This window comes from Argiope bruennichi, chromosome 7 (assembly GCF_947563725.1).
Source record: "Argiope bruennichi chromosome 7, qqArgBrue1.1, whole genome shotgun sequence".
NCBI classification, from domain to species: domain Eukaryota; kingdom Metazoa; phylum Arthropoda; class Arachnida; order Araneae; family Araneidae; genus Argiope; species Argiope bruennichi.
The window spans coordinates 109,345,409-109,417,497 of NC_079157.1; the positions used below are offsets into that span (position 1 = coordinate 109,345,409).

General features: G+C 31.0%; 2 protein-coding genes across 3 annotated transcripts; one reads left to right on the forward strand and one right to left on the reverse strand.

Moving 5' to 3' along the window:
* Positions 1-10,038: 10,038 nt before the first annotated feature.
* On the reverse strand, positions 10,039-29,157 carry LOC129975842 (acyl-CoA Delta-9 desaturase-like). 2 transcript variants are annotated; one of them, XM_056089083.1, is made up of 5 exons: positions 29,034-29,157; positions 16,400-16,581; positions 12,184-12,314; positions 11,894-12,099; positions 10,039-10,530 (listed from the first exon to the last, which is right to left on the reverse strand). In XM_056089083.1, the coding sequence occupies exons 2-5, from the start codon at positions 16,578-16,580 to the stop codon at positions 10,089-10,091; spliced, it is 960 nt and encodes a 319-aa protein (XP_055945058.1). In that variant the 5' UTR covers position 16,581; positions 29,034-29,157; the 3' UTR covers positions 10,039-10,088. The 2 variants fall into 2 exon arrangements, with proteins under 2 accessions (XP_055945058.1, XP_055945057.1); XM_056089082.1 differs by having other exon boundaries at positions 28,979-29,084.
* A 31,214-nt stretch (positions 29,158-60,371) lies between these two features.
* Positions 60,372-60,931, forward strand: LOC129975529 (uncharacterized). The gene is made up of 2 exons (XM_056088590.1): positions 60,372-60,451; positions 60,745-60,931. Exons 1-2 carry the CDS (start codon positions 60,372-60,374, stop codon positions 60,929-60,931), a joined length of 267 nt encoding a protein of 88 aa, XP_055944565.1.
* The last annotated feature ends 11,158 nt before the right edge of the window (positions 60,932-72,089 follow it).

Sequence of the window (72,089 nt, forward strand, 5' to 3'; positions counted from 1 at the left end):
TATAAATGTTTTAACATTTCTGTTTACAAACATTGGAATTTTGAGATTCGGATACACTTTAATGTTGTTTATGTTCATGAATAGGCAACTGTAATTAAATTGTTAATGTTAAGTTTAAATTTTATTAACAGTTAATTGTATTTGAAAATAAATTTGGAAAATCTATGAAATGTTCTTGAGATAAATTATGATTACTGTATGCCTACGATAAATGATAATTTGATGTGACTGATGGTATTGAGTTATATCTAATTGATAATCTGAATGAAATTGATTATTATGCAATTAAATTTATTTACTCTAAATAAGATGTATTTTATAAATTTCGAATAGCTAGTGAAATCTACTTCAATTGATTTTGGATTACTGTTTGAGTTTAGTTGTAGAAAATAATTAATGGTTAATATAAAGTGAGTTGTTTAACTTTATCTACTCTGAAAACTTAAATAATTGAAATTGATGATATGTGTTTGGATAAAATTATAATCGCTACTAAATATTGTTGTTGGCAATAATTATGAGTAATTAAGTAAGTAGGATCATAAAGATGTAATTAATTAGAATTTAGTTTTATTGATTTGTGTATGCCAGTTTAATTATTAATTCTGTCATTGTAAAACTAGTAGTAAACATTTATTCAAGTCAAAAGGTTCATTTTCAGGTGCTAGCAATTTGAAATATTTAATTGATAAATTTATTTGTAAAATTTAAAATATATGTAAGGAACTCTTAAAAAACATTTGTGAAAGGCTCACGTTTTAAACTGAAATAAAACATGCCTTTCTAGCCAGAGCAACTCATGAAGACCTGATCACATTTGTTACAGAATTGGGTGAGACCTTGGGCAGAAAAGAGACGAATGTTACGTCGCAGAATATCATTTTGAAATCTGTTGACTATGAGTAGAAATGTGTTGAAGAACTTCTTCTTGCCATCGCAGAGAAGCAAAAGGTAAGGGTCGAAGAAGAAAAAGTAATATCAAGGGCCGAAACAGAAGAAAGTGAGAGATCTAAAAGACTCGAGTTGGAATTCGAGGAAAGGAAACGCATGGATAAGATGGAGTTCGAGTTGCAGAAGTAAAGATTGCAGCATAATAAAAGTTTATCACAGGCGAGTACAAGGTCAAGCTCAGAACTTTTGGTTTCAAGACCCAAGTGGGATCTACAAACCCTGATCCATCGATTCGATCCTAGCAACAACGATAACAGTCTTTATCTCATTATCTTTGAGCGACAAGCTCAACGTGCAAAAGTACCGAAGGTATTTTAGGCATCCCAGTTCATCAGTTTGTTACCAAGTGATTACGCACAACTGATAGCTATGGAAACCGGAGAAGTTGCTCAGGACTTCGACCACATAAAAAGGCTTTTGCTTAAGCGGAACAAGAAGACACCAGAGAAGCTTCGACAACTTTACAGCAAGCGTACAAAAGGACCGGAAAGCTGCTGGACGGACTTCACTTATGCAATATGGAATTATTTTCATGGATGGATAACCAGCCTAGAAATAAAGACGTTCGACGATTTGATATACTTGATGGTCACCGATCAACTGAAACGTAGAGTACCTCCAGAGGTGCAGGAACACTTCCTGAATGAATGGACGCACGTTGCATCGTCCAAAGAACTGCAGCAGAAACTGGACAACTACGAAATGGTCCGTCAAAACCTAAGAAAGGAACCATCGTCTACTGCCAACAAGTGGCCATGTAGCAAAAACCAGATAATTTCCCAAAATCAGTAAAAAAGATATCAGGAGAAAGTTGAAAACCAAGAAACGAGACTTGCAATTTATTCTTACGGATGTTCCCGACCTGGATACATCAAAGCTAAATGTCCCACTTGCTCTCCATCAGAACGAAGAGACAGATTGGCTCTCAACTTTCTGACTCTCCAAGCAACCAGTTCTCCGTTGGCTCTGCTAAATGTAAACATGGCAAGATTGAATGTTCGAACCTGTGCTGACAACGACACTTCAAAAACAGTTGCTGGAGAACATCTGTATTCCTGTTCGTTAAGCAAGATATGACTTTCGGCCAACTAGCATAACAATGACTTTGTCAAATGGTTGTCGAACCAAAGAAGCAGCTTGCACCACCCCGGAGGCATTTAAAAGAAAGTTCTTACATTGGACCTTCTAGCTCTGCCAAAAGCAAAAGGAAACAGAAACTTGCTCGGGACCGACTTTCTTGGAAAGCTTTGAATAGAACCTAACCTGAAACACAAAAACTGGCACTTTTATGGAGATCAAACGAGGAAGATGGCTTTTCGAGAAGATATACCAGAAAGCCTCCTACGCCCTGTAGAAAATGTGCCAGACTCTGAGTTTCCCTTACCAGTCGATCCTGTAAGAGATAAGACCGAACCAGATGTCTGTCAAGATCACGATGCCTCGCCTAACGACTTGTCTACAACTCAGATTAGTGAAATTGTTCAACTAAAGAATTGTCGTCTTAGAGAAGAGGAAGGAGAAGGCTTAACCAAGCAACAATTGTCCCGTTTGAACCAATTGTAGATGGAATACCAGGATACCTTTAATCCAGGGTGAGAACCAACTTCGTACATTGAACACCGAATCGATACCGAACATGCACCTCCAGTTGCAACAATACCTTATCGCATGTCACCTGCTTGACAAGAGACAAATAAAAAAGAACTCGTTATAGAAGAATATAACTCCCTATATGCTTCACCAGTCTTGTCTTATGCAACTTGGAGACCGAGTATGGGTAACTACTCATCAGAAGAGTAACAAAGCAAATCAAAAACTAGCAAAGTTTACACCACGACATGATGGACCTTAGGTCGTAACGACCCAACACTCCTTGTCTAGTTACTAAGTTGCAGACCCCAACAACACAAATTTAAGACTTGGAAATACCATTCTTCCGTTTTGCGTCCATGCCTTGAGTCTGACGCCAACAGTCAACCTGTACAACCACTGCGTAGAAGAGGCCGTCTCAAAAAGAACTGAATTTTATAAACTACTCTTGCTGGCTCTTTTATCGGGACGACAGCGAAGCCAGAGACGGAGTCTGTAGAACTAGAACTGTAATGCGTCGCCGGATAGGATGACAGATCTCTGCCTTAAGCGAACATTTTGCAACCCCTGACACCGGAAAAAGTGTATTTTTGGAGTTTTTCTTCAGTCTGTGTGTGGTTCCTTTCCTTGCTTGTGAGGAACCTCTGTTTTCTTACAGAATGTAATTTTTATAGAATTAGTTAATTAAAAATTCTTTGAATTAGTACTTGACTAATACCTAAAAATTTCATTTATTAGTTTCAAAATAACTTGTGAAAAGCGCCCTCTACTTAAATGAAATAAATTTTTTTGTTTTAAATTTATAATTTGTCCTGTAGATGCGACATCTAACCATAAATGCATAATCGATTTCATTCATAAAGTTATTTCGTTTATGAATTAAAAAAAAACATGGAAAAAGCGCCTTCTTCTGAAATGAAATAAATTAATGTGTATTAAATTTATAATTTTTTCCTGTACATAGCAACACTTAAGCAAAAATGCGCTTTTGTTATCATTGTTTGTGCTTTAGTTGATTAGATAAAATCGCTTAAGTTGATTAGATAAAAAAATAGTTCCATAAAGGCGCTATCTTCTGAAATGAAATTAAATAAATAGTTTTGAATTTATAGTTTTGTTCTGTACATGGCCTTACCTAATCATAAATGCGTTATTAATTTCATTCTTTATGGAATTTTGTTTATAAGTTTAAAAGCTGCTTCTAAAATGCGCTCTCTGCCCATGAAACAAAAAAAAAATTTAATTTATAATTTATACCTCTGTAGGGCGACAGCTAACCATAAATGCGATATTGATTTCATTCCTTATGGTATTTATTTATTAGTTAAAAAAATGTGAAAAGTGCCCTCAAACGAAATAAAATGAACTAATTTAGTTTAAATTTATAATTTTTTTCCTGTAGATGGCGACACCTAACCATAAATGCGTTATTGATTTCATTCGTTGTGTTATTTCGTTGATTATTTTAAAAACAGCTTATGAAATGGGAAGCATGTGAACTACTGAAAAAAAATGAAATAATATGATTTGAATTTATAATTTTGTCTTGTAGATAGGAACACATAGCCATAAATGCATTCTTCATTGTTTGTGGTACTGCGTTTAGTAGTTAAAAAACAGTATGCGAAATGCGCAATTTACTGAAAAAAAAATGAAATAAATAGTCTTGATTTAATAATTTTTTTCAGCAAATGGCAACACATAACCATAAATGAGCTATTGATCTTAGTCTTTGTACAATTCCATTTCTTAATTTAAAAACGGCTTGGGAAAAGCAACTTTCTACCGAAACGAAATGAATTAACGGATTTTAAATTTATAATTTTGGCCTGTAGATGGCGACACCCAACCATAAATGCGTTATTGGTTTCATTGTTTGTGGTATTTCGTTTATTAGATAATAAGAAGCTTGCAAAAAGCGCCAATTACTGAAATGAAATGATATAATTAGTTTCGAATTTATAATTTTGATTTGTAGAATGCGACAGCTAACTATAAATAAGATATTGAATTTATTCTTTTTTTATATTTCGTTTATTATTTTTAAAACAGCTTGTAAAAAGTTCCCTCTACTGAAATGAAATGAATTACTTGTTTAAAATTTATAATTTTTTCCGGTAGAAGCGACACACAAACATAAATGCGTTATTTCTATTATTCTTTGTGGCATTTCGTTGATTAACAAAAAAACAGCTTGACAAAAGCGCCCTCTACTGCAATGAATTGAAATAATTAGTTTAGAATTTATAAATTTTTCCTAAAGTTGGCGACACCTAACCAAAAATGAGTTATTGATTTCATTCTTTATGTTATTTCGATCTTTAATTTAAAAAGAACTTGCAAAAAGCGCTCTCTACTGAAATTAAATGAAATAATTAGTTTTGAATTTCTAATTTTGACCTATAGATGGCAACATATAACCGTAAATGTGTTATAGGTCTCCTTCTTTGTGGAATTTCATTTCTTAATTTAAAAACTACTTTTGAAAAGCGTCTTTTACCGAAATAAAATTAATTAATTTGTTTTAAATTTATAATTATTTCCTGTAAATGGTGACAGATAACCAGAAATGCGTTTTTGGTATCGTTCTTTGTGGTATTTCGTTATTATATAAAACAGAATCTTGCTAAAATCGCCATCTACTGAAATGAAATGAAATAATTTGTTCTAAATTTATAGTTTTGGTCTGTAGATTGCGTCACCTAACCATAAATGCATTATTGATTTAATTCTTTCTGGTATTTCGTTAATTAGTTTTAAGAAAATCTTATGAAAACGCTCTCTACCGATATGAAATTAAATAATTAATATTTAATTTATAAGTTAGTCCTGTAGATGGCGATTGCTGACCAAAAATGCTATATTGATCCATTATGCTTTCCATGGATGCTTTATTTACGCAAAAATTAGGCAAAAGTCCTTTTCCTTTAGTTATAAAATCAAATTAGTTTATCTAAACGACAACTAATTATCCCCTTTCGTCTGATAATTTTTGATACCATGTCAAAGATTTTGCCCTAAAGTTGCATGATATAATTAGTTAATTATAATTATATTTTATCTTTCATTTTATTCTACTAAACAGGTCAGTCAACGTAAATTTCGAATTTTCTTTTTCATTTAAAAAGTTAAATTTTTCACGCAAATACAATTTTAAAAACTGGATTAAATGTAAATGGGTGATTTCATGGGTTTCCTAAGTAACTATCGAAATTAGGAAGAATCACTACGTTTTACAGATTGCATTATCAACAATCTAGTAACAATTAGAAAAAATAACAATCATCTCGCTTTGGTTCCTTTTTTATTATAAAAGAATTCTAACTTATAGATTCCAGTCATATATATAAAAAAGAATATTATAAATCTATACTTATATAAAGCTCAATGTGTGTGTGTGTGTGTGTTGGCGCTCTACAGAAAAGACCATTTTATTACAGCTACCAAATTTGGCACGTGTATACCTTGAAGGTCTAGAATGTGCACCTGAGGTCCCTTTTTTTAAAAATTTTTAATTATTAATTAAAAAATAACTTTCCTGCCAAAAAAATCTTCATTTCCCCACCGCCAAATGAGTAAGGCTTCAGCATTTTTCCCCCACGCTAATGAGGCTTAGGCTTAACATTTTTCGGCCGATTATTTCAAACGATTCTGTTTATTTTTTTAGTGTTTGATGCATTTAAAATTAAACGTTGTCAATTAATTGATCTTTCAGATCAATTCTGAAGTACTTTTGAATTAAAATAAAACAGAATAAAGGAAATTAAAAATTTCTAATCTGCATAGTGTTACGCCAACTGGCGTAGAAAAATTCACGCATTTGCGTTACCATAACTGGTGTTGAAAATTCACGCATGCGCATTGTGTTCTTATTGTTGACAAGTATTATCAACGGATGTGACTTGATTTAAATTATTTTTAGATTAGTTGTATGCTTTTATAATTAAATTGTATTTATGTTAGTTTTAAGTTCATTGTTTTTAAGTAATTTTTTTAACCTGTTTTCGACCGATGATTTTAAACGATTCTGTTTATTTTCTTAGTGTTTGATGCATTTAAAATTAAACATTGTTAATTAATGGACCTGCTCATGATGAATCTGAAAATTTTTTGTTGACAAATTCTTGAGATATTACATAAATTAAGTAAGATATTCTTTAGTGCCCATAAGGTTTAAATGCTCAGTGACTCTTGTTTTCAGTAATCATATTACAAAAAAAAATGCTTTGTTTCAGTAAAAAATATTATATTAATTGCAGATTAATCATTTCCACTTTAATTTAAAGCATAAATTCTACCGGAGCTAACAGAAAATTAGAGAGATAAAGATTACGTTATGACTGAAGCCCTTTATAATATTATGAATGAATTGAAATTTGAAGTTTTAAAATATTTTAATGAAGGAGCTATTAAAGTAGGAATTACATAAAATATTTAATTATTAAAATTTTAACGAGAATTAAGATTGGCGAACCGGCTGATTGTCAAAGACGGCTAGTAATGAATAATATAAAAGAATATTAAAATGAATTTTGAAGATGCACAGTGAATTAATATTAAAACATGAGCATGCGACTCGCATTCCTTAATATTCTAGTTGTAATATGATGATACTTCGATCATAGGATAAAATTCTATCAATGTTTCGTCATAAAAGTATAAAGTAAAATGTTGGCCTTTCGTCATTTGGTTTAGTTTTCACAAATTGATGTCCCGTTTCCAGCAATATTATAATTAGTTTAGAACACACATCGTAATTTTGAGCTGTGATCAAATGAGAAGAACGGCACTTGAACTGACACCTCTTTTCCAAACTTTTGTAACAAATTAGCGTAAGGACATGAGCATGCAACACCCAGATCTTTCCACCAGTTCATTGCAATTCCTGAAATTGTTCAAGATATCCAAGCAGTCAAAAAAATGAAGAAATGTTGTACTTCCAGTATTTTAAAACCCTTTCGAAAATAAATTAAAAACAATGATTGTAAATACTAAACCAATTATTAGTTAGATCAATAGATGCAATAATTGAATTTTAATTAATTCTTTGTCACGCGAAGCTTTAAAACACTGACGAGTTCAAAACTAAAAGTTTTAACACGGAAATACTGTGACATTAGAATTAACCCTCTAAACAGCTGGATCTCTTTTATCCATTTTCTTGTTTAACTTAAAAGTAGATATATGCACACTTATATTAATTGTATTTAATTTATATAGAATAAAATATTTTAAAGATTTCAGTAATTTGATGCAGCATAGAAAAATAATGTTTATCGAATTTAAAAATTATTTTTTTTTTTTGACATGTGAAAAGATTTCTCGCAATCTAAATTTTTAAAAAAAATTCGTATTCAATGCTTAATAAGGAATTAATAATTAGAAATACAAATTTAAGATGTGTATTTTTCATTAATATTGAAAACTGGATGATGTAAAAGACTTCAAAAAATTAATAATAGGGGAAGATGTGTAGACAATCCTAAAAGAAAGGCGATTCTATTGTCCTCGTAGTCACGAAATGAGTGACTTGCAGAGAAGCACAATAAATGTTAAAAATATACCATAAATATCTTTAAAAAATTCTAAATTCTTGAGTATATGATATATTAAGTCAAAGAATGTTAATTAAGAAAATATTGCAATTTTTTAGTCTTGTTTTCGTTAGAATATTTATATTTTCATTTACACAAAGAAAATATATTTAAATTGCTAGAAAACTTTATCTAAAGGAATAAAACTTGATTTAAATCTTTACATTCCAGACTTCTCATAATTGAAATAACTCAAGGATAACGAATTTTTCCTTCTTAATTTCGTAATAATCGCTCTCAAAATTTTCCAAAGAATTACAATTTATTAATTAGATAGTTTAAATCGTATGCACTTTTTTTCTATACCTAAATTTTTTTTTAAAAAACGTACACTTTAGACAATTTTTTTAATTTTTAGAACAATTTATTTTTTTCATTCTATGATTGGCTAAACCTAACAACCTTTAATGTTTTATCATTAATCGATTAAAAAAATTAATTTTATCGCTTTTTAATAAGTCTATCTTTTTATGTATTTCTTCACTATATAGGCAGTTCCATAATTTCTAGATTCAAAGGTTGATAAACGGCATCATGTCCTCTTAGAAATTCTATAGTACCTTGGTCTTCTATAGAAAAGTGCGACACTTTCTAGATTTATTAAAAAATGCAACCAATTCCTCAATAGAAAGCAGATCTGCATTTTCCAAGTAATTATATATGTATGGGAGTGGTAAAAAGAACCTATCTAAGGTACCGAGGAACAAGTGTGGCCGAAACCACGAATTTAGTTAATCTGAGCAGATATCTATTTGGAAAAAGATGATTTACACCTGTAAAAGGTTGCTATGCAGTAGATTAGGTTTTTATAATCGATGTTATTAATTTTAAATCATATTTACTCCAGTTATGAGAAAATTGGGGGTTCATCATTTCTGATTTCAATCTTTTGATTTGTTTAGATATCCAGAATTTCTGAAGCTCATTTACTTTCAAATAACGTGTTACATAATAACAAAAAACATTTTTAATGAAGGTTTTGGCATACACAAATGTTTAATTTCTTCCAAATAGGATTATAACTGAATATATATCTCAACTTTTATCTAAAAAGCATCACCGAACATTGAAAGCACAAAAATAATAATTTGAAATGGAATTTCATGCTAAATTTAATTTGATACACTTGAAGTAAGTTTTACCTGAATATTAAATTCAAAGTACAATTTAAATGAACTTTATTCTAGTTTAAGTAAAGAAAAAACTATTTCGGTAAAGGGAGCAACTTTGAATAGCTAAGCTATAGCTAAAAATTACATGGAGGTCTGACTGCTTGAAATTTTAGTTCCACAAAAGTTGCATTAAAAATCAATCTAAATATTCTGATGTAACACATGCTTGAAAGCATCCTGCTGATGTAAAAAAAGATTGCAAACATAGTATTGGAAACCATACATTTAAAATTGATTTCTTAATGTACCAATTGCGATTACTTCAGATACTAAACTCTAACTTGGAAATAAATTACTTACCATTGTGGCCAAGTATAAAGCAGGCCAACTAATGCGAGCAGTAGAAGGTCACTCCTACTTCAAGAATATCACGTGGCCTGAACGGGACAATGGTAAATAGTTGTCCCGATGGTACAATTATTTACCAATGCCCCTTTCGGGTGTCGTGGTGTTCCTGAAGTAGGTTTGGCCTTGTACTGCGTGCAATAGTTGACCTCATGTGAACGCTGCTTAAGACCAAACTTGCAGAATAGAAGGATTCACATTTTTTAAAAAATTTTATTGAAAGTATAGAAAATACATTTTCAACCAAAATCTCTGAGAAGACTTTACATTTTATAATTTGGATAAAAAAGCCAATTACTTTTACCAATACATTATCACAAACTAAACATAATGATTTGGAGTTAAGAAGGTATAGTCGGAGTTAGTACTCTGTGAGTAAGTTTTGGAGAGAAAATAAAAAAAAAAGAATTTCTTCGGAGCAGAATAATTACTTTTCTCACTCGTCTCCTTTTTCCATTCTTGTGCCATCTCCAGACTTCAATTTTCTATTCTTAATCATCTGAGGATGAGCAGATCTCAGATCATAAGCTTGCCCAATCCATGCCATGAAATCTATGAATGCTTTTGCAAAGTTTAATTTATAGCCCCATTCACTTGAAGAATAGTCCCATGGGAAGACATGGTGGTAGTTGTGCCAGCCTTCTCCCCAACCCATGAAAGCAATAAGAATATTATCTCTGGCTTCAATGTACTTATCATAAGATTGGTCACCATATGTGTGGGCAACGCTATTCACTAGAAAAATCCCATTCTGAAGGTAGCAGTGTTGCGCCACAAAAGCGATAAAGAATGAATTCCGCATAGATTCATTCCAACACCACATAGGTATTATAGTTGGTAAGATGGTAGCAAAAAACAGAGCCATAAGTAAATAAAACCTGCAAAATAACATTATGTTTAAAATAATAGCAGGAAAGTGGCATTTAAAAATGTTACATAACCTTACTTCCTTTAAACAATTTATGGATGAGTCATGAATCTCTCAACAATATTATGAAAATGAAGTCATCTTATTATGAATAAAGTAAATTTTGTGGTATTTCTTTTAAACAAGAGGCGAAGAGACTTTGTAATAATGTTTCGAAGATTTTATTAAACTAGCTTCTTGTTCACTGAAAAATTAGATGCATCATTCCCAAAATAGGTTTCTTTTTATTGTTTCGAGAAAAAAAATATGGCTGAATGAGTTAACGCTTTTAGAAATACTAATCTGCATTTCTTTGCAAACTGAGTGAGTATTTTATTAACTGCCAGAAAATCGAGAAACTTTGAAATGATTTAACATTTTGGACAATGCCTGAGAATAGATATGAAAATAAAAGGACTATTCACTTAAATGTTAACCTTTCGCCAAAATAATTAATCGAAATTTCGAAAAATACATATGTCAGTTCTAAAATAAATAAAGGTACATAAATTTGTTATTATGATAATAATCTTTCCTGATAATTAATCTCAATCGTGGTGAATAATAAAAATAGATTTTTTTCGATTTGTGGAGTGGTTCCATCTTGATGAAATTGTGACTTCGTGTTATAATTTATATATTCTTTTTAAATTTGCTGTGTAAAAGAACTGAATGTGAAATTATATTACATTCTATTTCTTGAATATTTCTGTGAGTTTAGTCTATATTTATCTATTACTGCATTTCGTTTGTCTACACGCCTATAAACTACCAAAATCCGAGAAAGTCTATTTCGAGGAATATGAAGTTTGTCCTATCACTATTTTTATTTAGCGAATTTTTAATTTTTCTAAATATCTGTGGAGCGGCAAACTTCCGTATGTGACTAGAATAATTTTCATCGTGCACCAAACCATAATTTGATTGCAATTTGATATTATGATACTGTGTGTCTAACAGCATTTTAGTTAATAATTTGGAATTTGAAGATTGGATGCTGTCTTTTCTTAATTCATTTTTAATATCCAATTTATAAAATTAGAAAGACAGCCACCTTAAGAGAGTTTATTTTTAATAATCGTTAACTTATGAAAATCTCTTGACATGAATACTGCTAATTAAAAAAATAATTAGGCTTTAATTTTTAAATAATTTTAGTAATTCTCAACTAAAAATCCCTGCTCTGATGTTCACAAGTTGTAAGATCGCCAAATCAATGCTCACTGAGTTCTTCTCTGGTGTACAACAAAAATAATTCTGAGCTGCTGTCAAATATAAATTATAGTTTTAATAGAAAGATTTATGTCAATGATACAAATAAAAAAAAATCTTGCCTTCTGTGAAATCTAACAACTGGATCAGCCAATAAATCATCAAGGTAAATAGTTTTTCCTTTCTCTACTACATCCGGGTGCTTTTTACACATCAACCATCCTATATGAGCAAAGAAGAAACCACGCTTGATATTATGTGGATCTGCATTGGTCTCAGTGAAATTGTGATGAACCCGATGATCTCTACACCATTTGTAGATGTCTTTCTACGAAGTAATTGGTTTTATAATAAATATTATGCTAATATATCAGAAACTCATTTAAAATGGTTATAAGTTACAAAAACTTACTTGGGCCGCAATACTAAGAAAACAGCAGAGTAGAATTCTTAGTGGCAACTTTGCTTTATATGATCTATGAGACCAAAGCCTGTGTGTTCCTGCTGCAATACCCAATCCACCAAGATGTGCATAAATGAAAGCTGCAACAGATATGAAACTATTGAAAAAGGAAACAAATTCATGTACGCTCATTTCAGTAGAAAAGATGTGTCTTAAAAGTTTAAGGCTTCTATTCTTAGTAAATCTTGGTATTTAGGCTTAAACCAAAATATGAATCTGCTAAGAGTTTGTATCGTTACAGGATCTTTGACACTTAATACTTTTCAAAGTGTTCTTGATATTCTATCGAGAGCAATTTTGAAGTTCAGTTCGATCGAGTTAGCTTAGAATATAATGAAAGTGTGCGAGAAATTTCTTGGAAAGGAATTCGTGCTTTTGATCTAATTTAAGATAAGGAAAATATCCGAGATTGCTCCTCCCATCTAATTCATATTTTATATCAATTAACCTAGAGAGAACCATGTATTGTTCCCACATCTCAGCATCACTCTAGAACATATTTAGAGTTTCCATTCTAGAACACACATCATGAAATGAATAGAGTTTCTATATCTGCCATGAGAAAATAGCAGAAGTGATGCGTTCAATTTTAAGAGGTTTGTCATTATTATGAATCGTGCCTGCGAAAGCAAAAAGAAGTGAAAACTGACAACATCGAGAATCTAGCAGTTAATTATTTAAAATAAGAGAATTGTAGGAAATGCAAGATGATTTTTTTACTATTGCCTGCAAGGGTGGTTATTTGAATCACGTTGGACGTAGGTTTTTGAGATAAATAATTTCTAAAATACCTTACAAGATATTTCGTCTTAATTCTTTCAAAGGGGATATTGACACACAAAAGTCATATAGAATCAAAATTAAATTTGATGATATGACAATAACAGTTACCAAGTAAATAATATGTGATTTATAGAGTGGTAAAAAGAATTACAGTCAGATAATTTTTATCTAAAACGAGTCTTGCATTGACAGGTTTTAAATGTGCATCTTCAAAGCCGACATGGTTAAATATATAATAGTTGCATATAAGTGATAAACATGTAAAGAAAATTTTTACTCAATAAATTTTGTTGCTGCCTTAGCTCATTTTTTTAAGGAGCAGCAAAAATTGTTTGATATAGTAAAAAAATTAAGCATACATTTTAATTTTCTTAGTTTTATACGAGATTTAATACATTTTAAAATTTTGAATCAAGACAAAAACCAAGTACTAACCATATAATTTTTTACAAACATGTTACCAAAAAAATTAATCACATGAATAACAGAATTAATAAAACTTTAAATGGCTTTGATTATAATTAACGACAAAGAAATTACGATCTAGAAATTAAATTTTCTCTACAAATTAAAGATAAAAAGATAGCCTTTTAAAACACGCGATTAGACAATTGAGCGTTTTATAAATGTGAGAGTGACAAAACATAAACAAAATTAGGTAAATATTTAAAGAAATTATAACAATTTTATAAGCCGATTTTTAATTGTAAACAAATGTGTAATTAAAGTTCCTTTTTCTGCGTTAAAAAGCAAAAGTGAAAATGTCCAATCAGCAATACATGATACAAAAATGAAGGTAAATGCATGAAACAGTTGATTTTTTATCTTAATGACGGCATTCAGATAAATTTTGAGTGATAATATGTTATAAAATTATGGGGGATGAACATTATACCGTTTTACCGCAATTTCACTTCTTTACGGAAACGTAGAAAATTTAAATGTCAAACCATCTGTGTGCAATTAAATATATATGCCAGATTTTGTCTGAGTTCTTAAAAGGACGAGGAAATTATATAAAGAGATGATGTGCAAAGGGTCTCGTTTATATTTTCCGACTTGCTTAAATGCACAAATTTTGCAATTGTACATACAAAAACAGAAGGAAAATCATTCTCAATTATGATATTATTTCCGATCATGGGAAGGCATCTAAATTTTTGGACGAAATATAGGAATTCTCTGTTTCTTAGATTCTGTCTTCATAGTTTCTTCATTTTTAATTTTAATCTCATATTTTTTGAATTTATAGTATAAACCTGTTGCAACAGGTGTCCATAATAAGGAAAAGCATTACTTTTATGTTTAAAAATATTCCCCAATCGAGCATATTTTAAAAAGGATTTTCAAAATAAATAAAAAGCAATTAATAAAAAAGCAATATTTTAGGAATTTTCATAAATTTAAAAAATATAGTTGTAACAAGTTTTAAGGATCCACAATGATCACAGGCATAATATAGAAATTTGAAATTTCATTGAGAAAGAAATAACGTCAATGCTTCAAGAAGGCATTTAGACCGGAGAAGAAGTGGCCCCAAGAACAGTTTAAATGAAATTTGGGAAGCATCGTAGAGATGTGAAAAACTGTCGATGTAGATTTTTGCCAGTAAAATTTTTTCTAAACAGGTTTTAAATCAGACTTTTATACAGGCTGTTAAATAATATGCTTTTAAATAGTCAAAACTTTTAGGTCATTCGAATGAAAGAAAGGTATTACCTATCAAATTCAAAATATTCCTTTATTTTCTATATTTTTAAAATAACTTTTTTTATGTAACAATACTCGTTGCAATTTTTTATACCATAACAGAAAAAGAAACATGGGAATAAAACATAAAAAAAAATATTTATCAGTGAAATTCTCCATTTATTCGAATATTTAATTGCTTTTAGTGATATCAGATCTAAGTAACTCATCATTTGTTATCCATGTATGTATTAATCACAAGTTTTTCACTCAATGACAACATGAAAATACACATTTGATTTTTCTCGCATCCCCGTGTTGTATAAGGTTCCATAACAAACAACTGTTGATTTGTATTGATATAAAAATTTATAAGAACATCGAAAATGTACTCCTATTGAATTGGGAGTGTACACAAATGGAGAATAAGCTGAAGAAATTGAATAATTTATTTTAACTAAAAGATTATCAAATACGATACTAAGTCATTATATTTTCTGGTTTCATTGTACTTTTTCATTATTTCAGATCAAATATGAGGAAAAATTAATTCAAATTTATTGTTAGAATCGTAGAAAACGTGACCTATTCGTATATTGCAAAGTTTCAAATTCCTGCATGCAAATATATATTTTGATATTTATAATTAATTATCTGTTTGAAAGGTTAGAAAAATTTAAAGGACATAAAATATTTGGACTTACACAAATATATCTCATATCCTTAACGTTACTTTATAATTTGAAATAATAAAAATTTAGATAAAAAAGATTTTGTTTGATTGAAATGTATTGACACAAATTCATTTGGATATTATTTCAAATCTCAATTATCAGGAATAAATTATTTTTTTAAAGTTTAATGCAAATAATAAATTAAATGTCATTAGATTTTTTAATTTCTTTGAGTAAAATCCAATGCATTTGAAAAATTACAAATCTAAACCTTCTATGAAGCATCAATCATGCTGAGCAATTAGATACCCGAAATTTATTCAATACAAACGCTTAGTTTTAATATAAAGATTTATCTAAATTTCTTATCAAATGATGGTCTTTAAATCATTGCAGTGAGACTACAGTTTGCATGCACAATACATCATACTTACCATCATTTTCATTCGAAATGCCTGCATGTTTTCCTTTAGCCATTTTGAAATTCACTGTGCATTAAATGAATTAATAGAAGAAAGTAGCAGGATCACGTTTAAAAGGTGTTACATATTTGTCAATAGTCGAAAAGTGCAACTTACCTATGATTAGGAATAGAAACTATTTCTAATAAGTAGAATATTTAAATGAAATTTATCGAAACGATGTAACAAGAGAAAATGTGTTGATGTTCTGTTCTGTTGCCAACACTAAATAATAAATTTCTGAATTATCTATGTTTTAATAAAGCTATTTTAATGTCTTTTACTATTATTCCGACGTCTTAAAAGAATCTGACAGCAAACCCGATTAATGCTACCATCAACAATACCTATATTAAGAAAGTTGGAACTAGTTGTCAATGAGCTGAAATTGGAATTTTGTTTCAAAGTTTTTAATTTTGGGATTTTTACATACCAAGTCAAAAGAGGTGAATTAAAAATCATGGGATTAATGTGCAAACCAAGCAATGTGTCCAGATAAACTGATAATTTCATGATTGAATTTATGCTAAGCGCATTATATTACAATCAAATACTTACCGAACAGAGAAGTTTTCCAACAGGCTGACGTGAAACTCAAGTAAAGCGCATAAAGGAAGCCTGTATGAAGAAAAATGAAAAATATTACATTGAACCAGATTATCTTGACTTTGTATTCTGGTGTTTCGGATTTTTGCTGTAAAACTGCTTCTTTCACGACAGTCGAACTCTGGGCAGCCATTCTGGAAGAAAAACATTTCACCTTAAAAGGAATGAATTTTATAATATGCATACGTTTGATTTTGTCATAATATTTATCAAGTGAAAGCAGATAGATTAATATAAAAAAAATTAAACTTGGAAGATTCCAAAATTAAATTCCAGGTAGATTCCTAATCATTTCATGCATATTTGTAGTGAGTTTTGTAATCGGTAAGTTCCCAAAAGAATTTAGTTACTATTTCAAAAGCAACCAAGTTCATTATAACAGAAAAATTAATTTTCGCGATGATTCTCGTGGTACAACTTCAAGGAAACTTCAGAAATTTAAACGATCATGATTCCTAAAAGGTTAAAACACCTAACGAAAATTATTTGACCTTGTTATGTTTCAAAGAAAGCTAATAATGACTTAAAACTTCTATTAATGGCTTTGTTTCGGATGTTAAATTTTCACATGTGCTTTTATTGATGTAGCATGGATATTAAGAGCAATAGAATTTTTAAAAAAATCCCGATATTTTTGTAAGCATCTTTTATAGAAAATACAGAATTTTTAGCGAAAATATACGAAACTTACAATATACGAGATAGTATGAGACCACAATATTATGTTAAAATTTGCAACAAACATTTTGAATATTTGGGAAAATATGAGCTATTGAAATTAGTGACATTTAATAGAATATAGACAAAACATAGCATGTTGTTTTGATAATTTCGAAAAAATATAGGAAATATAAAAACTCCAAAATAAAATTCAGAGAAATATCGGAATTCCAGCGTATTGAGTTTCAGTTGCCTTCTAAGATAAATTAAATAAATAAAGATATCGCTAAATAAATAAATAAATAAATAAAGATATAAAGATATCGCTCCAATTAATATTTATTAAACTTTATTTATATTGTATTTTTTCTGAAAAAGTTTTATAAGTATAAAATCTTTTCTTATATGCAATAAATTTACGATATAAAAATATACATTAACATTCTGAAAGTTCAGATTCGGAATACCTTCCTCTTCTCCAATGTGAAGTTTTTCATCGAATGAAAATGATTTAAAACTTAGTGGGGATTTCAAACCCAAAGTATTAAAAATCTTTTTAATTACGATATGATAATTTCCAAGATTTAATAACAACCCAAATTCAACAACTATCAACCTAATAAGGAATGACATGTGATTCGGTACACTAGAATAAGGTGTATTTTAAATAATTAAATTGTTAATAATCATATAAGATTTTAACATAAGTTTTATCAATTCAAAAACTTCTGTTAAACAGATTATTAAGTTAAGAAAAATCATAATTTTAGTCAATATTTTTAAGATTATTAAACATCAGGTCTGTTTTTATCAAATGAATGCAATGTGGAAATTCGAGTTTTTGTTTGATACCCATAATGAACATTCGAGAAATCTTATGCAAAAATAAAATTGTATATTATTCAATATTTTCATTAATTTATAACGTGAAAGTAACCACTTTTCTGACTCCGAAGTGTCTGCACCTAGTTTCATTACATAGTTTAATGAAATTTCTTTAATGTCTTCATCATAATTATATAAACAAACATAGCTTGATTACAAATTTTTGATAATATTTTTTAATTCCATTCTCATAAAAATAAACGTTCAATTCTCAATATGCCAACAACCAATAAATAACTACTTTTCTGAGTCCGAAGTGTCTGCACTTAGTTTCATTACATAGTTTAATGAAATTTCTTTAATGTTTTCATCATAATTATATAAACAAACATAGCTTGATTACAAATATTTGACTATATTTTTTAATTCCATTCTCATAAAAACAATCGTTCAATTCTCAATATGCCAACAACAAATGAATAATGATCACCTGAATGATGTTATTGCAAATATGGTTCAGTGATGCTTAAATTACAGACTGAATTTTCAAATATTTATTACAACTAAAATATAATGATATAAAATTAGATACATTATTTACAGTAATAAAATTATAGTGATTGCAAATTATCAAGCTATCCCAATATATTACATTCACTCGTTTCCGTAATCTATTACACAAATAACATCAAGTTTACATTCCTTCAAAAAGACCTCATATTACCTCATTCCTCAATATTACCATCCGGATGCTCAGAAATATGGAAAAAACACACACACTAATTTTCTTATCTGTCATCAAAATTATAAAATTAACATTTCCATCCTATTTTGCATGATTTAATAAAAAAAATCTTTTTTGATAATTCTTGGCTATTTCGTAACAAGCTATAACTCTTTAAGAAAATAATTTTATCTAATTTAAAATAAACTTTTGATATATTTCCTTTCCTGAGACTTAAAAACCAAGAGGACACGACTGGGGCAAAAAACAATTTTTAAATAAAATATTATATATAAAAGGGTTTTTTTTCTAAATAAATAAAAATTTTACTTTTAGATTTTTTTTAATTTTAAACTTCCATAAGTTAAAATAAGCAGATGATTGAAACAAACTCATTCAATTACATTTTATCTCCAAGTTTTTTTTTATACTCTAAAATTTATTCTAGCTCCATAGTTAGCTCTTTGAAATTGTGGAGCAATTTTTTTTTTTAAATTTGATATCAGAGGCCTCAATGTGAAAGTTTTTGAAACAGTTTCTTTTTTATAACGTGATGGAGGAACGTTGCACTATTTCTAAAAAAGAAATTAACAGTAAAATTTTAAAAAATTATCATACTTATTAATTATTCAAATAATATTGGAATTATCTCTTATTTATTCAACAGAATTTGGTGATCTTTACTATAGCATTGTAAATTTAGATTTATAGAATAATGTTGCGCGTAAATATAAAATTTCGGCGTATTTTTCAATGCTGCAGATCAAGCTGTTTTAAAGTATTTAAATGTTCAGACCAGTGTTTCATGCATTTAGAGATTTCCATCTTCCCTTTGCTGATTCCATAATTCTGAGTACTGAATTATGGAACGACTTAAAGTATCTTTACTCGAACATTATTTTGAAACTTAAAAGTGATATTATTTTCAGGAAAGTGGTTTAGTTTGGAGAGTTATCTGTCCTCAAAAGTTTGACGCGGAAGATACTTTTCAATATTTTCTTCATGACTTAGATTTATTAAGTTTTACAAGCATTGTTTACACAGAAAAACAATCTTTCATAATTAAATTTTTAACTCGTTAAAAGTTTCCGGAACCACAATTTTAAGACAATCAGCTGTAAGGTAGAATGAAACAACAACTGTTGTCATGTTTTGGTGACTCTGAGGTATGGTCCAATATCGAAAATTTAGTGAGAATCAGTTGCAGGAAACGTCAAATAAATTTGCATACTGTGAATAGAAACATTTTTTCATGACTCTTCGCTATGAATTTTAAATATTTCAATTAAAAAAATTTCCGGTTTTTATAATAAAGAAGACATTTATTATAAATTCATACTAAGCACGTATCAATAAAGAAGATATAAAGCAAGGAGAAGAAATCATGCTAATTTATTTTTAGCTTCCGTGTGGAATCGTTTTAACCCTAGTGTGCATGTTTATACATAACAGCATAGTTTGAATATTAAATTTGGATAACATTAAACATTTTAAATACTAAAAATATTTAAATAGAAAATAATATTTTTATAAACACCTATTAAATTTGGAGATTATTATTATTTTTTTTTAGATTGGAGATTTATTTCGGATTTATTTTATAGAGATTTATTTTATAAATAGGAAGCTATTTTAGTGATATTGGCATCGAGTTTACGAAACGGTTTCTCTTATGTCCAAACTTTATACCCTAAAAGCAAAATAATTTATTTATATATGAAATGAACAGGACATCCATCATTTCCAAACTTTAGTCAAATAATTTTTCTTCTTATTCGGAAATAATATTAGTAATCTGGCAATGATTGAAGAATTTATTTCCACATTTATTATAAAGACAATTATCAGCAATTCCATTTAGATATAACTGATTTCCAAACAAATTCAGCAAGATTGAAATTCGATAGAATAATTTCCAAAATAAAATGGGTTTATTATAATTAACAATGAAATTGGTTACCTTTTAGTTTGGAAGTTTAGAATAATTACCTTTTATTTGGAGAATCAGGTATACATCAAACAAAACTTTGCAATAGCAAAATTCAAAGTTTAAAGGTTCAAGTATATATTAGTACCATTAGATCAGTAAAAGTACAAATTAAAAGATTATTGTAAGATTTTTGAAGTTCTGTGCATAAATTCCGAAATCCTTTGAATTACACTATTCCGTGAAAATATGTTAATATCTGCTAACTTTTGACCGCCTGCTGCCTTCAATGTGAAGCCTTAATTTATAGTAAAGATTTGTTTTGAAATTTAACGTCTCTGGGAAATTGAAACCGAGAGCATCTTCATCAAGGCAAATTTAACATTCATTCATTTATTAATTTCGTCGATGGGTTAAAAAGTGTTTAGATATTTTCAATTTATTTTTATATCTGTTCTGAGATAAATTAAAAGGCGTAGTTTGCAACAATCAGATGATTGTATTTTAGTTATCTGATTGTAAATAGTATAAATTTTTACTAGATATGATGCCGACGATTTTAACTCATTAACTTACCTAGAATCTTTTACAATATTCAATCTATGTTAACTTGTGCATAAAACTTCCATTGAAATTTAACCACCTGGTTTCTTTCCATTGTAAGTAGTATTTTATTTCCTCTTCAAAACATTTCTCAATAATGATGGCAGACACAGGTGTGCCGATTCGGCAGTTGCGAATCATATACTGTACAATATTTTATTTGCTGATTAATTTCCGCTTAGAGACCCTTGCATCATTTAGAAAGTCGTGTCAATTCACATCCTTGTTCTTAGAATATATATCGTTTCTGAGTAGTTTAAGAATGAGCGCCAAAAGAAGATCTGACGTGATTATTATTGCTATCATAATTATACATTATGAGCAGGAAATGTGAGAAAGTTTAAAATTATATGAAATAAAATTTAAAAGATTATAATTACTTTTGCAGCATACGAATTTTGAAAATTTTAAAAGCAATATTGCTGGTAATCCGTAATTGGAGAGATGAATTTCCTCACACGCCCAGAGACATGGAGTCAAAATGACTCCAAAGTAATTTGACTTTTTTTGTCTTTTGTAAACAGAATTGTAATTTATTTTGGAAACAGAATATATTCCGGAAATCATGTAGTTACCAAAATTATTAAAAATATTAATATTAAAAATGTTAGATGTTATAAGAAAAAAACTAAACAATCTTTAATGAATATTTACTTTATTTAGATATTTCGAAATTACACTAATGTTAATAACTGTTAGAATTTAACAAACAAAAAGAAGAACATCATATTTTAAAATATTATTTCAAAAATAATTCTTTCTTTTTTTTTTTTTTTTTTTTTTTTGCATTATTCAAATTAAAAGCAGTTTCATAGACATGGAGTGAATGACACCATAAATAAAAATAAAAATGAAAAGAATTATTCGGTTATACACACGTGTTCATACTTAGACTTTTGCCAGCATATTGCATAAAGAGCAACTTGAAGGTACTGAGGAGCTGATTACCTTCAAGGACAAAATACCACGTAATAATCAAAGCTAATGAACAACGCTGAGCCATTCTGATTCCCGTCTGCAGTTACGGGGGGGGCTAATATTCAACAACTAGTATTTAATATCATCAGATATATGTCAATTATAGAAAAATAATCAATACATGACGATTTCAGTAACAGTATTTTAACTTTGAGTTAAACAAACCACGAGAACCTGAGGTTAAAAATTGTTTCCTTTAACATTAATAAACAAAATTTTGACAAGTCTTTATTTCTGCATTAGAAAGAAAGCTATCACAATCTCCAATTTATTGTTAAAAAATACCAACGAGAGTGATCGCTTCGAAATTTTTTTCATACTTTCTACGATAGATGTTACTCGGCTTTCTCCAAGAAAAAGGTACTGTAATCGCAAATATTGGTTATGGCTGTGAATATAAAATAATGTTTATTCGAAATACTGATAAAAAATATTTCTTTTGAACGAATACATTTACTATTCAGAATATTTTAAAGATTTATTTATAAACAATCATAAGAGAGTTAGAATGAGTATAGGTTAACACACATGTATGTTCTGAATAAAGAAAATTCATTATAAATTATTTTCATTCATACTCTAGTGCAAATGTAAACTTTGGAGACAGGAAGTGACAAATAACGGGCGGAAGAAACGTGACATATTACTAACTTTACCGTGTCTAATTTCATATATTTTATTAAATTTAAGATCTTTATTTGCTTACATATCTCTTATACATTTTTATCTTCCCAAAGGGATTAAAAGTTTAAATTAAGCAGTGTTTACGGCAGATAGAAAGAAACGGAAATCCCTCAGCTTTGTACAGAACTGGCAGAAATAACACACGAGGAAAGCCAAAATTAATAATTTTCGGAAGTAACCAACTCCCAATATATTGGAATAATTTAGATTAAAAGAAAGCAAAGGTTTGGGTTTTGAAAATGTACTGAAATTAGTTTAGAATTAACTTCTGTTTCGGATGAAAAATAATTTAATTCGTCATTTACATATAAATTACTACAAAGGTATAACAAAAGCAGTGTGGCAATTAAGGAGCTTTTTCTTTGTTGCAATAAAAAGGCATATATTCAAATGTCATATTTTAATGCACTGCAAGATATTCTATACATAGAATTAACTTACAAAGAATACTGCAAGCAACTTAAAAATAACCCCACCAGAAAAGTATTTTTATTGATGTAATTCAAAACGGAACCTTGATTATACATAAGAAATAATATCTTAACTTGTTACAGTAATAGATTTTGTTTACAGTAATAGATTATAAATAATTTCACAATTAAATCTAATGCATCATATTAAATTATTATTATTCTGAAAAGGAAATATATATATATATATATATATATATATATATATATATATATATATATATATATATATATATATTTCCTTCTTAGAATAATAATAATTTAATTGAGCGCCATCTATCAGTTATTTTCTAAATGCACTTCTTTTAATGGAAATAACAAAATCCAAAGGCTCTCTGAGCATATTCCCACAAACCGCAATTTTTTTCGAGCATTACTTTTTTTATTATGATTTTTTGAAGTTTGCACGAATTTATGTTTATTTTGTTTTATGTTTGAAATTTTCTTTAGAACAAACACAACATAATAATAGGTAATGCAAGAAAGTTGAAAATTCTAGGTCATTCCTGAGACTTTAGAAGATTACCCTGAAGTTTTATTAACTGTTGTTTTGAAAGAAGGGACAACTATAAATTGAAACAACTGCAAAGTCTAATAACGTATCTTTTAGGATAAGAAGAATGGGAAGAATTAACGCTCTTTGTACTTGACTCTTATATGCAAATAACCTGGAAGAATACTTGTTTGAATTTCTTGGAGATACATTTGCTGGAACCAAATATTATCTTTTCGGTATAACTTTGGTTGTTTCAAATTTCTGTGGAATATAATAAATGGGCCAATTCTTATATTCAATGAGTATGGATTTATTTTTTATTTATTGTTCTATTAAAAAATTCTATAAGATAGACAAAAGGACTGAAATTACGAAAAATTTCAAAAATTAAATTCTGGAAAAGATTACTGGAATACAAAATTCAGATGCAATAAAAACTAAACTTTCATGCTGCTGTCAATTTAGTGTGCTCTTCTGCCACCCTCATTACACAGTCATTTTGCGAAACTTTTAGAAATATTTTCATCGAATGCATGGATTTGCTTGTTAGCAATTAATGTTTTTCTTTGGGGATATTGAAGAAATTCTGATTCTTTAATGCGTGCATTTTATCGCCTGCATCTCTTCACGGAAGTCAAATTTCTGCCTTAATTATGCTGCTAATTTGGACATCACGCATAGCTCGATCAAGAGCTACGAAAGCCTTTTAGTTTGATATCGAACATTCATCCCAAATGATAAATTTGTAAGATATTCATTGTTTATATTACATTCTCTATTTCAACTAAATTCAGAAATCATTATAAGGTCGTATGCGTTATATGACAGCCTTCCAAAAGTGTGGAAGCAACTTATGATGAAGCTACTAAAATAAAGACTTATATAATATTTTAATTGGATTTCAGCAAGTATCAATTTCATTAAAAATATTTGGAAATTCCATCAAAGAAACATCCATACTTATTAGCAATCAAATTCATCAAATTCATGTTGCATAAGTTATTAATTTTTTTAATCCGTTGTTGATAGTAGAGATTTATCTGTTGCCACCATGTTCATATCTTTCTGTCAAATAACAAATCTCTATCATGTGATTGGTATAACCAGATTGGGCTTCTGCATGATATGAAACAGCAGATGGAGATCACTGTTTTGAACATTGCCAATAATGAAATAAATTTTTTGACCTCTTTCGAGACATACATTATGTAGAACAGTACGTTTTGAACAAGAAACACCCCTTTTTGATTAAGAAATCTTAAATCGCTTCTACCTCCTTTATCCTTCCTCCTCCTGCAGCAGTTCTTCCTTAATTAACCATTGAGTTTTTATTGATAATACATAAAGTTTGGTAAGCTCTCACATTAGATTTATATTATCCTGTAATTCCTTCTGTGACAAGGCTCCTTCTTACATTGGAATAAATTGTCTTTGTTATTGCTAGTATCAGTTCTTTATTTAATTTCACTCCATTTTTTTTCTTTATTCTCCATTCTAAATTAATCTATTAATTACATTATTTTATTTAGTGGCACATCAACTTTATTTTCTCGATATTATTAATAACATTCGATACCTCAACAAGTTAAAATATTAGTTGAGCTATACAACACTCATTTCGATACTTATGCCAATACTTTGAGAAGCATTAGGATAAAATATAAGGCGTAAAACTTTTTATTTATACTTGGCACTTGATAGCACTTGGTGTTTTTAAAAGCAATTGATTGTCTGATTGAATTTTCTTGCTTTTATTATTTTCTCACGATCATAGGTCGACGCATGCCCCCCCAATCACTTTAGGGACTTCAATATTTCCAAAGACTGTTCCGTGAGTAGTTTAGTAGTTTACAATGAAGGCATAAATTTGGATAGAGCATCATCTTCGTATTACAGAAATATGTATATCCATGTTCGTATTATAAAGATTATCTCCTAGACAAGAAATCAAGCACATTCTGACACATCCTTCAACAGAAATTTTATGGATCTCATCTCCTCTGAAAGCTTCAAATTAAAGCTTGCCTGTCATTTCATGCAGGCAGAAACTCTTACGCACTTGGGGATTTTTAGAAGGGAGGAACTAAGAATTTGTTTTCACTAGTTGTGTTTCTAATTGTTCAAACACAACTTTCTGATCAAGAATCTAAACATAAAAGTCTATAATTGGCCACTAAGTTAAGAGAAAAAATTCGTTGATTTCTTACATATTCTAAATTATCCTGAAAATAAACACTATGATAATATCCTTTGAACATATTCAATAACTCAAGTATACTATAAACGACAGAATATACCTTAGGAAATACAGATAATATCTCTAAAGTAAAAAGAACAGTAAACAAGGGACGGGACTCGGATATTTTTCGAAGTCGTTGTACTTTTAGTTTAAATGAATAGAAACTTGGAAATGGTAGCTTGGTTTTACATACGCTGTAAAGCTGCAAAAATCCCAGGTAAAGAATATATTTATTTTATGAAAAATTGATTTTTTAACTGTCATTTTTTTCGATAATAAAATAGAAACTCTAGAAATGAATATGGAATATAGTTATTATCATTTTTTTTACTTTTTAATATCCCCAAATTTTTAAAATATGCAATTTAAGTACCGCAAAACACATTACACAAATTTGGGTATGACTTTCTTTCTATTCTTGGTAACGCTGCAAATATAAAACTATAGGGAACCATGTAAATATATTTTTTTTAATTTTATGTTCGGAATTATAAATAAATTTTATATAACTTAACAATTTATAATTATCTTCCCAAAGAATGTTTATTTGCTGTAATATATATATATATATATTACTTTTTGAAAAATTCAAATTTTTTAACTATACAAATTTTCACAATTTATTTTCTGGTACCTCATAACACAATTCACAAAACTGGGAATACCTTTTTTTTCTGCTGCTAATATTAATTTTCCTTATTGTTAGACACACACAAAATGTTTTCAATGTGTTGTTTCTTCATTTATTATTTTAAAATTGATATATATCATGCACCCAATTTAAAACACAGCCATACAAAATATATATTTAAAATAATCATTGGGAATCCCCTGCACCTGCTTCAATTTTGATGAATGCCTTACTATTTTAACAAATAGTATGTAAACAAAAACGCAATAGACAAGAATATAAATTTAAAGTTTCCGTTGTTTCCACCAGTTGATTTATATTAAATTCATATAATTTTAAACTGCTTAACACAGCGTTTCTCAACCTTTCAGTATTTGCGGCCCATTTTTCAATCATAATTTTCCTCGCACCTCCCGCTTACAATAAAATGTATACAACGAAAATGCATATTGAGTATATTTTATTTTGTTTTTAAATTATTTTTAACTGAATGCCAAAACAAGAATAAAAGCAAGCCAACAATGGCGAGAAACCACATTTGGCATTTTACCAAGCGGATGGTAAACAGATGAAGCCAATGAAAGTGGGGAAAATTTAAATATTACATTTGAAATGAAAGCCAAACAGGGAGATAACGTTAAAACAATATGAAAGTAGAAAAATCCGTTAATGAAAGTTAACTTTGACGGGGTGAGCTAAATTTAGAAAATGGGAATACATTTTTTTGAATAATAAAAGAAATAAAACAGAAGTATGACTAAACAAAAGTGGAAAAATTAGCAATTTTTGTGGAAGGGAATCCACACGACCGATGCCGTCTCGAGCAGGCGCAGAGCAAATGTTTTCACATAGAAAGAAGGAAAATGTTCGATAACGCAAGTTTCAATTTTTGCCAGTCTCATTCGAGTCGATCTTTCTATCGCTATCGAATCTATCATGAATGTGTATGTTATATGCTTTCGTGTTAATTGCATTATTAAATATTCACCGCAGTAGATTTATGCAGACTCGTGGATAAATTTTTATGCGGAAGTAAGCGAGAAAGAGACGACAGTCAAGCACCAACAAATACACAGACGAGCGTGGTTCCGAAAATAAAACCAAAAAAACTTTCTCAAGAATATTTAAATTTTGGGTTTATCAGTACTGAAGTAAATGAAGAAAGGCCCATGTATAATTTGCTCAAAAATGTTGGCCGCAGACAGCATAAAACCTAATAAACTTAAACGACGACATTTGGAAACGCTTCATAGTGAGTAAGTACAACAAACGCAGATAATTCTTAGAATTAAAATTAAAATCATATAAAAAGCAAAAATTACTTTTTAAAGAAACTTTGTGAATAAAAGAGCTTTAATTGCATCTTACAAAATTTCATATAAAATAGTCAGTAAAAACTCTCACACCATTGGTGAAGAGCTTATTTTGCCAGCAGCAATTGAGCTGTAAATTTTACTTAATATCTCTTGTTTTAAGATGTTATATACATGACTTCTTAATTAAGATATGTAGTAAATTTAGATGAAATCCATGCTCCTTTTAAATAAAGATCTTAAGAATTTAGTATTGATCTCTTTAGACATTGGCGACCTCACATTCAGATCTGATTTACTCGAAATTTATCAAAATATAGTATATCGAGATGAAAGTCTCTAAAATGTGCGCAACAGCTTTTCAATATGGCAAGAAAATTCCGAACTTAAAAAAAAGTTTATCAAAATTTTCAACGGTAATTAAGATTAAAATTAAACAAAGAAAATGTGTTTATTCATAATTAGCAGCTCAAAATGAACTGTCTGTCAGTCTGTAATCATTATAACGATATTTTGTTCTATCTGGATTTGTTAAATTCCCCAGAAATAATATATTAAGCAGTAAAAATATAATTTTCGGAAGGAATTAGTTGAAATAATTGGAATTAATTATAAATTATACGAAATTTTAACAGTTTTCAGCAAATAATTTCGGAAATATGACATAAAAAGTGTTTTTACACTGTCCTAAAATTTAAAAAAAAATGTAATAGCTGTGGTAATTTTTTTGAAAAAAGTAATTTAATAGTCACATTTATATTATTTTTCTATATAAAATAATAAGATGATTTTAAATTATGTAAGTTAAATTCTATTTTACTTCATGATTGCTCGTATTCTTTCGCTTTAATACTTTTACTTTAATTTTAATTCTCGTGTTCTGTTGCTCGTTTGCTTTTTACTTTAATTTTAATTTGTAGAATACTTTTATACAAAAAGATCTTAAAGTAAACATTTTATAATTAAAAAGACATTACTTACTTTTTATTAGTAAGAAAATTCAATGTTTTTTCGAATAAATTGTGAAATAACATACTCTTATTTTCGGTGTCCTTGTACCATCCGAGCTTGCTGTATGTTTCGAAGTATTCTCTTTAGCTACTTCAAGTGAAAACAAAGATCGTTTGCAACATTTACCACTCACTAACGTCACTACTTTTGGGCCAATCAAACGTTTCCAAAAATTTGTATGATGACTTCTCACAATAAGGAAGTAATAAGATTTATCATATAAGCAGGTGGTAGTACTTTTCTTTATGACTTTCGTAAGAATTTCAATCTGTATTAATAACATAGGCTAAGACATATTTTTGTGCCAATTATTTTTTTTCTATATGTTTCATGCGCTTGAAATAAACGAGGCATTAGTTTTTGAACATAATTTCTTTTTGTAAGGTATGGCAAAAGCATCATTTGCGTTTACTCATAAAAGTAAGCCAATGGTAAGGTGTTCAAATAGGGCTTTTATAAAGCGAATTTTATAAGCCTTTTAATTAATTATAATAAAAAAATTCCACAATATTTCGGTAAATATTCAATTGCTTAAAATTAGGAATTCGGAAATTCAAGTAAAAACTCATTGTTTATTGTTAACTCTCAGTTATTTTTTGTTTCTTCCAGGGATTATTTTGTTTCTCTTTCTTGAGTTTCCTTAGCTACAAATTCTTTGCAGATTCGTAACATTACATGATATGTCCAGGAATTCATCTCCCATTGTTTTTACATTCTGATGAAATCTTTCAACTTATTTTTCACCTAGAGTTGCGACATTTTTAAAGAAAACTATATTTCCAAGCTATATTTTCTTTGTCCTATTCTTTATCATTTAAGAAAATTTATAAAATACGAAGAAAATATTTTAAATATGTAGCTGCTGGTTGTGTGTATTTAAGCCAAGGAAAGATGCCTTCTTGTCTCTTTTCTTATTTATTTTGCACTAACACACATATAACAACACATATGGACGATGACTACACATATACAAGGTAACACATAATACTATATACAATTAAAGTAGAAATTGCCGCTAACAAAGAGCGAACGAATACTTCTTTTTGCCGCTAACAAAAGAGCGAGCGGTGCCTACTTGCACCAGTTTCACACCAACTCTCAGGGAGAAGTATTTACAAAAAAAGCTTATGTGCGCCTCCCCCACATTCCAAACATACATATGGGTTAGAGCATACTACGCCATCTATGTTCAGTATTAATCTTTACTGTATGAATAAATATACAAAGAATAGAAAATACAAATAAAGTAATTAAATAAAAACAAAATATTATAAATAATAAAATCACATAAACATACTCCCACCCATCAAGAAGTCATTCTTGATGCACAGGTAAGATACACAGTTTAACTATAGGCCTTTTAAAAAGCCCTTTCAAAGTTTTTAATGTAGCTACTCTTATGGCCCCATCCTTACCAGGATGTATAGCTACAACCTTACCAAGAGGCCATGTTGCTGGGGGAATATTGTCTTCTTTAATAATTGCAATATCACCGATTTTAATGTTTGGATAACAATTTTTCCATTTTCTCCTATTTTGTAACGAGCTCAAATAATCGATATGCCATCTTTTCCAAAAATTTCATTTCATTTTTTGGACAATATCCCAGCGCTTCCTTAATGAAAGTGTAGACACTTCCAGTGTCTCAAGTGGACTATTAATTACATCTCTAATTATAAAATGAGATGGTGTTAGAACATTTAAGTTATCTACATCATCATTATCTACACTAACTAGGGGTCTTGAGTTTAATATCGCCTCTATTTGAGTTAATAAAGTATAAAGTTCTTCAAAAGTTAAGTTTGAATTTCCTAAACCTCGCTTTAAGTGAAATTTTACCGATTTTACACCAGCTTCCCAGAGTCCACCAAAATGCGGACTCAAAGGAGGGATAGTATGCCATTCAATTTCCTGTTGAGGAAGAAAATACGAAACCTTTTAATCTAGATTAATTTTAAATAAATGGTTGTATACATCTTTGAACTTCCTTTTAGCTCCTAAAAAATTAGTCCCATTGTCCGAATGAATATGTTTAGGTGTGCTCCTTCTTGAGCAAAAACGCTTCAATGCAGCAATAAAGGAATCGGACGTGTAATCCGTAACCAATTCTAAATGTAAAGTCTTCGTAGCAAAGCATACAAATACAACCATATAACCTTTCGTTGTTTTGGCTCCTCTGCCTCGGTGTTTCAATATAGAAATTGGACTTGCATAATCAATACCACAGACAAAAAATGGTCTGTTGAGAGTCGCTCGTCCCTCAGGAAGATCTCCCATTTTTTGTTTTGACATATTACTTCTAAATCTACAACATACAACACAATTTAATACACATTTTCTAACTATGCTTTTAACATTTAATATCCAAAATGTTTGGCGTAAAATACCCATTAAAAAATTACCACATGCATGCAAATTTAAAATATGAAAATATTGTACAATCAGAATACTTAATTTATGCTGGTTAGGTAATATGATAGGATGTTTTGCATTATACTGCAAAGATGTTTTTTTAAGACGCCCTCCCACTCTGAGCAACCCGTCCTTATCAATGAATGTACAAAGTGCTGATAGTGTGCTTTTCTTTGGCATTGGTTGGTTTGACCTTATACAATTGATTTCAGCATCAAAAAATACAGTTTGAACATATTTTACAATAATATTACGAGCAAAAATTCTTTCCTTTGAAGTTATAGGTTCAATTATACCTGTAGAATTATTAACTTTACCAGTTTTACAATTATTTAGAAATCTAATACAAAATCATAATACATTAATTAACTTAGTATATGACGAGTATTTTTCAATTAATGAATCTATTAAGTCATTTTTCAAAATTGCAGCAAATACACGTGCAGTTTTTTTCTTTTCCTTAAGGACAGAGTCATTGGTTTTGAATACTGGTTCTTTGGCCAGTCAGCCTCTGATGATGATAGGAAAGTAGGGCCCTCCCACCATAGGCGACAGTCTGGCAGATCCTTTGGAGACAAACCTCTGGATCCTATATCTGCTGGATTTTCCTTTGACGGTACATACCTCCATCTATTTTGAGGGATGAGGTCCAAGATCTCTGACGTCCTGTTGGAAACAAAGGGCTTCCAATTTCGAGGAGGTGAAGACAACCAGGAAAGAACAACTTGAGAATCTGTCCAAGCATATATATTAATATCATAATCATGAAAAGTATTAATTAGAACAGATAATAATCGGGCTAACAGGAGATCTCCATTTAACTCTAACCGTGGAATGGATACGGGCTTTAGCGGAGCTACCTTGCTTTTAGCTGCTAAAATAGTGACTTTAGTAACACCATTATCAGATCGTTGAACCGCATAAATTACACAGGCATATGCTGATTCCGATGCATCCGAAAATCCATGAAGAGTAATTTCCTTTTCTGTAGTTAGAAGCCATCTCGGAATAGAAATGTGACATATTTGCTGAAATTCATTTTTGAATTTACGCCACTTAACTGCAAAATGTTCCGGTAAGGCACTGTCCCAATCAAGCTTCAGCAACCATAACTGCTGATAAAAGATTTTTATTAATATTGTGCAGGGTGAAAGAAAACCCAAAGGATCAAATAGCCTTGTTGATTGTGACAGAAAAGATCTTTTGGTGATTTCATTCTCAAAATTAAAGTCAATTTTAAAAACAAAGCAATCAGTTAAAGAGTTCCAAATAAGTCCAAGAGTTTTAGAACAGTTTTCGGGATGAATTTCCACATTAGATTCATTAGCACTCAGGCATTCAGCTAAATTATTTAAGACATGTGGAGAATTGGAACGCCACTTTCTTAAGTGAAATCCCCGGACATCTAGAATTTCCGACAATTTTTGGATTAACGCGATTGCTTCTTCATTAGATTTTGTTCCAGCCATCAAGTCATCCATGTAAAAGGAATTTTGAATTATTTTAGATATTTCAGGATTTATAATTTGAGAATCCAAGCCTATTTGATGTAAACATCTAGTAGCTAAAAATGGAGCGGATGAAGTTCCATAAGTTACAGTAGAAAGTTTGTATTCCTTAATAGTGGAATCAGGTGAATTTCTCCACACTATTTTTTGCAAATTTTGATCTTCTGAATCAATTAAAATTTGTCTATACATTTGCTTTATATCGGAAGTGAAAGCAACTTTATTTAGTCTGAATCTGACAAGAATAGTAAATATATCTGGTTGCAATAATTTTCCTACCCCCAAAACTGAATTCAACGAATTAATGTTAGGCGGTTTGCAGGATCCATCAAACACAACTCGAAATTTGGTTGTAATGCTGTCTTTCTTTTGCACAGCATGATCAGGAAGAAAGTAATCCGGTTTAGAAGAATCAAAATTTTTATTAGGTGACATATGCCCCAACTCTTCATATTCTCTCATAAAACTCTTGTATTAAATTTCAAATTCTGAGTTAAACTTAAATTTCCTTTCCATAGCTAGAAGCCTAGAAATAGCCATTCCCTTTGTATCTCCTTACTGATTAATGTCCTTATAAACAGGTAATCTTACAACAAATCGACCCTGATCATTTATCCTGCAAGTCGATTTAAAATGATTTTCACAAAATTCTTCTTCATCTGACATAAGAAACTTTTTATCCGGCAACTCTTCCATTTGCCAAAATTTTTGAAAAACAGAATCAATGTTACAATCATTTTCAACGGAAATCAGATGCGATTGTGTGTACGATGATGAAATAGAATCTCTTCGAATCTGACCTGCGACAACCCAACCAAATATTGTGCTCTAGTTGTCCTATTATATTGGTTGTCCTTCAGACCCACTAATTTTTCCATTACAAAGGATTGAGAAAAAGCAATCAGAACCTAAAATTATATCACATACTGGTGGCCTTGAAAAATCTTCATCTGACAGAGTGATGCCCTTCAAATAATCTAATTCTTTAATGTTAATATTCTCAACTGGGATTTGAGAAGTAACCTTATTTAAAATAAAAGCATTAACTGTCAAACATTCTTCACTAAATCTTGACCCAATTTTTAAATTAACTGAGCCACGTGTGGTTTCTGCTTGAACCCCACTTATCCCACTTAAGAGTCACTCTAGCATTCTTTCTTTTTAATCCTAAAATATTTATTACATTTTCACTGACAAAACTGGACTCCGAACCACTATCTAGCAAAGCTCTGAATAAGAAAGAATCACCCTCACTATTATACAGTAAAACCTTTGCCGTGGGAAGGAAGGTTATAAATTTGGAGTTGTTTAGACATGTGCTAGAACTAAGGGGCCTTTGAGTTGCCGTTGATTTATTGCATTGCGTTTCTCCTCCTTGGCGGATGTCGCCTTTGGAGGGGTGTTTTGGGGTTTGTTTATCGTTAGGTTCGGGTTCGGATTCTGAAACACGTGCACTATTTACTACCCTTTTAACATCTTCATGCAAGAGTGAATTATGTTTTCCTTTACATATGGTACATTTTAAATGGCTATTAGTGCAATCCTTAATTTTATGAGAATTCAAACATAAAAAGCAAAGATAGTTTCGCTTTACAAAATTCTTCCGAGCATTCAAATCCATATTTCTAAATTTAATACACTTAAACAATTTATGCATTCCCGAACATTTCAAACAAGTTTTATCACTTTTATTTCTTTGAATATTTTCACATGCAACAAAATTAGACTTAGTAGGAATTTTAGCATCAGATTCATTATAAACCATTAATTCAAGAGATGAACATCTGGTATTAAAAAATTCCAAGAATTCTTCCCACGTAGGAAATTCTATTTCTGAAGTTTTCTTGGACCAAAGTCTTCTTGTTTCAGGATCTAATTTTTGAAATAACAAATGAATCAGCCATGGATCTCTGCTAGATGCCTCTTCTCCTAAAGATTTTAACCCTCTCAAAACCTCATCACTCGTGTCAACTATATTTCGCAAATTCGTTGAATTGGCTTGAGAGATGCCTTTTTGTTCCAAAAATGTTTTAATTAATGCATTAATAATTTTCTTCTTCTTATCATACCTGTTCATTAATTTTCCCCATGCTTCTTCATAGGAATCATTGGACAACGGTATGTGCTTAATCAAAGAAGCGGGTTCATCAGACAGCAAACCCTTTAGATATTGAAATTTTTGGCTATTGCTTAGTGAAAGCTGCGAATGAACTGTGGATACAAATAAATCTTTAAAATTCATCCAATCTTCAAATTTACCAGAAAACACTGGAATAGTAAGTTTTGGTAAACGAAAATTCGAAATAGATTGAACTGAAGAATTTTGTGTTTGAGCAGAAGTAAATTGAGATGTATTAAAGACATCAATTTTATTTTGAAACTTTAATTTCAAGGAAAAATATCTATTTTCGAATTCCTGTATTTCAGAATCCTCAATAGTTAATTCTGAATCTAATTTTTCGAATTCTTTCAAAAGTTCTTCTAACCTCTGCAAACGAATCACTACTTCATTTTTTGATTCTAATTCATCTGCAGAATGTTCTAATCTAGTTAAGGATGCCTTAACCTTGTCTCTTGCGACTTTAATTTGCGTTATGTGTCCCTTATATCTTTTCGGATCGTCCATGTTGAAAAGAAATTATATAACAAATTGTTTGCGAAACGGAACCGAAACTAAAGAAAATTATGTTCGCTCGCAATTTGAGAACTTCTTATTAACTCTTCAGATGTTCTTCTCTTTAAAAACATCAAACTAATAATCAATAATAATAAGAAACAAATGAAAGAAATCTGTTTCTCATGCTGACATCTCGCCGGTGCCTCCAATTTTATGTAGCTGCTGGTTGTGTGTATTTAAGCCAAGGAAAGATGCCTTCTTGTCTCTTTTCTTATTTATTTTGCACTAACACACATATAACAACACATATGGACGATGACTACGCATATACAAGGTAACACATAATACTATATACAATTAAAGTAGAAATTGCCGCTAACAAAGAACGAACGAATACTTCTTTTTGCCGCTAACAAAAGAGCGAGCGGTGCCTACTTGCACCAGTTTCACACCAACTCTCAGGGAGAAGTATTTACAAAAAAAGCTTAAGTGCGCCTCCCCCACATTCCAAACATACATATGGGTTAGAGCACACTGCGCCATCTATGTTCAGTATTAATCTTTACTGTATGAATAAATATACAAAGAATAAAAAATACAAATAAAGTAATTAAATAAAAACAAAATATTATAAATAATAAAATCACATAAACAACATAGTTTATTAAATAAACAATTGACAATAGAAGCTCAAATAATCTTGTATTCTTTTTATCCCTACGGAAGCAGGATTTCTCAAATAGAGTAATAATAGATTCTTATATATTTTTCCTTACTGGACCAATTTTCCCTATTTTGGATCCTAACTTCATTTGAGTTATATGTTTGTTTATTTTTTACTACAAAAAGACATTTTGTTGATTATAGTGCACTATTTTTGCATTTCTCTTAGTGATGACAACAGTTGAAGATTTTTTAACAATAGCCAGTTTTTAATTAGACTCTATAATTGCCTGAACTTTAAAAAGTTTGCATGGAGAACGTCAAGGAAACTTAGCATTTTTCTAAGAGCAAGGTCAATTTTTTTGCTAGTCTTTTGTTCTTAAGGACGAATTCTATTTAAGACAGAAACAATGTACAGATTTATTTTTTAATCCTGTTTTTCTTTGTTTCATGTATTTATTTATTTATATATGTTCACTTTTCTTTAAAATTCTTTTATTTTATTTTTATTATTTTTCTGCTTTCTAAATTTAAATTGTCTATCTTTAATAAATGTTATGCTTAACTAATTACGTTTCAATGATGTAACGGTGTAATATTATGAAGATCATATTGTTTGTGTCAATCAGACCTTCCAACTTTTTTCAACAATTCTATAAATCTTTCTTTCGTGTTGTACTTCATTTAACTGCATGAGTTTATATTCTATATTACTGAATATGATTTTCTTTTCAATTTAAGATTATTTATCTGAAAATAGGCCATCTTAAAGATTAGTTTGAACTATGAAAATTCTTCAAAGCATAGTTACTAGCATCGGACTTTTCCATGTACTACCAACAGCAAACGGACGAATGATGGCAACTGCAAGATCGGACGCCAGATCTTGAAGGATACTTTCCGAAAAGCACTTGCTGAAAAAATACCAAGAAGGCCATTCAGGTTGACATTGTGAAACCAGTTCTCGAAGCTCATCGTCATTAATCTTCCTGGAAAAGCAATAGAATCGTAGAATTTATAATGTGTCTATTAAATTTTACAGTTTCTATTTTTGTAAATCTAAAACACTAGAAATTCAAATATAAACACATTAAGAAAAACATTAGGAATTTATACCATCTTCTCTACTAATATCAGCACTTATTTTTTGTGAAAAGAATATCAAATATTTTCTTCTTTTATCTAATGGCCAAGGGAAAATAATTCAATCGGAACCGAAATTCTTTTTTAAATCTATGAAAATTCTATTCCGAGATAATTTTTAATTTATCATTTAAGCTAAGTTACAATCAAGACATAAAGATACAATAATAAGTGCACTGAAACCTTTGTGCATTTTGAAAAAATATACAAGCATTACATTCTAGCCTTTTGTTACTCGTTAGTATTTGATGATGAATTTGTATTTGGTATTTTTTCTTAGATTTCCATTTTAAGTCGCCAATATTTCTTTCTTCCCTCCTTAATGCATTTTAAAATAAAGACGAATAGAGACTTTCTGCAGGACAATTATCATAGGTTGAGAATTTTCATATAAGAGTTTGACTTGCGAATTTTATAGTCCTTAAATCATTAAAAAATACAATAAAATAACTAATTTTATATAAAATGTAAATTTCTGCAGTAGTTTAATCTTGGCAATTTCCCTTATTGCCTTTTATTGTTACTAATTTTTATATCTTGATTTAAAGTTAAAAGTATTGCATTTATATAAAATTAAATGCTGCTATTAACGTAACTATTTTTATTCAATGTTTAAGTAAAGGAGGCGTAATCAATTTTTGCAAAAATTGTAAATTTTTCATTAGTGAATGCATTTACAGCAGTTTCTGAAAGAAAAAATATAAGAGAGTGTCAAAAATGTTAATTTCAATCAGATTTTACTTCTCAAATCTGTTTCTGAGAAAGTTTAAAAACAGATAAAAATGGAATTATATGCAATTCAATTAACTTTACAAACAAAAATTCTAATTACTATATGGGGCAAGAATAATAATTATTGTTAATTTAGGGCATCGAGAAATTTACGAGCATGGAAAGGAAGTCTGTAAACCTTTCTTTTTATTAGTAAGCAAATATGGTTGCAGTTACAGTAAGATGTTGATGTATAACATCAGCACCTAAAACATGACACAAAGTTTTTTCTCGCTTTTTTTTTCTTGCAAAATATAGATCACGGAAAAGCAAGTATTATTTTCATGTCTAGTGAATCTTTCAGTTTATTTCAATTGAATAAAAAAAAAAGATTCCATTTTAAACTCGTTTTTCTTGACGATTCTATTAATTATTTAAAAAAATCTGATATTCCCTCCAATCTTTTTTACACAGCAGAAAAAATTTACAGAGAAGATATAATTGATGAACGATTCAAAGAACATTTGCATCTTGAAAACCTCAAAGCTTATGCAGCATAGTTATCAACGAAAAGAATTTCGGTAATGCCACGTTGAACTTTCAATAATTAAAAGTTTTCATTTTTTCCAGATTTAAATAGTTGCAGTTTTATATTCATCGAAAGCATTTTTTTAAATGTTAAACACGAGTATCTTGATTTTAAATTTTTTGAAATTAACCCTCATTGCGCTTGTTTTTGAATAATTTTATATTTAGTTAAAGATTGGGTTATTGAAAATAATCTAAATTTAATCAACAAAAAATATTAATCCCATTCTGAACTAAATTTAACAATCTTTTAGATCAATATATATACCATCAAATATTTCTCCTTTATTTATTTCTACACTTATTCTATTTTTATGATATGTTTTAGGTAGTAACATAATCCTCATTCCATTCAAATGCATTTGAATCATACTAAAACAAACTTTCGCTAATTTGTTTTCTGTGAAACATTCAACAATTTATCAAAACGAGTTGTTCTTTAGAGAATATTTTTTAAAAAATATTTATGAATATTCGTTCATTCCTTTTCTTATTTAAAGTTGAGTGTCGCCATCTATAGAACAAAATTATAAATTTAAACAAATTAATTAATTTCAGTTCAGTAAACGGCGCTTTTCCCTAGCTGTTTTTAAACTAATAAAGGAAATAACATAAAGAATAAAATCATTAATGGTTTTAGGTCGCCATCTACAGATCAAAATTATAAATTTAAAACTAATTATTTCATTTCATTTCAGTAGAGGTCATTTTTCGCAGGCTGTTTTTAAACTAATATACGAAATAACATAAAAATTGAAATTAGAAACGCCTTTCCGGTTAGGTGTTGCCATCTATTGAATAAAATATACAAAGAAATTATTTCATTTCATTTTTGTAGAAGGCGCTTTTCGCAAGCAGTTTTTAAAACAATATACGAAATAACAAAGAATGAAATCAATAACTCATTTCATATTAGGTTCACCATCTACAGGTCTAAATTATACATTTAAAACTAACTATAACGCTTCATTTCAGATTAGGAAGCTTTTCACAAGCGGTTTTAAAACTAATAAACAAAATAACATGAGGAGTGGACTATATAACACATTTAATGTTAGGTGTCGCCATCTACACATCTAAATTATATATTTAACCCTCCGAGCTGCAAATTATTCTGCAAATTATGCATTTTGTTCTGAGTATGCCTTCTCAAAAATTTATCGCTATTCATCAAAATATTTCTTCAAAAATTAGCAATTTCACAGGGGAGAGTGTTCGAAAAAGAAAGGAGCATTTTTCTCTCCCCTTCTTTCCCAGCCGTGGGGGTCCAATTACCCCATTGGGGAGACTGGATTGTAATCTATATGGCAATCTTATCTTATTCTGACTGAGCGATCCCCCTCCCGTTTTGTAATTAAATTGACTATTACATATATTTCTTTATTCCGACATTTTTACAAAAGACAATGCAACAAGTTTTCTTTTCATTAAAAATATTATATAAAAACGAAGAAAAGCATTTAGAAATATAAACTCTTTAAAATCATGCTACCCATTTACACTTTTTCTGCAAATAATATAAGTAATATCTAATGCAAATTGAATATTTTTTTGGAACGTATATTAATTTTTAAAATCGGTATCTCCTACACTTTATTTTTTTCTAGATACTTAATTTAAGATATCTTTTATACTAAATGGTGAAAATTTTACATCGTAATTATGAAGCCTCACCATTTTATGCTCTCATTTTATAGAGGAATATATACCTAGATCATTCTTTGACAAACGTTTTAAAGCAGTATTTTCAAGCTTTTGTAATAAAAACATCTACATAAAAGTTTGAAAATATCATTTTAAGGGCGTCCCTACATTTAATAACAGTAGGATCTTTTAATTTTGGTTCAAAATTGAAAGGATTTTTTCAAAGATAATTGAAAGGAAGAGAAAGGAAAAGGAATAAATAAAGAAATGTTTCACATTTTTTTAAATTTCAAATTGCTAGAACTATTTTTTAATGAGATATGAAGCGATATTAAGCAATTTTAGTTATTTATTTATACTTAAGGGACCAAGTAATCTAAATATTGTCATGAAATAAAGCAAAACGCTTTTGCAAAAATAATGAATTGTCCGCTAGTTTTGTTTTTTTTAAATACAGTTTTGCTTTTTATGAAAAGATTTTGTCTTGATATCTTTATGTCTGTTTTGAATCAAAAGTGATTTGTCACTTTTAATATAGTTTTGTTTCTGAATCAAAAATCACTCTTGGCAAGAAAACAATTTTCAGTGATTCAACACAATCTATCTTAGAATCGATCTTTTGAAAATATTAGTGAACAGATAGTTGTATTTTTTAAAAAAAAATTATGACTGATAGAAAATGTATGTGCATGCCCGAAATGGTAAGAATCGAATGTTCCAAATTAAATGGTTACATATTTGCCATATTTCTCAATGAAACCAAGGCGAAATAGAATATAAACCGAAGTTAATGCTATAGGGAATGTTAACAATCATATATTTGTATCAACTTATCGACCTTCAAATTTGGTTTTACTAATTTACATTTAAAATTTTTGCACTGATTCGTAATACATTTTTTAATCGTTTCCTAATTCAAAGAAACCTGTCTAGAAAAAATTAAAATATCTATATTAGAATAATTTCCTTATATTTAGATATGTATTGTTTGATTTAAATTTTGTGCAAAAATCTGCAGTTAATTTGTGTGCGTCATCAATCATTTACTGAATACAATCCAGTATAAATTCGAATTTAAAAAAATCGTGAAAATTTAATTTACATTTAGCATTTTGTTTCAATTATCAAGCCAGTATTCATTTTACTACTATCATTATTCTCACGATCCTTAATTTTTCATTTTCTTGAGAATCTATCACTAAAATATAAGACTTTCTTTTTCAAATTCCATTTTCAGAAATTTTTGAAACTATGATACCATTTGAAATTGTAGAACATTTTTTAGGGTCAATGGTTTTTTTTTTTTTTTTTTTTTTTTTCCTTTTCTCAGATACCTAAAAAAACATTTATAGCCATTTTTCGAAAAACTTGGTTTTTATTTACAATCTCGTAACACTCGTAACACTGAGGGTAAAACTCAGAGGCCAGTTTTGTACAAATTGGTCAACAGCTTAAAAGAATCAAATGACTGTTACGTATTTTTTCTAGGGAAAAGTAGAATTCGATTGGGCTGTTTAAACTGCAAAAGTTTAAAAAGAATTTAATTTGAAATTTTTAAGAAAAACTTTTTTTAATATTGTTAAATATGATTAATGCTATTAATAATTTTTGTAATGCTAATACTTGTAAAAAAAACTCCAAATTTCTTAATTATATATATTCTTGGCTGTCATTTTGAAAATAATATATTTTTTAAGCAATTTTTGTGTTTAATGTTTTAACCCGATTTTCTCATGGTTCTTTTTCTGAAATGATATCTGTAATAAAATAGTAAAATTCAATCACATTTTATTAAATTACTTAAAATTTACTTTGAATGAATTTCATCTTCATTTTTTTAGTATGAATTGCATATGTTTACTCTACTACTACCGTGGTTCCCCGTTTCATTGTAATCTTCAACAAAAATATCAATTAACATTCTTTTATCAAAGAAAACCGTTTGCGGGACAGCTCATCTGCCTGAACCATGTGTTCTGCTACCATCTCCCCACCCTTACACCGTAAATTATTCAACACTACTTACACAGGGGTGAAATATTGTTACAAAATTTTCAGGGTTCGTTTGGATAGTGGAAGTTATATAGTGTGGAGAACGCTCAATCAGCAGGCGGCAGTAGAAAAAGAAACAGCGACGTTTATTTACACGAAGACAAACAGGACAGCACAAAGACGACAACTATATATAGCACAGAGAAGATAATTATCTTTAGCCGCGAGACGTGCAAACAGCAGCACTCAACAAGACTACTGCAGACAGTAGCGCACAGCTTAGTTCAGCACTAGCTTAACTCCGTCGCTGCTCTGCTAATCCCTGGAAGACCAGTTCTTCACCGTCGATTCCGACTACTCAGCTCTGTCGCTTCCGACAAATCTTCACCGTCTATCTCGACTACTCTTCTCTGTCTCTTCCGACTACGACTCCTCTGGCACGAGATTTGGGATTATGGAGCACCCGCCCGGCGAAGCCGGGCTATCTCCTTCCTAATAGCATGTAGACTTGGCAACGGATGTGCCTTGGACTGCTGCAATCTGGTGAGTGATCATCTTCAGCGTCCGGTCTCCTGGTGGTAGCATGGGTGGTGGAGGGGGTGAGAGCTCTTGACCAATGGGGACGTCTCGTTCAGCTAGGTGTGGAAGAGGTGGGAGAAAGCTAGTGCCGTGAGCAAAACCTGGGAAGTGTGCTGTAGTTCGCGGTTGAGAGGTTTAATGCTGCGTGGAATCTATTGTTCATTGATAGCCAATGGGGTACAGGTCTATTTCGGGTGGGTTGTACAGGATCAAGTTAGTTGGGGTGTGTTCTGATTTACTGAGAGATGGTGCTATTTCTGGGTCTTAAGAATTAGGGAAGAAAATAGAAGAAATAAATGTAGAAAACAATAATATACAAAAAATCCCCCCAGTAGTACTAAAGAGAACTGAAAACTATAAAATCATACTCAGCAGAATAAATGAGGTCCATAAAATAAAATGCTCTGCAAAACCAACAGGAGAATATTTTCATATCTATTGTGAAACCCCAGAAGATCACCGCAAACTTACTAAATACCTAGATGAGGAAAAATTGGAATATTATGTCATTTCCACGCAAGCTGAAAAACCTACAAAAGTGGTAATTAAAGGACTTCCCATTGACACCACATGCGAAGAAATAAAGGAAGAACTTATTAAAAAGGGCTATAGAGTGGCAAAAGTTAACCAATTTAGGCAATTCAGACTAAAAACATTACTCCCAATATTCCAAGTTCACCTACTAAAATCTGAAAACTTAAAAAATATTTACGAAGAAAAATCACTCCTCTACATGATTATTAAAGTTGAGAAATACATAAGAAAATCAATAGGCCAATGTTTTGCTTGTCAATCTTTCGCACACACTAGTGCAAACTGCAAAATGCAAGTTAAATGCGTCATCTGCGCTGAACACCATGATTCCAGAATTTGTCCTGAAAAAAATAAAGAAAATCCCAACAAAAAATGCGCAAATTGCGGGGGACCGCACACTGCCTCATACAGAGGGTGCCCAAAATTCCCGAAAATTCAAAATTCCACCTCAGTACAAAAAGGGAAAACATTCGCATCATTATTTAAACGCACACCCGCTCAAGAAACCCCACAACGTGAAGAAAGCCACACCGCACCAACCCCAAGCAGAAATACCGTGCAAAAACCAAGCAATACAGATAATAATCAAGATTTCTCTGACATCTTCAAGCTAGTCAAACATCTTAAAAGTATTATGCAAGCCATCCCCAACATTAAAGAATTACTAAATAAATTAGATAATGACAATAATCCACAGAACAAACTATTTATCCTGGCAGAAGCCTTCGATAACTCCCTCTTCAACACCCTAATATGAACAATAACAAAACTGGTCTCCTTATCTGCTCCTGGAATGCAAATGGTTTAATTAATAAAATAAATGAACTCCACAACTTTGCAACAAAATATAACCCTGATATTATTGCTGTCCAAGAAACTCACCTCCGCACCAATAATAGAATTTCAATAGCTAACTATACCTTTTATTCAAATCCCAGCAGAACTGGACGGAGTATCAGAGGAACTGGCATTTTTATTAAAAATAACATCAAGCATACCTACTACCCGAACCCAACGCTCAGATACCTCGAAGCAACTATCATCTCTGTTCATACCACCATCCACAACAAAAATATTAATATCATCTCCACCTACCTTCCCCCATGCTCTGATAACGCCTTTATAATTGACATTGAAACCTTGATCCAAACGAACTTCGAAACCATTCTCATCGGTGACTTTAATGCAAAACACAAAAACTGGAATTGCGAAAAGGCCAACCCTCTTGGTATGAGACTCAACTCATTCGCAAAAAAACTTAAAATGAAAGTTATTGCACCAGACCACCCAACAAGATTCACCAAAACAAGCGAAACAATAATAGACTTTGCAATTACCAGAAACATTAATTACCAGCACAAAATCAAAACCGTTACCGAACTCTCCAGCGATCACCTACCTATCCTCCTCTCTATCAATATTGCGGAAATAAACAAAAAGGATCTCTACAAAATCAAACCAAACTGGAATCACTACAGAAAATACCTTAATGATAACACCCACCTTAACAGTAAACTCAACTCTCCTGTAGCAATAGAAAAAGAAGCAAAAAATATTACCACTGAAATTTATAATGCATTTAACGAAACTGCCAAATTACACAAAGCTAGCTCCATCGAAACCCCTCCGGAAATCCAAAATCAAACAACCACAAGAAACAGACTCAGGAAGATTTGGCAAAAAACAAGGCACCCCACTGATAGAAAAAATTATAACCGGGCCAAAGAAAAATTATCCAGAATGTGGGAGGAACATAGAAACAACAGCTGGGAATACAAAATAGAAAACGTAACCGTGGAAGACAACTCCATCTGGAAATTAATCAAAAAATTCACTGGCAACAAATTTCGCATCCCCCCCCTCAGAGGAATAAATACAATAGCTTACAGTAACAAGGAAAAGGCTGAAGAACTCGCCCACAATCTTGAAGATCAATTTAAATTAAACCATATCACAGACCCCAACACTGAAAAAATAGTCAACTCTACAATAAGAAAATTCTGGAAGAAACAAACCCAAAACCCTATCCAACCTTGTAAACCAAACGAAATTATTGAAGCTATAAAAAATACTAAGAAGAAAAAATCCCCGGGTGAAGACGGCATTACAAATGAAATGCTAAAAAATCTGCCTACCAAAATCATTTTCAAAATCACCAAACTCACCAACGCAATCTTGAAGCAATACCACTTCCCATATGCTTGGAAAACATCTATAGTCATCCCAATCCACAAACCAGGAAAACAAGCCCACAATCCAACAAGTTACAGACCCATTAGTCTCCTCCCCACTATCAGCAAAATTATAGAAAAAATAATCTACAATAGACTAAAACCTGAAATCGAAGACAAAATAATACCATATCAATTTGGATTCAGAAATGATCACTCCACAGTCGCTCAACTTTATAGAATGACAGAAATAATTAAGCATGGATGGGTCAGTCATAAAGACACCGGCGCAGTATTCTTAGACATAGCGAAAGCTTTCGACAAGGTCTGGATCAAGGGACTCATATATAAAATTATTCAACTTAATATCCCGGACGGTCTAATCAAGCTCCTAGCTTCCTACCTTTCATTCAGGAAATTTAAAGTACGTGTAGGAGATGAATTATCCTCACCCAAATCTCTCCAAGCTGGCATTGCCCAGGGCTCCATTCTAGCCCCAATCTGCTTTAATATTTATATAAATGACATAACCAGAACCGCAAAGACACAACTATATCTCTTTGCCGATGATACAGCAATCCTCAGCACAAACGAAGACAAAAATAAAATAGCAAATGACCTCCAACTACACCTTAACCAGCTTGAAAAATGGCTTACTAAATGGAAGATCAAAGTTAACGCGGACAAAAGTCAGGCGATCTACTTCTCTAGAAAAAAGAATAATCCAACTCCTCCTACCCTCAACAATATTACAATACCCTGGAAAAAAGAAACTAAGTATCTAGGAGTAATCCTCGACCAGAAACTTACATTTGGGCCGCACATTAACTCCATTAGGAAAAAATACCTTGCAGCGAAAGCCACTCTCTATCCTCTCATCAACCACAAATCCAAGCTCTCCATAAAAAATAAAACCCTCATATACAAATCCATCCTCAGACCAGTTCTCACCTATGCAGCTCCGATTTGGGGCGTAGCAGCGCAGACCCACTTAACCAAACTTGAAATTCTGCAAAATCAAATATTAAGACAAATCTCCAACATGCCTTGGTTTGTTAGGAACAATAACATCCGAAAAGATTTCCAAATCAAATCCATTAAAGAAATTATTAGAAAGCACGCAACATCCTTCCTCGAAAGAATTGACAAAATGCAAAACATTGCAATTCAATCCATCCCCCGCTTCAACCCTTACGATCCATTATACAAGAAAAGACCCCGAGCGCTCCTGAAATGAGGGAAGAGGCCATAAAAAGCACATTAAGTGGAACCAAAGGCGTGACCACCACAAAACCGCAAAGAAGAAAGAAGCCAACAATGAAGTAGCCACGTGCCAGGCACGCGACGACCTTGAGGAACCTCACGACCAACTTCGAACCCCGCTCCAACCGGTTCTTATCTCCTTTTCTGACTGACGGACGAAATGAAAATCGAATTGCTGACCAGCCAACGCTTACTAACCCTTCCCAACCCTTTAAGTACTTTAAACTTGACCTAATTTCTCTTTTCTTTCGAATTCCACCAACTTTTTATATATTTTGCTATGGAAATTTTTTTTTTATTTATTTTTTTTTTATTTTTTATTTATTTTTTCTCCTTCTTGTCCTTGTATTCTTTTTTTTTTTTTAACATATAACATTTAACATTTAACATATAACAAGTTCTTAAAAATTCTATTTCACTATGCACTACATTATTATGTTATATTATTGTTGCACAGTAATTTTTCAATAGCATTTTTTAGGGAGCGGAGATTATAGGCTAATCGCCCAGGCTCTCCATCAAAATCTACTAATCTGGTGGCCATTTCTGGGTCTTTTATTTTTAATATCGGGAGAGTATTTGGGGATACTTTTGACTGCATCATTGTCATTGGTATCCATTTTATTAAAAAAGTTAACAGACAATTTCTGCATTACTTCGTGGAAGGATTTATAATTCAGGGCTTTATTAAGATCTGTCGTTCTCATATACCATTTAGCTTTACAGATACTCCTAATTATTCTATTGTATTGTTGTTGTATTATTTTGATATTGCTTTTCGCGGCATATCCCCAGACAGGGCATGCATACATGAGTACTGGACGCAAATAGGCTGTAAAAATAAGCAATTTCATGTCCCTATTCAATTTGGAGTTTCGAGCTAGTAGGGGGTAGAATTTACGGGATAAAGCTCGGAACTTGTCTTTAATAGATAAGAAGTGTTTTTTCCAAGTTAGTTTACAGTCGAGTATCAGTCCTAAATATTTAGCCTCCTGAGACCACGGCACTAGGCTGTTTTTAATTTTAACTTTGGGAAAGTTCGGTTGCTGCTGGCCCTTGTGAAACAGTACTGCTTCTGTTTTATTCGCATTTATTTCGATCTTCCATTTTTGGAACCAGTCTTCTAAAATTTTAAGATGTCTATTGAGGGCGATGTGTACATAGTTTACGTTTTTATTTCAGGCTAGTATCGCTGTGTCGTCTGCGAATAAACATAGCATAGTGTCAAACTGTTTAGGCATGTCGTTTATGTACAGTGAGAAGAGTACTGGGCCTAACTTGGAGCCCTGTGGTACTCCTGCATTTATGAGTTTGGTGTCTGAGTATTCATGTTGTACCCTGACTTTAAAGGATCTGCCAGTGAGATAGGACTCTAAGATGTTAATCAGGTAGCCTGGAACCCGATTTTGAATCATCTTGTAAATTAGTCCATCTATCCACACTCGATCAAATGCTTTTTGTATATCCAGGAAGACAGCACCTGTCTTTTGTTTATTAGTAAATCCTTCTGTTATGTACTCAACTACTCTGACAAGTTGGTGTGTAGTGGAGAGATTAGGTCTAAAACCAAATTGCTCTGGGAGCAGGGTGTTGTTTTCTATTAGGTGTGTGTTCAGTCTCTTGAGTATGATACTTTCAGCAATTTTGCTTAAAGTTGAAAGTAGTGAAATTGGTCTATAGCTGGTTGGGTCTGTGGGGTCCTTTCCTGGCTTAAAAATAGGAACCACCGTTGCTGTCTTCCATCTTGTTGGGAAGTGGCCTACTTCCAAAATCTTTTGTATTAACAGGATAAAAATCATGATAATGTTTAGTGGTAGTTTCTTAATAATTTTATTGGAGATGTTATCAATTCCGGGAGCTTTGTTTACATTAAGTTTTTGGATGTTTTCAATTATTTCAGATGGTAACGGGAGTTCAGATACGGGGCATGTTTGTTTCAGTGGCGCCATCTGGGTGTCGCGGTAGTGACTTAAAGTTTCCTCGACCTCGATTTCAGTTCCCTCATGGCTTAAATTGTTTAGATTAAATTGGGTCTCCAAGCTGTTCGCTAGGCAGTTTGCTTTTTCGAGGTCGGTTTGTGCAATACTAGCCGGACCATTAAGTGTCGGAATGTGGTGTTTTTTCTTCTTGAAGGGTCTCACAAAGGCCCACAGCTCACCGTTCTCACTATTCAGTCTGGCTAACTTTTCGGATAGTTCCCTGGTTTTCAGATCATTGTCTAATTTATTTATAAGCTTGTTTAGTCTATTTAGCTCTGCTTTCGTCGCGGGGTATCTATTTAGCTGGTACAATTTCCTTATTTTGTTCCTTTCTGCATTTAAATTTTTTAATTGGGGGTTTATGTAAGGTTGGTTATTTTTAATGGGGAGGGAGTTAATATTTTTGCTGGTCACTATTGCGTTTTCGATTTCTTCGGCAAGTTTGTTTATCCCTTCTGGGTGGTTGAGGTTGTTAACTTGAAAGTGCGACTTCCTGAGATCCTTAATAAAATTTTTCCAATTTACTCTAGTTTTTGCGTTTGTTTCTGGTATTGAATAATTAAAATAGAAGGTGAGGGCTATCGGATTATGATCGGAACTCATTTCAGGTAGGGATTGGACGCAATATGGGAAGAGGAAATCTTTAATTATAGTGAGGTCTATTGTTGACGCGGAATTTGGTCCATAACGGGTTGGTTCGCTAGGCGCCAGGACTTCAAGCCCTGCACTATCGATGAAATTCCTGAGGGTAGTTCTTTTGGGGTTATTATGAATACAATTTCAGGAAATATGGTGCGCATTAAAATCACCGCAGATGATGGGGTTTGGGCTGATTTGTAGTAGGTTTTCTATATCGAAGATGAATAAGTTGTGGTCGGTACTTGGGGGGACGTAGGTTGAGATGAAGGTTATTGGATCACTGTTTCTGGGGGTAATAGCAACTAATGTCGCTTCGACATGATGTAGAGTTAGAGGGTTTACTTGGTAGTGGGGTATGATGTTTTTGACTAATATTGCCGTTCCTCCGCTCGCTCTGTGGTCGTCCTGATTTTCCCTGTATTGGTAATATCCTGTATAATTTGCAATGTGGATTTTTTGTCCGGGTCTCAGGTGGGTTTCTTGTAATAAAATGAGATCGGGGCTATGCTTATTAATGAACAGTTTCAGCTCGTTACTTTTGCCTTTTATCCCGTTTGCGTTCCAGTACACAGTTTTTAGGGCGTCACGGGTGAATGTTATTCATTACCCTTCTCTATGGCTTGTAATACAGTCCTGAATATTATTTGTAATTTGTCCTCTATTTTCGCAGCTTTTTTGAGCTCCTTGGCCATAATTAAAATTTCAGGGACATGCTTAATTATTTCCTTAACCTCCTTATATATTTCAATTATAGCAGTGAAGCTGCTGGCTATTTCATCTTTGTTTACGGTCTCGGGTTTGTTTATATTTATTTCTGCGGTTGCAGTTAATTTCTGTGGCGCCATCTGTTGGGCTCTGTTGCCGTTAAAGAGTTGGGCGAAACTTTTATTAGGCTGTATTAACGCCTGATTCTGCCTGAAAGGGTGACTTATGATATTTTCTGGATTTTTATTTTTGTTAACTATTTTTGGGAAGGCCTCACAACCCCTAAAGGATGCGATATGCCCTGGTTTTTTGCAATTTATGCAGACAGGGTTGTCAACTTTTTCCTTGATCTGACATTCCCTAGTGTTGTGATTACCATTGCATTTTAAACATCTAGGGTTCATTTGGCAGTTGGAGGCTCTGTGGCCAAAATAATTGCACTTGTAGCATTGAGCTACGGTGTTCCTACCCCTGTACTCCTCGACAGTGACTCTGAGGTACCTGATATGTTCTATTTTATAGATATCCTGCACATTTTTAGTTCTCCTCAGCTCAACTAGGTAGAGGGGGAGGGGGCGGCGGGTTTTTGCCTGGGTTAGCCTGGTGACTTTATCAACAGAGAATCCCTTTTCAACCAGGTGTTCCTTAAGATCCTCTTCAATTTGCTCGATGTGCAAGCCTTTTATTACTACTTTCACCGGCCTTTCGGCTCTCGGCTGTATTATGTAATATTCAAACTGATTTCTCTTGCAGCACTCCTGGATTTTTATGTGTTCATTTTTATCTTCAGGGAAAACCCTGATAAAACCATTTCCTAATTTAGAGTCTTTAATCTTGCAACTTGAATGCAACTTTTCTAAGACCCTGTGGTAATCTGGGGTGAATTTAAGCATAATGGGGGGGACGCTTTCTGTTACGGGTGGTTCGTTTTCTTTAATCTTATCGAGGTGTTCAAATTTGTTTTGGGTCGGGATGCTACTGCTTGGGGTAGCTACCTCACTATTTTTTCTCGCTGCCTTTCGTTTTGGCACGATTTGGAATTCATTTTCCTTTGGGGTGGGGGAGTTGGGTTTTTCTACTGGGGATAGTTTGCACACTCCCGGCTTGCTACACTCGAAAACACTAAGTTTTCTCAACTCATCCTTCAAGTGCTCCATTTCCCTCTTTATGTCTATGGATTCTCTGGTGAGGGTGATGCAGTCCTGTTCGGTCTCTGCTGAATGGAGCTTGAAGGTGTCGTAGACTGCTCTTTTGTTCTCCGTGTGTTTCAGATTTATTTCTTGTATTTTGAGGCAGCTGGCTGCTCTTTCTTTTTGAAAGCAGATGTTGCATATGTCTGATTCCTCATCAGCTAGGTCAGTTTCAATCTGCATTTCTTGTTCTTCCAAGCATATCCGCTTGGAAGGTTCGTCATCTTCACACATTCTGTCCCTCCCAAAGGCTGATCCTAAAAAGGACGAGTCAGGACAGAGGCTGATTTCGGTTGTTTCGGAGTTGGCCAGCGTTAACGGGAGCTCACAAAAGGCACGTCTTCACAGGTCAAATCCCAAGCACTGAATCGAAAGAATGGGACAGAAAAAATGACTACGACTCCTCTGGCAGCTGCGGCTGCCTCCTTTTATAGGTCTCAGGAGGCGGGGCTAGAAGCCTCTCAACCAATCAGGAACGTTCGAGTCGTATCTCGGTTATTACTGGACGAATCGGGAAAATACGCGATGTTTCGGGCATAATCTATTTTGGCGCCAAAGTCGCCAAAAGCGTAAAATTCTGTAATATCTTAAAACTATCCCGAATATAATAACACATGGATACTACATACAACATATAAAATTATTTGATTTTGATGAAATTTCTGCTTTTGTTGTTTTAATCAATGTGTCAATAAATTACTACAAATATATTACATTTTTTTATAAAGTTTAATGAAACAGCATTAAAATTTATAAAATCACTTTCATGTTCTACTTTCAAATATTCATACCCTTGTCCAACCTTCCTGATTGGAATGACAATTTAATTTTAGTAAATTTCGTATTTAACTATGTCATCTATCACATTTTTCAAATAACTTTGAAAACTATTTTACGGATGTAATAGATTTAATATTTCCTATTAAAACGTTTATATCTTTTACGGTTCGGTTTATATCATTATGAGCAAAAAATAAAAAAATAAAAAGGAGATTGGAAATTTTTGATGGATCAAAAATTTAATAAGTTCTATTTAAATAAAAATTTCAGCTTTGATTTTTTTTTCTTTTTGAATATTTACTGTGTAAATAGCAAGTATAAATCAAATTTGTCTGCATTAGGTTCAATTGTTTATTTATTTCGATATTTGAGTCTTTTCACGGAGAATATGTCAAGTTGAATTCATTGATTAACGGAAAATACTTCAACTTAAAGCATTCAAATATTTACATCAAGAATTCTAAACAAAATTTTCTTGAACTAACTGTTCTAATTTTTTGTAATACGTGAAAAAACTGCCAGATGATTGCGAAAATTAATTTAGCGATGTTTGCAAGCAATACAGATATATCATGCAAGTCCACTTTTTTTTTTACTTTCTTTATTTCATTCAAAAGCTCATAAATTTTTATTTTTTCAATTGGAATTACAAATAATCTGTCAGTGATTATATAAATCTAGTTTTGGTTCCTAATTTCCTTAAAATCAGATTCGTTTAAATTATTTTAAATTTTTTCTCCTGAGTATTTAAGAGTGAAATACTGTGCCATAAGTATTATTAAAAAAATTGAGCATTTAATTTTTGTTCTTCATAAAATATTATAGCATTCCAGAGAAAAAAAATAATGATATTTTTAAAATTTTATTGGAAATAAATTTATTTGCAAATTCAATTTTGAAACGCATTGATATTTTAACAAATTCTAAATATAAAATAGAAACTTATTTCTTAATTAATGAATGAGGAAATTTCTTTCAATATTTTATCCAATATTTTAAAAGGAAAAAAAAAATGATTTGAGAAATTCTTGCAACTTTTTTGACAAAATAAAAATATGGTAAAATCTACTTGAGATATTAACAGATGCAAATTTCTATTTTGAGCAATGATATTTTTTTTCCACGCATTTATGCTATGGTTAAACTCTGATGGAAAGTAAAATTTTTGAAGTATAAAGAAGAAGAAAAAAACCCAAGCAAATTTGTTGTTTTTAATATCTTGATGCCAATTGACATATTTTAAGAAGGTTTTAATCAATTTTTATAATAAGAAATTCAAAATATTTTGTTTCACTTTTGAAAATAAGTGCATCCATAATAATAGTTTAAGAAAAATTTTCTTTTTTTTAAGAAAGCATCATTTTCCATTTAAATCGTTTTAAGATAAGAAACTCATAAGTCAGAGCAAATTATTTCAAACCGGACTACCTGCTGTCTATCCACGCCTTCACTGCCAGAGACTTTAATAGAAGAGGGGGGCGACAATGGCGAAAAAACACGTTTGTTCCGATTTGGAAGGCAAAATCCATAGTAGTAAAAACCTGTTTGCGCCCATCTTCAAATGTAATTGCTGTGCAGAAAAACACGTCTCAGGCGCTTGTAGCTTTAAATATATAATTTTGTCCTGCTTTCAGGTGACATCTAACCTTAAATACGTTACTGATTTCATTCTTACAGTTATTTCGGTTATTAGTTTAAAAACCGAGAGTGAAAAGCGCACTTTACTAAAATATAAGAAATAATATTTTTGAATTTAAAATTTTGTACTATAGATGGTGACACCTAACTATAAATCCGTTACTGATTTAATTCTTTATGTCATTTTGATTAAAAGTTTAAAAACAGCCTATGAAAAGCGCCCTATACTAAAATTAAATGAAATAATTTTTGAAAAATTTTGTAATGTAGATGGCGAAACCTAACCGTAAATGTGGATCTAATTTCATTCTTTATGTTTTTTCGTTTATTTGATTAAAAGCAGTTTGATAAAAGTCCACTTCAGCGAAATGAAATGAAATAATTAGTTTTGAATTTCTAATTTTGTCTTGTAGATAGCGACAAAAAATCATTGTATTCATTTCATTCTTTATGTTATTTTGTTTATTACTTTAAAGATGTTTGTGAAAAGCATCCTCTCCTTAAATGAAACTATATAAATAATTTTAAATATATAATTTAGACCTGTAGATGGCGACAACTACGATTAAATATGACATATTTCATTCCTTACCTCTTTTCGTTTATTAGTTTTAAACTGATTGTGAAAAGCGGCCTCTACTGAAAAGAAACGATATAATTAGTTTCAAATTTATAACACGCCATATGTCTAAATTATATATTTAAAACTTATTATATCATTTCATTTCAGTAGAAGACGCTATTCAAAAGCTGTTTTTAAACTAATAAAAGAAAAACATAAAGAATGAAATCAGCTGCACATTTTTGATTAGGTGCTGCCATCTGCAGAAAAAAATTTAAAATTCAAAGCTAATTATTTCATTTCAATTCAGATGAGGGCGCTTTTCACCACTGTTTTTACAAAAGTAAACGAAATAAAATAAATAATGAAATCATTAACGCATTTCATAAGAAGTTTTTAACTAATAAATGAAATACCAAAAAGAATGAAACCAATAACGCATTTATGGACAGATGTTACCATCAATCAAACAAAATTATAAATTCAAAACTAATTATTTCATTTCACTTCAGTAGAGGGCGCAGTTCGTAATGTTTTTAAACTAATAATCCAAATAAAATAAAAAATGAAACCAATAAGGCATCAACAGGACAAAATTTTAAGTTTAAAACCATTTTTTTTTTTATTCATTTTATTTCAGAAGAGGGCGCTTTTCTCAAACAGGTTTTTAACTAATAAACGAAATACCCAAAGAATGAAACCCATAATGCATAAATGATTGGGTGTCGCTATCTACAGGATAAAATTATTATTATAAAACAAATACATATCATTACAGTAGATGGCGCTTTTCACCAGCCGTTTTTAAACTAATAAAAGATATAAGATTAAGAATGAAATCAATAATCCATTCATGCTTAGGTGTGAGCATGTGCAAAGAAAAATTATAAATTTAAAATTAATTATTTCATTTCATTTCAGTTCAGGGCGCTTTTCATAAGCTGTAATTAAATTAATAAACGAAATACCAATAAGAATGAAATCAATATCGATTTTATGGTTAGCTGTCGCTATCAACAGGAGTAAATCAGAAATTTAAAACTAAATATATAATTTCATTTCTGTAGATGGCGCTTTACACAAGCCGTGTATAAACTAATAAAGGAAATAACGTAAAGAATGAAATCAATAACGCATTTATGGTTAGGTGTTGCCATCTAAATGAAAAAATTATAAAGTCAGAAGTAATTATTTCATTTCATTTCAGTAGAGGGTGCTTTTCACAAGCTGTTTTTAAACTATTAACGAATTCATATAAACAATTGAATCAGCATTCGCAACGCATTTATGTTTACGTTTCGTCATCTATGGGACAAAATTATAAATTTAAAACAAATGAAATCATTTCATTTCAGTAGATGTCGCTTTTTGCAAGCTCTTTTTAAACTAATAAATGAAATAACATAAAGATTAAAATCAAAAACGCATCTACGTTTAGGTGTCGCCATCTACAGGACAAAATTATAAATTTGAAACAAATTAATTCATTTCATTTCAGTATTCTAATGCATTTTGAGGACATTAGGTGTGTGCCAAAAGTGGCGTTACACCAGTAAAAGCTCATGAATAAAATTTTAAAAAATAGAATTTAAAAAGCTATCAAAGGACTAGCTATTCAAAATTTTTTCTTCATAATCTTGTGTACTGGAAGCTAAAAAACAACCAAAAAAAGGAGAGGGCCGGCATAAAAAGAAAAAGTGGAGAGGTCGAAATAGCCTTAGCAAAAGAGTCTATATAATATTTCAACAGCATCATTGAAACATAATTTGTAAATAATAAAATTTACCGAAGATAGGCAATTTAAATTTAGAAAACAGAAAAAAATGAAAAAAAAGCAAAGAAAAAATATAAATAAACAAGAAAAGGGAAAAAAGGGAAAAATAAAAAATAAACAAATGAAAAAATAAACAAACAGAAAAATAAATGTATACAATGGCTCGGTCTAAGGTAGAGTCCATGAATCAGGAACAAAAGATAGAGTTCTTTTTGCATTTCCTTTCTTGTACTCACTAGATACTGTCCACTTTTAACCGTGCTTGACAAACATGGATAAATTATTGTTCAATTCGGAAAATTCGGTTTTCATTATGATATAGGAAATCCAAAATATTTTGAGCTTCTAAAGTCAATTTATTATTTAATAGAATTTTTCGAAATATTTAGTTGAGGTTTAATAAGTTTTCACAAAAGATGAAGAATAGGGCAAAGGAAAATATAGTGTGGAATGTCATCATAATCATTACCATATCTACTACAACAATTTCTCAGACTGAATCTTTTAACATAATGCGGGCAATGTCCATGGTATGTAGTTAATTGGAATAAACATTTATTGTCAATACATCTATTCCTTTTACCTGAGAAAAGATACTGAAAGTAAAACGGCGTTTTTTATTATTTTCCCATCTTAATTGCCCTTCATCGATGACAATTTTACGAAGACGCGTTTTGATATTTCTTTCAGATTCTCCAAGATGATAGTCAATTGCAGGTTTAAGTGAAGCCGCTTTGGCAGTCTGATCAGCGAACTCATTACCTTTGATGCCAGTGTGGGCTTTAACCCAGTTTAAAGAAATATTACATCTACCAGACTTTTAACATCTCCTACTGAATTATTTTTGGGGTTGAAAATTTGAAGAGCCTTTAATAGACTAAGGCTGTCCGTGAATAGATAACAATGCAAATACGGCTTATTATGGTTTTTCCAATTTAAAACTTGCCATATTGCAAAAAGTTCTGCTTGAAAAATTGAACAGTGATTTTCAAGCCTATACTGAAACTCTTCGATTTTATCTTCGCCCTCAAAAATACAAAAAGCCGCAACAACTTGTTCATTCATTTTCGAACCATCTCTATCGATTGAATGCGGAGCTGTCACTGCAGAAACATCCCACTGTATCTCTTCAATCTTACTGGGGTGAACCCATCTATTTTCATAACTAATCCTTTTAGAGTTCTGAATTGTTTGGCCAAAAATATAGATGTCTTTATGGTGATTTTTTTATCCAATAAAAAGCGGTATCAATATGATATATCAGCCCTACTGGTTCAAGTCCACTAATTATTTGTAGAACTGCTGTAGATGTTGAGCGAAAAGCGCCCATTATTGCTAACAGTGTTTTACGTATAGTATACACTATTGATCTTTTGCCTTTGTCTATTAGAGCCCTTCCAACAGGCTGCAACTGTATATACTAAAATTCTTTCCAGGGCACTATTGTATAAAATTTTGACAATTTTTTCTGATATTCCTCTATTGTATTTGGCAATGTATGTCTATTTAAAATTTTAGTCATCTTGCTTCCCACATGATTTATCAGGGCCATACCATTTAATCTGTCATCAACTATAATACCAAGAATGTTCATATTTCTTGCAAGATTGAAATGGTTTACCTGTATAAGAACAATACAGAGGGTGTTTATAACGCCTTTTTTTACCAAAACGAATCAGCTGCGTTTTTGCAAGCGCAAAAGTAACCTTAGAGTCCTTACTTCAACAATCTAATTTTTCTAATGACTTATTAACCAGATCTTGAAATTTATGCTTGCTAATTGCTGCCACAAACAGATAAAAATCATCAGTGTATGCAATTATTTTAGTATCTTCCCCAAAATTAATTTGCAGTGCTTCATTAGCTACTAGAAGCCAATATAGAGGTCAAGAATTAGAACCCTGAGGGCATCCAGTTGAATATTCTCTATTAAAAATTTGATCGCCGAAAATTAGAAAACCTTTTCTACCGTTGAGGAAACTTGAAATCACATTAAAAAGGTTTTGGGGGAAGTTCATATTTTTCAAATTGTGTAGAACTAATGGCCACCAAACTCGACTAAAAGCACTTTTCACATCTAAAGAAATTATAACACTATATTTTGAGTTATTTCGTGCCTCCGGAATCCAATTTTTAAAGTGAATAATTGCTCCATATTAAAGGAATAAATCCATATTGCGTTTGATGAAGAAAATTATTTTTTAATAAATGATAGAATATTCTCTGTGTAATCCTTTGATCGAATATTTTTACAATGAAATCAAGAAGACAAATAGGTCGAAACGCTGCTGGATTTGTATCTTTTTATTTGACTTGTTCAACAACACAACATGTGCTACTTTCCATTTTGCAGGGAAATATCCATTGTGCAGGCATTTAGTATAAAGATGAACAAAAGTTTTGATTACACTTAAATGCTTCTTGAATAATTCCTGCTGAAATACCATCCGGATCTGGAGCTTGTTTGTTATTTAAATTGTTGATAGTATGTTCGAAAATTGAAACTGGAGGATCATTTAGAGAATTTGGAGGAATTCGACTATTTTTTCGAATATTTTCATGAAAAAGCTTAGTATCATCATTATCCGAGGGAAAATGAAATTCAAATAAAGCATATACCGCTTCCTAGGGAGATTCGGCTAAAGAACCATCAGTTTTTCTAATTGCACTAAGTTGGAAGGATTTATTGTCTGGACTTTAGCCAATTCAAAATGAATTCCAAATGGCTCACTTGATGTCACATTTTCACATAAATTAGGCCAATCTGCTTCTTTAACCAGCATTCAAAGATATTTCTTGTCACTTATATATTTGGCCTTAAACAATTTCCTTTTTGCTCTTCTCACATCACTTCTTAGAACCTCTAGTTTTCTAGACCACCAATTATGTCTTTTCTCTCGGTATTTGTTTAACTTATTTAATTTACTGTTTTTATAGGTAGATATTATAGTTTTTGTTATATTCTCAACATAAAAGTCCAGGTTTTGTTTTTCTATATTTTCAATCTTTTGGAAATCTTTGGTAAGCAGAACTCTAAATTTTTGTAAATTTAAGTTTTCTATGTAAATTCTATCATTTTTGGACATTTTTGGTCGTTTAGTATTAAATGAAAAACTAATGATATTATGGTTCTAAATCAATTTTCCATTTAAAAATATTTTCTGACAATACAGGGTCACTAAGGGTAATATCTATCCATGTTCTTCCTAACATACCATCAAAAGTTGGAGGAGAATTTTCATCATTTAAAACAACTTTTTGAAAAGAGAAATTCAAGTAATATATGACCCCTAAAATCTTCAAAATCATCGCCCCATACTGTACTTTTTACGTTAAAATCTCCTGCAATCAATACTCTATCATGAGAGTGCTGTAAATTATTTTCCAATTCAATGGGGTCAATTCATGTGACGTAAAAGTCACATGTCATGGACTTCTGCACATGGCATTAAAGTTTTCATCCGCAACGCTTTCGTCGATGAATCTGCCATTAACGCTCTCCGCCAAGTATGAAGCGGATTTTTTGTTTATATTTGAGGTTATAATTTTTAGTCATTTTCTTTCCTCTTATTATATGTCAAAAGATGAAATAATGGTGAGCTGTTGGATGCTATAATGCGAAACATTAAAGTAATTGTCTTGATAAAAGGGTTTTTTTTCTTTCGACAATCTTAATTGGGTTATTAGCTTGGGTTAGAAGGTTTTACGCTTTTTCGAAGTCTGCGATATGCTCCGATCATTTTGAAGAGTTCATCCAGTGTTTGTCCATTTACTAAATATAGGAAAATGAAACTCAAAGCTGTTCCAGTAATATTTTACAAAAACCATTCGAAGAAAAAGTCTTCGGAGAGATTTGCCATCAAAAGCAAATGGGGACAATGAAACGAATGCGTGAGTGCATATCTAATTTACTTTATTGACATTTGATGAAATTTCTGATAATTTTGAATATGCTTCAGAGGTTTTTAAATGTTTACACGAATATTGTATTACATTTTACCTGCAAAATCTTATCTAAATTTAATTGATGTAAGTAAACAAACTCCTGTTGCAAAAAAAAATATCACTCCTAACAACTGCTATAATACTAAACTTGGGTGGAAGTGAATAAATTTTTTTAACATTTTTTAAACAGCAATTTTTTTAGAAAATCCATTCGAAGAAAAAGTAATCGGAAAGAGATTTGCCATCAAAAGAAAATGGGGACAATAAAACGAAACCGTGAATGCATTTCTAAGTTGCTTTATTGACATTTAATGATATTTCCAATGATGAAGTGTCTAATTGATTTATATGTCCTGTTCCTTGTTAAATTAAAGACTGGAATTTCAAATGAATTTTTATCCATTTTGTTTGAAATTTCATATTCTGCTGTTTCAAGGAATTTGAATTTTGTAACAAGAGTTTTTATGAGAAGTTGAAATTCTTAACTATATTTCCACCAAAGTCATTACTTATTGAAACCATTATTAAACAGTTTAGTTCTGAAAATAAAGACTCCAGAATCATTATTGACTTCACTGAATTTCCTATATAGAAACCTAGCAATCGAGTTGAACAGCATATTACTTTTAGTTTTTATAAGAAAACGAATACTTTAAAAGATATGATAGTCGTATACTTTAAAAGATATGATGCCTTCAGGAGTCATCAGCCATTATACTGTGGTAGTATATCTGACAAGGAACTTTTTATTAAAAGCCATCTGATGGATGTATTAGAACCGAATGATATTGTGATGGCAGATAAAGGTTTCCAAATTGAACAAGAACTACAAATAATAGGACATAAATTGAAATATCCTAAATTTTTAAAGTACTATTCTGTTTAATATCACTGAAAGAATTGATAACTTCAAGGTATCCGGTGTAAGGGTTACAGTAGAAAGAGAAACACAATAATTAAAATGTACAATTATTTTGCAGGGGCTCTTCCTTATAAACGTTTATATAATGCCAATTTAGTGTCTTTATTGCATGTTGTGAAGCTTTCAAAGACCAATAATTTTTGCATTTTTTTTTTTTTTTTTGGTATTATAATAAATACAATATGAGGTTTTACTTTTTTATTGTGAATCTTAAACTTTTCTTTATGTTTTAGTAATTCATATTATTTAGTTATTGCTAGGTAATCATGTCGAATAACAAAATAGCAACATGGATTACTCCAGAAAACATTATTACTAGTTTTCAAAATATATTTGCTGATTTGCGATGCATTCAAGGTGAATTTACGTCAAGCAACTGTTTATATTGTTAAAAATGAAATATCATTAGTTTCTTGGATTTAAAATGAAATTAATTGTTATCAATAATATCATGCTATACCATTGTGCACTTCAGTGATTTCTGTTTTTATAAAATACAGGACTTTTCATTGAAAATCAATTTCCATAGCACCTTTTATTATACATTTTGTATTTCCAACTTCATTGCTACATGAAAGTTTCACTCTTTTTTTTTTTTCTATTTCTTTAACATATCGATTTTAAATCATAAAACTCTGTAAAACATAAAAGTGTTTTTTTTTCCAACTCCTCTTTATATCCTTTTTAACTTATATACAGTTTTATATTACAGTTACCTAATTCTTGTTTATTAAATTTACTCTATTGTATGTTTTTGTTTTATTTTACGATATTCATTCAATGTAATTTTAATCAATGTAATTTTATCATTTTAAAATACATTTCAGAAATGTTCTGCTTTAAAAGTACATTGCTTAACCTTATGTTTTTATTGATGATTAAAAAAAAAACTATTGTTTAGTATCTAGGATGTTTCTGTTGAATAAAACTGATTTCATCGTTTATTTTGACATTCTTGTAATGCTATGTTTATATTCATTGTGTTTGAAAAAACAAATGTTGATAAAAAGTTTTTGAGTTTTTTTTTTAATAGGTGAATACATTGAAACATCCGTTTTATCATATTTTTTCTATGTTTTTTGTAATGTGTAAATAAAAATTATGAAAATGTCATTTTGTTTGTTTGTTCTTTAATGATTTCTACAAATTAAAATGAAATAACTGATTCACAAGTAGAATAGATTAAAAAATGGTATATATACCTTTTATATTTCATAATTTGAAATTGTAAATATAATTTATTTAATATATACAAATTTGAGTTTCATGTTCTTTCCTCTGAGCAAAATAAAAACATCAAAATCTCAATTTTAATTTTTTTAAAAATCATTGAATAAGAAAAAAAAAGTAATAATGTTATTAGTAAGATTCAAAATCTTAACTTATCTAAGAGTTATAATTACTTAAAAAATATATTCATAAAATTCAACATTAAATAACATTTAAATAATATGTAAAAATGTAATTTTTCAAAAACACTGCCATAGCCATTTGTCAAAATGTATCTTTTGGACAAAAAAGAGAATATGGTAAAGTAAAGAATAAAATAATACCAAATAAATTAAAAAGTGATATTAATTAATTATGCAAAAGCAATAATTACATTGAAAACACTAATTAAAATTTTAATATCAGAAGTAAATTTACATTACTACAAAAATTTGGAGAAAATAATTTAAAATATTAATTTCTTTTTTTTTATCAAACGTTTTTAATAATTATACGGCCAGCGTAACGTTCAACTTCAATGCTTTCATCAACGTTATCCGCAGACATCCCGACATGCGCAGAACGGTTGGAAATTGAACTGAAACGGTTTGTTTGGTACCTGTCACTTGATCGTGAATTGACCAAATTAAAGTAGTTTCAATATCTTCTGAAGGAGAGTTGTAAACTGAGATAATCATTAAGGTAGATTTGTAAAAAGGAATGATTATAGCAATGATATTATTGGAAGAGAAAACCTTTATTGCTTGAAGATATCAATTGTAGACTATGATACCTGATTTCAGATTGTCTGGTCAAAGAAGAAAGTTTTAACACTGGAGGGAAAACTAATTGGTCTAATGTTCTTTTGATAAATTTCTTGAATGCATACAATACTAATTTCATGATCTTCTGATCTTTTATTAAGGTTTTTAGTGGCAACAATTGCATGATGTAAGTTCAGTTGCACAATTTTAAGTTCAGAAAAAAAGTGAATTACATATTGGATTCGTTGAACTAAGTACTCATTTTCTTTCACTAAAGTTGGACATTTATTATCATTTGCAATATGTCTTACATCTCTATTAAAACAAAATTTAATATTTGCTTCAAAACAATAGATGCCGTCTTTAAACTAATAAACGAGTAACATAAAGACTGAAATAAATAAAGTATTTATGATTAGGTGTCGCCATGTAAAGAACAAAATTATAAATTGAGAAAAAATTATCTCAATTGATTGCAGTAGAGAGCGCTTTTCTCAAGCTGTTTTTAAACTAATAAAAGAAATATAATAAAGAATGGAATATATAACGCATTTAATGTTAGGTTTCACCAATCTATAGGTCTAAATTAAATATTCAAAATTAATCATAATGTTTCATTTAAGTAGAGGGCCCTTTTCTCAAAAAGTTTTAAAGTAATAAACGAAATAAGATAAAGAATGAAATCAATAGACATTAATGATTTGTTTTCGCTGTCTACAGGACAAAATTATAAATTCAATTCAGTTTTTATAGTAATAAACGACCCAAAGAATAAAATCATTAACGTATTAATGGTCAGGATTTACCATTTACAGAACAAAATTTTAAATTTAAAAAAAATTATAGATTAACAATAGATTACGACATCTAACGATAAATGCGTTGCTGATTTCATTCTTTATGTTTCTTCGTTTATTAGTTTAAAAACAGATTGTGAAAAGCGCCCTCAATTGAAATGAAATGATATAATTAGTTTTAAATATAAAATTTACAGTTATAGATTACGACATGTAACCATAAATGCGTTATTGATATCATTCTTTATGTTATTTCGTTTATTAGTTTTAAAGCAGCATGCGAAAAGCGCCCTCTACTGAAATGAAATGAAATAATTTTTTCCTTAATTTTGTCCAGTAGAAGGCGACACCTAACCGTAAATGCGTATATGATTTCATTCTTTGTGTTTTTTCGTTTATATTTTTCGTTTTTTCAACCTGTGAAAAGTACCTTTAACAGAAATTAAATGACATATTTAGTTTTGAATTGATAATTTTGTCCTGAAGAATAGGCACCCAATAATATTGATTTTATTCATTATGTTATTTCCTTTTTATTTCAAAAATAACCTGCGGAAAGCGCCGTATACTTTATTGAAATAAAATGATTAGCTTTAAATTTGTACTTTTGTCCTGTAGATGGCCACACCTAACCATAAATGCATTATTCATAACATTGTGTATGTTATATAATTTATTAGTTAAAAAAACAACTTGTGAAACGCCCGACAACAGAAATGAAATTGAATAATTTTTCTGTAGATGGCGACAAGTAACATTAAATGCGTTATATATTTCATTCCTTATATTATTTCGTATATTAGCTTAAAAATAGCTTGTGAAGCGACCTCTTTTGAAATGAAATGAATTAATTTGTTTTAAATTTATAATTTTTTTTTTTTGTAGATGGCGACACCCAATAATAAATGCGTTATTTGTTCCATTCTTTATATTATTTCGTTTACTAGTTCAAAAACAGCTTCCGAAAGCGCCCTATACTGATATTGAATGAAATAGTTAATTTTGAAGCTAAATTTTTGTCCTACAGATGACAACATCTATCCAGAAATGCGTCATCGATTTCATTGTTTATATTATTTCGTTTTTCAATTAAAAACATTTTATGAAAAGCGCAGTGTATTGAAAAGTAATGAATAAATTGGTTTTAAATTTTAATTTTGTTCTGTGGATGGCGACACCCAACCATAAATGAGTTATTCGTTTCATGTTTCTTATATTTTGTTTATTTCTTTAAAAACAGTTTGTGAAAAGCGCCCTCTGAAATGAAGATATATATTAAGATTAAATTTATAATTTAGACCTGTAGATGTCTACTCCTAACATTAAATGCGTTATTGGTTTTATTCTTTGTGGTATTTCGTTTATTTAAAAAGAGCTTATGATAAGCACACTTTACCGGCTTGAAATGAAATAATTCGTTTTAAATTTATAATTTTGTCCTGTATATGGCTACACATAAACGTAAATTCTTTATGTTATTTCCTATATAGTTTAAAAACAGCTTGTGAAATGCTCCTTCTACTGAAATGAAATGAATCATTTCTTTTAAATTTATTTTTGTGTCATGTAATTTGCAATACCTAACCATAAATGCTGTGCCGATGCCGATTTAATTTTTTATGTTATTTCGTTTATTAGTTTAAGAACAGCTTGCGAAAAGCGCCCTCTGATCAAATGAAATGTATTAATTAGTTTTGAATTGATAATTTTTTCCTGTAGATGGCGAAACTTATTGATTTCATTTTTTACGTTATTTTCTTTTTAAGTTTAAAGACAGCTTGTGAAAATTGCCTTCTTCTGAAATTAAACGATATAAATAGATGAAATTTAATGATTTAGACCTGTAGATGGTGACACGTAACCATAAAAGCGTCTTTGATTTCATTCTCTATATTGTATCATTTATTAGTTTACGAACAATTTCGACTAAATCCCTCTACCGAAAAGAAATTAAAATTACTAAATTTAAATTTATAATTTTTCCGGTAAATGGCAAGAACCAACTATTAATGCATTATTCATTTTATTCTTCATGTTATTTCCTTTATTAATTTAAAAAACAGTTTGTAAAAAGCACGCTCTACTGAAATGAAACTATATAATTAGTTTTAATTTATAATTTGGACCTGTACATGGCAAATCCTAACATTAAATGCGTTATATGTATCATTCTTTATGTCTTTTTTTGTTTATTGGTTAAAAAACAGCTTGAGAAGAGCGCCCTCTTCTGAAATAAAATGATATAATTAGAATTGAATTTATCATTTTGTCTTGAAGGTGGGAACACATAACATTCAATGCATTATTGATTTAAATATTTATGTCATTTCGTTTATTAGTTTGAAAACAGTTTATGAAAAGCACACTCTGCTGAAATAAAATGAATTAATTTGTTTTAAATTGATAATTTTTTCCCGTAGATGGCGACACCCAACTAGAAATGTGTTATTTGTTTCATTCTTTGTGGTATTTCCTTTATTAGTTTAAAAACAGTTTTCTAAAAGCGCCCTCTACAGAAACGAAAAGACATAATTAGTTTATATTTATAAATTTGTCATGTAGATCGGAAGACTCAATAATAAATGCATTAATGGATTCATTATTTGTGGTATTTCATTTATTAGTTTAAAAAGAGCCTATGGAAAGCACACTTTACCTAAATGCAATGAAATTATTTGTTTTAAAGTTATAAATTTGTCCTGTATTTGGCGATACCTGACCATAAATGCGTTGCCGGTGCCGATTTCATTTTTTTATGATAATTCCTTTATTAGTTTAAAAACAACTTGTTGAAAACGCCCTCTATTAAAATGAAATGAATTAATTTGTTTTAATTTCATTATTTTTATTTGTAGTTGGCGAAACCAAACCAAATTTGCGTTATTGGTTTCATTCTTTGTGGTGTTTCATTTCTTATTATATAAACAACTTGCGGAAAGCGTCCTCTGCTGAAATGAAATAAAATAATTAGTTTTGATTTTATAATTTTGTCCAGTCCTTTATTAGTTTAAAAACAGTTTGTGAAAATCAATCCCAACTGAAATGAAATTAGCTTTAAATTTATAATTTAGACATGAAGTGGCGAGAACTAACCATAAATTCGATATTGATATCATTCTTAATGCTGTTTCGTTTATTAGTTTAAACTGAGCTTATGAAAAGCGCTCAATACTGAAATGAAGTGAAATAAATAGTTTTGAATCTATAATTTTGTTCTGCAAATGTCAGCACCTAACCATAAATGCTTTGCTGATTTCATTCTTTATGTTTTTCTTTTATTAGTTTGAAAACAGCAGGTGTAAATTCCACTTTAGAAAATAGCACAGATTAAAGGAGTTCCCGCCCGATGTGGGCTACCTCCAACATAGCAAAATTGAGGTGACCTAGCTTGAGATAAGTTGACATGGACTGTAACGTCTCCTGTGATGGTAGTAGAGGAAATGAAGTAAAGTCGACTGATGAAAAGTCGCATGGCAGGTGAGGGAGAGAGGGTGAGATGTCTCAGCCAATAGCAAAGCAGACGGTCAAGGGAGTAGGTGAGGGAGAAGTAGGAGCATTTTGGTCTTGAAGAGGGTCCAGGCAGCGGATAAACTATTGTATCTGGGCGGCCAATCAGAGACTTTCTACTTGCAGGTGGGCGGTAGAGCTTCAACTTAATCCAGGAGTGCATTAAGGAGAATGAGTTTTCTTTCCTGCAGGTGGTTTCGGAGGGGAGAAAAAACACGTCCTCACTCTTCAGATCCCAAGACTCGAATGCGCAAAAATGCCAGCATCTAATGGGTGAGTGGCAAACTTTTATATTGAGCGTTCCCCCAATTGTTTACGATAATGAGGGTTATAAAAGCCTAGTAGAGGAATATGATAACCAAATTAAAAACTTAAACTATTATGAGGATAAGGAATTAAACTACGACTCTAGCGATGAGGAGGTAAACAACCTAATCCAGGAAACCTTCAATCAAATCAAAATTAATGACACCTCTAACCAAATGTTAATTAATGAAGATAGCAATGGTAAAACAGTACCAACTAAAATAAATGAAAAAACTAGTCATAAAACAAAAAAAACTAACCAAATCTATAAGGATAGGTGCATTGGACTAGAGAAAGGGTTAAACGATGACCAAACCAAGAAAAATAAATCGGGAAAAAATAGACAGTCCGCGGATCATAATTCAAATGCTACCCCAAAGGGGGAGGATAACAACGAAGATGTGAGGATAGTTAAAGAACTAAAGCACATCACGGACAACAATAAAATTGAGGATGGATTTCAATTTCCAAAAAGGAAAAGGAGCCACAAAGGCAATAAGGAATACATACCTAACAAAAAAACAGCAGCAGATGAGGTTATAGCAACGCAAAATAAATTCAACCCGCTTAATAACGAAAATGAAATAAATGCACCAAACGCCGCAGTAATAAACCCAAAAATTCCCCCAATTATGCTTAAAAGAACAATGGAGTACAGAGAAATCATTAAAAGGCTAAACCAAACTTATAACATCAAATGCAAAGCGAAAGAATCAGGAGAATTCATCAAGCTGTTTGCGGAATCCCCGGAAGACGTAAGGAAATTAACAAGCTACTTAGACGAACAACAAAAGGAATACTTCGTCATCTCAGACAAGGCAGAAAAACCAGTAAAAATAGTTATAAAAGGCCTTCCTATCAACACGGATCCCGAAGAAATCAAAAACGAACTTAATGAAAAAGGATTTAGAGTTGATAAAGTTAATCAGCTTAAAAAATTTAAAACAAGAGAGCCACTACCAATATTTCAAATACACCTGTTCAAAACCAGTAACATCCAGGAAATTTACAAATTAGAGACCCTTTTCTATATTATGATCAGAGTAGAAAAATATATTATTAAACAAAATCACCAATGTTACAACTGTCAATTATGGAATCACGGATCAAAAGGATGCAGACTCAACCCAAAATGCGTAATCTGTGCAGGCACCCACCCCACTAAGGAATGTCCCAGTAAAGGGAAAGAAAACGCAGAGATAAAATGTGCCAACTGTGGAGGACCACACACTGCAAACTATAGAGGTTGCCCCCGGTACCCCAAAACACAACAATTCAGAACGACCCAGACTGGGAAAAGCTTCGCAGAAGCAGTAAAAGAAAAAAACAACCCCCCGGCTAGTAACGGTAATGCGGTCAGGACGGGAGAAACGGAGATAAAAGAAGTAACTGTAAATCCCCCCCCTACCCCCCAAGCAGAGAGAGGGGAGAGATGATAAACAAGCACAGCCGCGAGGAATGCCAACCCCGCAAAGAGGGGAGCTGCAAGATGTACTGGAACTCGCGACTGAATTACGAAAAATATTCAGCGCCATAAATGACGTCTCGGGAACACTGAAAGCCATGAAGAGCAAGGAAAACGTATGGGAAAATTAATGATATTAGCCGAAGCACTCAGGTCTCCCTCTATCAATGATTAATGGGTTTACCGAACTCAGGGTTTTTTGCAATATCATGGAATGCAAATGGACTTTTAGGCAAGGTTAACGAATTGCGAGAGTTTATTAATAGGACCAGCCCAGATGTGGTATTACTGCAGGAAACGCACCTAACAGGATGTGATAAAATAGGATTTCCTAACTATCAATTTTACTCGACACCCAGCAGAACGCTCCACAAAAGAAGGGGCACGGGAATTATTATTAAAAATTCAATATCCCATACGCATCAACCAAACCCAATGTTACGGCACATAGAAGCAACCATGGTTATAGCACCGCTACCGAACCTACCACCCATAAACTTCGTATCAGTATACAACCCACCAAACTCAAATACTGCTTTCATACTTGACTTTGAATTAATATACGCCTACAATACTGCATTATTCATGGCAGGAGATTTCAACGCCAAAAATAAAAAATGGAACTGCGCAAGAACATGCAGATTAGGCACGCAGCTTGACAAATTCGCAGGAAAAACCAATGCAAGAATAATTGCCCCGGAAGAACCAACACACTACCAAAATAGAAGCGCCTACGTAATCGATATAGCAATAGCCAGAAACATATCACAAATCATTACAGCAGAAACGCTCAACGAACTATCCAGCGACCACATGCCAGTACGATTTCATATAGCCACGGAAACCCTCTGCGAAGAAAATAAAATATTCATACCCAACTGGGGAAAATACAAACTGCAGTTATTATTAAATTCTGATAAAAAATTCGTCCCTAAAGGGCCAGAAGAAATCGAAGAAGAAATTAATAGATTTACAAACGAAATATTAACGGCATATAAGGAAAGCGGGAGATACAAAGAGAAATACAAGCATGAAACAACGCAGATAATCAAAGAACAAATTAAAAATAGGAACAGACTCAGGAAAATATGGCAACGAACAAGACACCCGAATGACAAACGAAACTTAAATAGAGCGCAAAATTATTTGAATAAACTACAATATGACCAAGAGCAAAAACGATGGGAAAATTATATAGCCAACTTAGACCCTGTTGAAGGATCACTCTGGAAACTAGTGAAAAAAATTAAAAATAATAAATTCAGAATTCCCCCGTTAAAAACGGAACATACCATTGTTTACAGCAATAAAGAAAAGGCCGAAGCTATTGCTGACAGTCTGGCAAAACAGTTCAAAAATAACAACTTATCCCACCCCCCAACAGAATACCGTGTTAAACAAAAATTGGAAAAATTTGAAAAGACTAAGAAGTATAAAAAGAAAATCACTCCATGCTCCCCGGCGGAAATTGCACTTGCTATAGGAAAACTTAACAAAAGGAAAAGCCCAGGATTTGACGAAATTAACAACAATATGATTAAAAACCTACCTGTCAAAAGTATATTCAAATTAACAGAAATCATTAATGGAATGTTCAAAATTGGATACTTCCCAAAAATTTGGAAACAAGCCATCATCGTACCAATTCACAAGCCAGGAAAAGATCCCCAAATCCCAGTTAATTACAGACCCATTAGCCTACTATCCTCATTGAGTAAAGTAGCCGAAGGAATTATCTTAAACAGACTGGAAGAAGCAGCGGAGGATAAACTCATACCATACCAGTTCGGATTCAGAAAAGGGCTGTCAACAGTTCAACAACTAACAAGAGTCACAGAACTAATCAGAGAAGGGTTAAATAAATCAGAAGAAACAGCAGCGGTGTTCCTAGACATAGCAAAGGCATTTGACAGGGTGTGGATTGACGGACTCATCTACAAGCTACTAAAACTAAAAATACCAGACAAACTAGTCGCCCTAATATCATCATATCTCAGAGGAAGAAAATTCAAAGTTAGAGTTGGCCAAGAACTCTCAGACTATAGGACAACAGAAGCAGGGGTCGTCCAGGGATCCAAACTAGGACCATTATGCTTCAACTTATTTATTAATGACATCTGCCAATCGGACGACACACGCCTCTGCTTATTTGCAGATGATACTGCAATACTTAGTACAAACATCAATAGATCAGCAGTCATGGGGGCGCTTAATGACCACCTAGAACAAATTGGAAAATGGCTCATAAGATGGAAGATAAAAGTCAACTCAGACAAATGCCAAGCGATAATGTTCACCAAAAAAAGAAATCTCCCACCACCCCCAAAATTATTTAGACGCCCCATTGAATGGGAAAATCAAACAAAATACTTAGGAGTCTACTTAGACAAAACATTAACATTCAAACCACACGTTGACAAAATTAAAGAAAAATTTACTAAAGCCAAAGGAGCACTATACCCACTTCTGGGCAGGAAATCTAAACTCTCGCTGGGCAATAAGCTACTGCTTTATAAGTCTTTATTGCGACCCCTTATCAGCTACGCTTCCCCAGTTTGGGGAGCAGCTGCAAAAACCCACATTAACAAACTAGAGGTACTGCAAAATAGAACAGCCAGACAAATCGCAAATATGCCTTGGTTCATCAGAAATAAAAATATTTTAAAAGACCTTGAACTACCAACAATAGAAGAACATTTCAAAAAACTAAGTACAAAATACTACCAAAAACTAGATAACAGCAGCAATTCTGCAATAAAAGAAATCCCCGTTTACGACCCTAAAAGTAACAGGAATAGAAGAAGACCGAGGACGCTGCTCCACTAAATGACCCACCAACCCAACACCTCGTCAGCATGAATGTTCCCTGCCATTGTCCAATGCACATTCTCTTATTCAAAACTAGAAACGTTATGGAATATATAACATTGTAAAACTCATAAATCTGTTTTCATTTTAATATATTTTTTTTCTCTTCATATCTTATCAAGTATCTTTAAAAATAAAATTATTAAAACCCTCAACGTTACGCTCAATATATTTTGTTTGTTACTTAACTATCATTTCAGCCGAAC

What these genes read in the sequence shown, in the direction of transcription:
- LOC129975842 (XM_056089082.1), bottom strand. Translation starts at nt 29,031, where the DNA reads ATGTTATTTCACAATTTATTCGAAAAAACATTGAATTTTCTTACTAAT. An exon ending in TTGGAAAACTTCTCTGTTCG is followed by an intron (nt 12,315 to 16,399) that starts GTAAGTATTTGA and finishes TATCTGTTGCAG; the next exon opens with CTTTCATTTATGCACATCTT. An exon ending in TTCTTAGTATTGCGGCCCAA is followed by an intron (nt 12,100 to 12,183) that starts GTAAGTTTTTGT and finishes ATTACTTCGTAG; the next exon opens with AAAGACATCTACAAATGGTG.
- LOC129975529 (XM_056088590.1), top strand. Translation starts at nt 60,372, where the DNA reads ATGAAGTGTCTAATTGATTTATATGTCCTGTTCCTTGTTAAATTAAAG. An exon ending in AATGAATTTTTATCCATTTT is followed by an intron (nt 60,452 to 60,744) that starts GTTTGAAATTTC and finishes TGATGCCTTCAG; the next exon opens with GAGTCATCAGCCATTATACT.